Below are 63,511 nucleotides of genomic sequence, written 5' to 3'. Positions count from 1 at the left end.
CGAATAATAATTGGATATCATGTCAAATATATGTGACTTTTATAAAGCTGTATAAAAGGTGTATCGTAGATTATCTGCAAATCCAGTTGGGTCTAGTTTTTAACATATATGATTATTATGTTAGCTTTGTCATGTGTGGATGCACCCTCATCCAAAAAATATAAATCCCCAACAGACAAAAAAAATTATATTGAATAAAAGAAAAGAAAGTCTTGAAATCCAAAATCATCAAAATCCTAATCGGTTAAAGTACACATTTAGTTTTTACTGCCCCCCCCCCCCCCCCCAAAAAAAATAAATATGTGCCTGACCAGTTGTTTTAGTGCATAATCAAGAAAAGTACTCAATGTCTATCCAATTAATAAATTAATTAATACTAAAAAAACCATAACTACATGTAGTTATGACTGATTCGCTCTAAACTATCATGTTGTGGAAAACACGGAACAATATTGACTTAAGCTTTTGCCTTTGACTTTCCGTTATATCAAAAACCAATGACAAACAGCATGTTCGTTGACTCGTGCGCGATTGTCATAATGTGAAAGATATATCCGCGTAGATGTAGGAATACTGTAAGCAGATGCCAAGCATCGAAGAAAGTTCTGCTGTCGTTGTTTCGACAGAGGTATTCCGAATTTACGGAATTGTGAATGTATTTTAAAATATTCCGATTACAATTATAACATGGACTTGGGTGAAATTTTTTTTTTAAAAAACGGCTGCCACTTAACGGAATTAAATAAAAAAATATAGTTTATACATGTACACATTTTATATTCTTTAGATACTGATTAATACTATCCTTTACTTTTATTTAGTTGATTACTTGAGAAACAGAAAGAAAGCGTTCTACATCATGTCAGCCTCCAGTAATAGCGATTTCTCTAACTTCAAACGAGCATAAAAGCTTTTGTTTACATGGGTTCAATATACCTTTAAACTGATCCTCTTATTAATTTTAAGCATGAATGAACAGTTCCTAACGATTAACACATTCATTTTATGTTTAGAACGAGAATTTTCACTTCAACATTTAAAATGTAAACAAAAGCATTGTTTACATAGCGAAGAATTGTAAGCTTGGTAACTCGCTTATAACTCAACAAATGACACTCAAATTTTGGTTGCCTTTTTAAAATGCCTTACGAAAGCATATAAACACTTTAATCGAAAAAATAATTTTTGACCAAAATCGTGACCGTGCCCCTTTAAAGTAGACATAAATGCATATCATGCGATGTCTATAGTGAACTTTATTAACGGTCAATAGGAGCGCCAATGCTGGTGTACCACAGAGCTCAGTTCTTGGCCCTCTGCATTTCAGAAAGGCGAAAAAAAAATCGTTTTTAGTCACACACAATTTGTATAATACTAGGTTTAAAGCGCAATTGGGAAGACGAAATATACTTTTCCTCTGGCATTATGCATCGACATGTTAACCTAGTGAGTTGTAAGTACTTTCGTTCGATCCAAGTGTATTGTGCTATAGAGTAAAATGTGTTCAATCTAACATCAGTTAGCCATACAAAGCATAGTAGCGATTAATATTATAACCATTTTAACAAGAGCTTGGACTTTGCCGGGGTAGTTGTGTCAATCGGCAATGTGACGTATACGTAGGCCTGTCTATTTCATTGCTGGCCACTCAGTAATGTCTCTTTGAAATCAACAAGATTTGTCTGGCTTTTGGGCGAAGACTACGCAATCGGTGTATAATTCGCTTGAAACCAGCGTCATTTTAACTTGTTTTGACGCAAGAAATAGATATTTACATGTACATCCTACTGAAAGTCCAAGGCCTTGTTAAAATGGTTCTAAGAGAAAGTAAATATTTGAGAAAAACATTTTTTTTGTGATTTGCTTCGTCGATTACCCTGTCAGTGTAGCACCATGTGAAAAGAACGCAATACCGACAAACTCTGTAAAACATTTAAAGATCTGTTTCTAATTCATTTACGAAGTACACGTAAATTCCATAGGCGTCGAATCCCCCCCCCCCCTTTTTTGTGCAAAGATAGACATAACCAAAATCATAATCCAATATTTTTATATATATTTAGCTTTTCTAGATTGACCTTCACCAGACCAATGTCATAGTGACTTTTGATACTCGTGTAATTAAGTTGCCAATTATTGTGATAACCTGTAATATATGTTTCATTTTATACTTAATGAATAAATGATTTTAAACAATCATTAGAGAGAAAAGAGGATTAATTGTAAACAATTAAATTGAATAAAATAGTAGGCTAAATATTTCATATGAACAACGTATGAATTGCTTTGTTATGTGATAGAACTGCTCTGTCCAGGTGCAGATTTCGGTTTGTTTGAAGTAAGTTCTTGGCACGAGTCTGAAAAACGAGGAACTTGGAATTAGAACTCTTAATTGTGGGATGGAGAGAGAATTCATACCGACATGATGCCTGTCACGTGGCTCTATAGAACAGTCCGGGGCAAAATCTTCATTCTGCGAATTTTAAGCTTGGTTCTCGACGATGCTATCTTTGTTGTCAACGAAGTAAAACTTGGTTCAATCCAAAACGTCATTAATGAGCTCTACATTTTATTTGTTTCCATACCTGCGTGAAGAGACACACGAATAATAACTCGGGGAAGTCGCGTGCACGTCTCGTCAATGCACGTGCTAAACGAGATTTTGACTTGGCCGCATCGTCTGCTCACAGGATACTTAATAAGGGCCAAATATTAGTTAACATAATTGATATCTATCAACAGGATCTTATTTCCAATATGAAGATGAAGTCTGATCCCAAGAACATTGGAACAATTGAAAATGAAAAATTGTGTAGTAAATTGGACGAACGCTCGGCACACGACCACGCATCTGCTAGTTTAAAAGACTTTGACAGTGACAAAGAAACTCAGTCAGCATAATGTTTGTTTTAGCTTTGCTTAATCCCAAATTTGTCTACCTTTTCAGACTAATCTCAGCATAATTTGATAAGTACGTGATTATCTTAAATTTTAAAGAAACTTTAACTGTAAAGAGGAAATTACGCGTTTCTGAAGTTTATACACTTCTTGTAAAATCCCATTCACTTCATTTTCGTACGTTCGGAAGAGATAGCTGAAAAATATATCTGTCCTTTAAATATTTAAATGAGTGAAATTGATCTTAATGATAATATATGTATTTGAAAATTTCCACATTTCCCTTATATATTATATATTAATGCATATAATACTTATATATAATTACATATTTTTTTATTCCAAAAACAATTCGATCCATTCCATGAAGTATTGATATATAAATTGGAAAATACTGTAGAAGTTCAGTCTTCTTCTAAAACAACAAAAATATCAATACTCTTACAAAAAGGAGGTGGGGGTTATAATTTTCTTAATGAATCCTACAGAAATGCACCAATTAATGGTTGGAATGGGCGGGCCAGTCGGGATGCCCTCCACTGGAATACACGCCTCTGAAGTAGTGGATGCAGGGCTGAATCCCACTAAGCCCGTTCTGAGGAAACTGGTCAATGACACTGAATAGGTTTGATTCCGACCTCCCGCTCCACCTGCAGGTCTGGGGGAAGAAGGTGATCTGACAAGGCTCTGTCTGAAATTAGTTATTGGAAAGATAAAAAACTGAAGAAAAATTACACGTAACCCATTTATAAATAGTTTTATGTGTTACCTTGTCAGTGTAGAAGTAAGGAAAGTTGTTAATACTTTTAAGATATAAATAGTAATATATCAGTGTAGGAAAGACGTAAGATGCATTAAAAAATACATGTTGTACGTTTACAAATATTTCAGCGTAGAAAGTAAAGAAATATGCATTAGAATTTCAGGTAATACTTTTATAGATTTTATATTTTCATGTATTACCTTATCAGTGTAGAAAGTAACAAAACTTTGTTTGTTGAGGAGACGGGAGTAGTTCAGTCCGGCGAGGTCCATCCTCTCATTAATCTGAGGAAACGTCGTGTATCCAACCTAAAAAAGATTGCATGGCTCAAAGAGAGACAACTCCTTTTAACGAGAAACTAAATCAACATTAAATCAGTTTACCTGGACATCAATACTGTCAAAAATATCGATCATGTGATGTGATGCGTCAGATGTTTTCCCGCGCCAGAGAAAGGGCTGGCTGTGTCCATTACACTGACCCCAGTGCCAGCTTACAGAGAAATGCGTCAGCAGCCGGCCGTGGCGCTGTTTCTGAGCGCCATCGTGTATTTCCTGAAGACGGTCCAAGTAAGTCGTCCTCTGGTTCAAGTCGCTGGAGCATTTTATGGCGGCATACGCCTCATTGTTAACAGCAACACCGTCAAACTTTTCCTGGTCTGTATCTATTATATATATATAATGTCGATTATGTAGGTAATATTATTCCAAAACAAAGTACATAAGTAATACTGTCATATTTGATCAATAAGAGTAGCAATGCCATTTTCATTTACTTTTACTGTAGTGTAACATCTGTTCAAGTGAAACATGTTACATGTCACAACAATAAATAACTTATTTTTCAAACTAGTTTGGTAAATATTGTTACTTTTTTATAATGAAGTCAACACAAAAAAAACCTTGAGATGATGTTATGAAGTTTTGACTGCACCAAGTGAAACAGGAAGACTTACGTGCACAGTTATCATTATACCACACGACATAGGGAACCATGTGCCTCTCCGAAACTTCGATGTCACTGGCCGCAAATAGGGCGTAAATCTTCAGGTTTGTAACGCGGCTATGACCCTCCGACAAGGTTGTTCTTAACAAGGTGATATCGGAGGAATCGCAGTCGTTGGCGAGGAAACCGGCTTTTAGTTTGTGATAAACATCAGCTAAAAATATACTGGAGATTTCACGTCCAGGAAGGTTGCACGTATTCCACAGCCATTGTCTCTTGTCTGGAGAGTTCCACGTGTGTGTAAAACAATGGCTATGTTTGCTATTCCAGTCCAGAAAGTCTGTTTGGTCACACCCGTGTACGTTGGGATCGAACCCAGTTCGCCATACGTACATTGCATAGTGTCCTCGTGAACCCCCGGTGTCCGTGAGGAAACACGAAGCTCCGGACACAAGTCCTATAAACAACAAACCAACTATCGTCTCCATTTTATATCGACAACAAATGTTATCAGTGAACATAAACTGTTACACTGTGAAGAAAGTTCTCTGTCCCTAAATACGACTTTAACAAGAAGAAGTAAACTTATATCCGGGTTTGAATTGTATTTTGTACATTATTTACGTGTTGAGTACATGGCATCTAGCCAAAAAACCTCTTTGTGCAGAATACCTTAAAACATTAACTGATGAGTAAATGAATTTTGCAAATGGGCTATCTTTTTTATATTAGTAATATGTGAACTTACTATCCTGTGTGGTAAGTTTCATTTATCGAAAAAGAATGCACACCTGGTGGCAAGCGAGATAACTCCCCCAAATATAATAATCCTGCTTCACCCAATCCTTGCGCACTTGCGCATGTCAAAAATAGCATCTTCCTCTTTTTCATCAAGACAACACCCACCCTCCCTGCCTCTTAATTCTCTTAGATTAGGTGTTTAATGTTAATTTTTTATATTAGGTTAGGTTGCCCAAGTATTATCATTTTACCTATTAACTAATTGTGTTTCCTGTTTGCTGCTGGTTTACTTGTATATGCTTTCAGCTGAGAATCTAGTCTCCTCATCGTCATGATTTTATCTCTGCATCGGTCCTTGCAAGTGATACAGAATTGCTATACAAGCCATCGCTGGTTAACTGCTGTCCCCCTTCCAGGGTTACCAGCAATTGATGGCTCATTGACATTGAATTTAAGTGTTGGCTGCCAAATGGGAGTTGAGGATCGGCGCCATCCATTGTTTTGACATTTGCATTGTAACCTCTGAATTGCTTGTACTGTATTTTGTGTAATCTGTTATCAACTGTGTTTAATTAACTGTGCTTAATTATGTAATAATTTTATCATACTTATTAATAATAAAGCCATGACAGTACAGCCATTCATCTTCTGTGTAGACTTTCATGATAATTACTTTACATGTACATAGGCGTGGGAACCGGGGGGGGGGTTTGGTAGGTAAGATTTTTTTTTGGAACTATAGGTAACAACCCCCCCCCCCCCCCCCCCCCCCCACGGATTAGGATTTTCATGATTTTGGGAATTAGGTTTTTGTTTTGCTTGTTAAGATTTCTGAGGATTAGTCTAGCCCCCCCCCCTACTTTCAATTTGCTTCCGACGCCAGTGCTATATTTTAGGATTTAACGATGATCCGTGATTTGAGCTGAAATTTGCCCAACTTTTCTAAATTAAAATTGTTTTAAATTGATATTTTCTTTATTTCTCCTTATAATCATAAGTAACTTATATATAGAGACGGGGAAGATTGAAATATGTACACGACCCAGTTCTAACCTGTTTAAAATGATTTATATTATAAAAATGCGCATTACCATAGAGTACTGAATTTAAATGCAAATGTTATTGCATATGTTTAGAAAACCGTCTGACCAACAAAAGTCCCATGATAAGTACAACCCTAAAGTTTTAATTTGAACTGAAAGAAATTGCTTTAAAGAATATTTCCCTTTATTATACCTCTGTGATTATTTTCTATGTACGACGAATGAACATGCTATTCATCTACTATACTCTGTCCCGAGTTTTTGCTTCCACCACTTTTTGCTTGATATTTCAATAATAGTAACATATAGTAAATACCTTTGTGCTCAAACTACGTTCATCCACTAATATGAAAAATGTCTAGATTATCTGTTTTGAAACGCCCCCTCTATCGCTTCAGGTTTCAACACACATCCAAAAATTGAAAGTCTACGGAGATTTTGCATTGCATTAGCCATTAATAAGCCCGGATGATAATGTTAAAAAATTGCGCGATGTATTCCGAGTGTATTCCGAATGGAGAAAAGATGTAAACATTTCCCATTACAAATCTCCGTAAGAAAATTGTTTTCGTTCCTGTGAAATTTTATGATTGAAAAGGGATAATTGTTCAATGAAGATATCTTGGATATATTCCCTTTAATCGATTTCAATTTCTTTCACAAGTATGTGTATTTTTATTAAAAATCGTCAAAAATTGATGACAGGAATAACTTGGGACAGACTATAGTAACCGTAACCCTGTAACCCAAAGCGCTACACTGTAAGGTGCTAAGCGCGGGTAAAGAATAATTATATCACATGTATTACAATTGATTTTTTTTCGAAAAATAAATAGTCACAATATGGAGGTGTCTCATACCACCTTAAGATGACATGTATTGAACTAACTGCAGGTCTGTAGCTCCCGGTCTGAAAAAAATAGGATGGACGACCAGGGAGCTACAGTGCCACTCAGTGCGCACAAAAACTTGCGCTATAGTTTTGGACTGATTAACCTTATTTTTACGGAAAATCTGTAAAACAATTAGTACCGTTAAATTCTTTATGAAAATAAGTACTGATATCGTCTCTTTACTTGCCTCTGATAATCTTTTAAACACCAGACAGAGAGCTTCAGACCTGCAGCTAGTATTGTACAATTATCATGGTTCGGTGGCTTCGGTACACATTTTTAAAATTTGGGGGTATACGAAAAAATCATATCAAAAATAATGCTTAATACTTTAATAGTTAAATTTTATCCTTTAAAATCAAATGCAAAGGTGTGGTATCAACTTTTGCCCAATATTTTATAGATTGAACATCGTTTAAACCTTTCATTACGAGTGCGTTGTTTAATTTGGATTCAAGCTGCCACCTAGCGGTGAAATAGTCAGGAAACTCGACCCGTACAAATGAGAACGTATGAGAACACGCTTCATTGTATTTCAATTTGGCTGCTGAATTTTTAGACCTTTTGCGCTGAACTTACTCTAGGAAAATAAACGTAGCAAGGTATAAATTATGTTGGCCTTTTCAGTAAGTTTATAAGTTGTTTCATTTATTTAAATTAAAAGTTGGTTTGACACAAATTTCTAAATGGCTGGGTCTACCTTAACATGTCTTGAAGAGATAGAGCTAAATAGAGATAGAATTGTAGAGATATAGGAAAATATTTACAATTTATCTTCCTTAAATTTTGTTATTTTTTTCTATACTTAATGATAAGACTTATGGCTAAATTTCGTATTTAATATGTTATTTACAGCTAAATTATGGGTATTTCGTTAAACATCCAGCCTCTCGCGAGGTAACATTCAAAGGAGGATAACTCGGGCTTTAATCTGGGGCATTGAACCATAACCAATACTAGTATATATATCGTATTAATATAAAGTTAGAACTACGCGTACTAGCTCACATTTCTTTTCCTGTTTAGAAGTTGTAACGTGTACCTGTACGTGCAAATGTTTTAATGTAATTCTGGATATCCTCTCCTACTGAGTTGAGAATTTTAGTCACAGTCGAAAATTGAGAATTCTGCATGTGTGAATTTTATTATACATCATTGTTTATATATGTATATTTTTATTTATCACAGATGAATAAAATAACAGAGCCATTGCATGTTTTGGAGGAAGAGATACGTGTATTTAAACTCCAATAACATATTAAATTCTAATGGAAATGTATATTTGTTAATATCAGTATTTGCATTAAATATTCAGGCTTAAGAAAAATAAACATATTTGTTAAAATTGATAGTCAAGGGAGAAACAGAAACTACAAGTTCGACCTTACGGGTACTTTGCAATTTACACATAATACTAGAGAGGCTAAGCATTTGAACGTATACGTCTACGGGTACGTGTAGAACTACAGGTATGAACATGAAAAATAATTCAACATGTTCAATTTACTCTCACTGTTCATGAAATAATTCAATGAATTTGATGAAACCAAAAGCAAGTCGTCTTTAACCTATCGTCTGCTTTACATAAAACAACTTTTGATATACACAAGGTATGTATTTCTTTTGAAAAATGCTACAAGTTTACACCTCCGTGTACTTTTGATTTTACACGTTTTGTAAAACTTGTAGAATTACGCGGCATGCAGAAATTATGACGTATTACACATTAAATTAGGGAATTCCCCTAATTACACGTACTCGTACACGTACACGTTCAAATGCTTAACCTCTCTACTATGTTCATTCGGGTACATACGTGTAGAAAATCGTCATTACACAAACTGATTACGCAATGCACACATTTTCCTTTCTACATGTACACGTATGCGTACACGTTAATTTTATTATTTAATAGAATAAATATAATTAAATTTTAAAATTTCTATTCACTGTAAGTGGTAACAAGGGTTAGATTTCTTAATTACCGCAAAAATCTCATTGCCATTTAAACACAGATTGGTGTATACACTGTATATACTAGAAGAGTGCTTACTTAGGACAATTTACCTAAAACTTAGGCGGCCGTTAAAGGTGACTTAAAATAAATAAGTCTTACATATTGTTTTCATACATTTAGAAGTTCCATTGTTTATTATTTCAATTTAGCATTTAAGTACAGTGTATTTATCGCATATTTACACAAAATCAATATCTTATTGATCACCAATATAAATGTTTTAATTTAATTTTAACAGTGGTCGTAAGGAACTGTAACATTTTCCATATAGTATGGGCTGCTGAATAGATTGTCAACATTTAATGGTCAGTTAAGAAGAAGTAACTATATGATATGGCTGAAACAGAAGTTATCTTTCTTAATACTTCAATATTGCACCTAGACATTAAAGGGACTTAGACACGATTTGAGATTAAAAAATATTTTTATTTTTTATGTATAATATGGTTTATTGGTGCATTTTAAATTATTGACCAAAATATTGAATGTTAAAGACAAGTTACAAGCATACAGATACAGAGGTAAAAATTGATTATTATGTAAACAAAGCTCGAGTCTTATAATAGTTGTTTTCAAATAAGTAATATAGGGAATTACCATTTCTTAGACAAAATGACACGTAAAAACAATTTAAACTTATTTAATATCTTCATAAATACTATTATCAACAAAAGAAAGATACATTTGATTTTTAACCTTACACCAATACTATACATATGTAAAAAATGACAATATTCGAGCTTTAATTTGTTTACAAAACAAAGAATAATGAACTCTGTATTTTGCTTATAACTTGATATTTGACATAGCATTATAACCTTCTATTATAATAGTTATCATTAAAACAAATTAAAATTTGAAAATTTTAAGTCAAATCGTGTCTAGGTCGCTTTAATTTCTGTGGTGTAACTACACAAGGGCATAAACAGCCCAGGGTGTAGTATTTCATATGTAGTTGTGGTGTTAACATTTCGTACATTTTACATATTTTGCGCATTTTGTTTTGTTTGTTACATATTTACCTGTGAAATTGATGTTCCTATTTCTCCTGAAATGGTGTGGTTGTTTTCACATGACAGCTGTATTATTTATGATGATATCGAATAACAAAGGCGAGGCAAAATATCATCAACACAGTCATATTACATGTTCAGTGAAATGCGTAGAATTTTTTTTTGATAAAATCACCAGCTAAGCTGTGTTATCGAAAAAGATTAATCTTCATGTAAAGTTTCTATTCATTGTTGCAAACCATGGCCAATATATATGTACAACGCTCTCCCGTTTGATCGGGTGGAAGAAAGCCATGCGGACTCTATACCGTGGCTCAAGACGATTATACCTTCTTTGAAAGTGATACTTGGCAAGAAATAGACGATAAACATTTAGGGCTGAGAGATATAAATTTTTACAAAAAGGAATACATTTCTTCCTTTTAAGAGACGTATTGAAGTTATATGTGCTTTGAATCCCCCCGGAACACCTCGGGTCTTACATGGACTGTAATCACTCGAGACGTATATGTTTCTGTTTTTTGGAGAACTCTCGTATGCAGATACTCTGGCAAACCGGAAGTGAAACAGTGTTTGGACCTAAGCACAAATCATCACCGCTAAAAGACTTAGTACTTTTAAATATTTGAAAATAATCGATGAATTCGATGTATTCAGAAGCATTGTTTTCAAGGAAACCTTTTTATTAATACTGTACCTTGAAAATAATCAAATTTAAATGGCACAAATTAAACAATTTAAATATTTTTTTGTTGTCGTATGTATTCCTACGCCAGAGTTCAATATTGTTTTAGAGTTGGGTGGCGTTACTTCTACCTGTAAATATTACAATACATGATTCATATTAGGTTTTCCGTCTATATTTTTTTAGCTCACCTGAGTCAAAGGCTCAAGTGAGCTCTTCTGATCACAATTTGTCCGTTGTCTGTCGTTGTCGTCGTTGTTGTAAACTTTTCACATTTTCATCTTCTTCTCAAGAACCACTGGGCAGATTTCAACCAAATTTGGCACAAAGCACCACTAGGTTAAAGGGATTCAAGTTTTTTTCAAATGAAGGGCCACGCCCTCTTTAAATGGGAGATAATTGAGAATTATTGAACATTTGTTGGCATTTTTCAAAAATCTTCTTCTAAAAACTATTTGGCCTGAAAAGCTTAAATTTGTGTGGAGGTTTCAAGTTTGTTCAAATCAGGGTCCCCAGGGGTAGGGAGGGGCCACAAGAGGGGGATTAAGTTTAACATAGGAATATATAGAGAAAATCTTTAAAAATCTTCTTCTCAAAAACTATCAGGCCAGAAAAGCTCAAATTAAAATGGGAGCATCCTCAGATAAGGTAGATTCAAGTTTGTTCAAATCATGGTCCCCGGGGGTAGGGTGGGGCCACAATTGGGGGATCAAGTTTTACATAGGAATATATAGAGAAAATCTTTAAAAATCTTCTTCTCAAAAACGATTTGGCCAGAAAAGCTCCAATTAAAATGGAAGCATCTTCAGGTAGTGTAGATTCAAGTTTGTTTAAATCATGTCCCCGCGGGTAGGGCGGGGCCACAATGGGGGATAAATTTTTATATATAGACAAAATCTTTAAAAATCTTCTTCTCAAAACTATAAGGCCAGGAAAGCCCAATTTTGAGTGGAAGCATCCCCAGATCGTATAGATTAAAGTTTGTTTAAATAATAGTCCAGGGGTAGGGTAAGGCCACAATGGGGGATTAATTTATACATAGGAATATATAGAGAAAATCTTTAAAAAACTTCCTTTTAAAGACTATTTGGCTAGAAAAGCTTAAACTTGTGTAGAGGCATCCTCGGGTAGTGTCAAGTTTGCAAAATCACAGTCTCTAGTGGTAGGGCGGGGCCGTGATGGCGGTTTGAATTTTTAAACAGGAATATATAGAGAAAATCTTTAAAAATATTCTGGGAAAGTTTTCGGTCCAAAACTCAGTACTTAGTGTGAAAGCACAGGTTATGCAGATTTAAGTTTGATGAAACCATGATTCCCTAGAGAAAAGTGGGGCCACGAAATTGGGGGGGGGGGGGGGGGGGGTATATAGGGAAAGAGAAATATCTTCTTACAGGTACAACAACAAAAGGGGCATGGTATTTACCAAAAAAAAAGAAGTGGATAAAAATTGGCAGATTTTCATTTTTTTTTAGCAAGATCTACTGTACTTAGCTGTCAAGATATTTTGATACTGTAATGCTAATTTGATCAGAATTGAGGCAATTGTTGCTCAGGTGAGCAATGTGGCCCCTGTACCTCTTGTTGTTTTTACCTTTGACTGATCTTTGATTATATTTCGCAAACATTATAAAATCTTCAATGTTTCCATGAGCATCGCTATTTTAAACTTAAAATATTGAATCTAATGGGAAATGATTGTGTAGATCACACGCTTTCAAGTATTTAAATATGTACAGCGCTTATTTTCATGTGACATTATGCATCTCATATTGAAGTGGAAAAGACTAATTCTACTGATTTACTACCTATTACTACTGATCAGTACTGATTCTACTGATATAATGTGGCAGCACAATTATTTGTCCATCATTCATGTCGATCATTCAGGGTGTCCCAGAATATCTGATACCGTTTGAATTTGTATGAATTAAATCATTTTTTGCCAAGATACCACATTTTTGCTTTGTCATTCATTTCAATTATTCAGACGTTGAATATCCATGCGCGGATCTAGACGAGGGGGGTCGACTCACCCCCCCCCCCCCACCCCGGAAAATGAAAATTTATTAAATTTTCATAGTAAAATTATCGCAAATATGCCTCGGACCCCCCCCCCCCCCCCCTTCTTTGACACCCCTACCCCCATGGATTAGGAAATCCGTGATTTTGGGAATATTGTTTTTCTAGGTATGATTTCTTTTTTTAGCTAAGATAAGTATTTTTACCTAGTGTTTTGTTTAATTTTCAGTAGATAAGGAACCTATGATAATATACTAACAATTCATACGCCTTTAGGTAGAGTTCATCATTATTTTAAGGTAACTAATAAAAGGTCGCATGTGTGCATTACCTGGAAGAGGATATACATTCATAATATAGTGTATACGTAACTGTGAAAGGACAAAAACAAATTAATTAGATGATACATGTACTTATAATTAAAAAGCATGTTTTGATTGTATTGTATCAATATTTGAAATTTGTAAAATCTTGACAATGAAGTGAAAAAATATTATGAAAATATTCACTTTTTTCATTTTATTGTCAAGATTGGTAAATATTGGCATTTTTTAAAAAAAGCTTCATCAAAATTTGAATTCCTTAGATGTGTTATAAACGAGAAACATAGTATACGGATTCTTTGTTTTATAAACAAATTTCGAGGGGTGTTTCGTTTTGTTTGTGTGTGCTTTTCTTTTTACTTATGTAAACTGTATTGGAAAATATTCATTCAAAGCGAACCGTTTCGGTTTATGAAGTTATTTTTAACGCAAACAATTTATCTTGTTGGTTGTGGTTTATTTTGTATATAAATGATTATTTCTGTAAAGTTAATTATTTTTAATGAAAAGCGAGGGTCAAGTTTTTCTTTACAAAGAGTACTCAGTTCTGAATATCGCTTGTAACTTACGGTGGTTAAATATACCTAAAATTGGCACAAAAAACAGGTAAAAAGATTTTATCAAATTTTGGCTAAAACTGTGTGCTTGAAATATTCTCTTCGATGAAAATATTCATACCTTTATCTTAACCATGTTTTATTTAACTTCATTTTTCATCCCAAAAACTACAAAATTGCGAGTCAAAATACAAATTTTCATTTATTATGGAGAGTACAATTGCTCTTGTCAGAATGATTTCACTCGATCTTTTTCACAACAAATAACTTCGACTCACGCTTGAATCACACACAAAACGTGTTGACAACATTCTCTTGTAGCACTCGGCCCGTTTTACAAATAATTTTGACACGTGCTTGAATCACACTCAAATTCTTCCTTCCATTCATTCCTACAACATGCCCTCACACAGCCTGAAATGAAAGATCTGTCACGTGATTATTATTAAAGCACCTGTATTTGTTTGGAGAATCACGAATTGGACTATCATGTATCATATCACGTAAGCAAACACATTTCTGCATTGCAAGAACAGATTCCTTACACCTCTTCAATCCCGCATATTGCACAACACATCCTCTTTGTTCCCCGTACTACATTGAATTATCGTTCAGTGTTTCTATATAATTATGGAATGAAGCTCCTCTCATCAGACGAAATAATTCTTTATTCTTCTGGTGATAATGCTTGTAAGCTGTAGGGAAAAAAAATCATGAATAGAAATGATATTCAGAACAAATTATAATCAAGCTGCGTTAACTTAAGAATTATATCCAAATGGATAGTTACAATTATTAACTGAAAATCCAGACACAATGCAAGTGCCGTTAGGAGAAATAGGAGAGATGGATTCCAATTGTCTCCGCAATTTTCTTCTTAAGATGAAAAGCACTGTATAAAGCTTTAGGAAAAATGTTTAAAGCAATATAAGCTGCAATTTTCATGTAGAAACTTTTTTTACGAAAATGTTATGTTCTACTAAAATGACAAAAAATATCATGATTTTAAAATTTCTGTTAGCCTTATTTTGTGGGAAAAGCCGTCAAGAAGCCCTAATATAAGCAAAATTGAATTATTGTCGTCCTGTACAAAAATCCAACTGCTATATAATCCTTAGAAGAGAAATCTTTCTACTGACAGAAATTAATGATTTTTCCAAATCTTATTTATCATAAAAGTTTAAGTTACATGCAGACTTAGCATACTAGCAGGTTTTTAAAACAAAATAAAATTCTAAAAAATGTTTTGATTTTTTTGGGTTAAAATATAGTTAATGGCCAAAAATGTCATATTTTCAATTTCAGGTAGATTTGCATGGTACATTTGTAATTTGTTGACAATCCAGCCTCCTTGTTAGTGAACAGCGACAGGGAGAGACAAGTATTCCATCTGCATGAAATATCTGACATTGGTCAGCTCTGTTTATATAATACATGTATACGCTACGTGCAGTAAACTATATATCGCGCCGTTTTATTGAATTCCGAAATGGCAAGGCATGAATGAGCTTTATATTTAGTAGGCGAATTATACTTCCTACTAATATTCTAAAAAAAACCCCGTGATTTGAATCATTATGTATTAAACACTATAAATGTTTTATTTTCAGGGTTAACGGATAAGATTACCGTTTTAGTAATCTACGTCTAATTAAAAATTTAAATAAAGTTGTCATTGCATAGTAAATAAAATAGTGCAAGGTGCAATGCGTGCGCAAATAGTTCAATTTGCCGGATGCCTCATATGGACACAACTGTGATCGGCCGAAGCCGATCACAAAAAACAAAGCCTTACCGTCCAGCCTTGGCAAGTATCGTCTGCTAACCAGCTTTTGTAATCTACAACTTGAGCCGGGACTGAATCGTTGTGTAAAGCTTTGCACATATCACAGAATCCTGCAAAATGATCTGCAATAACAGTGTAGTTTTTTCTCCATTCAAAATAACTGTTATACTCGGTATCGTTGTTAGCTAGACGTTTTAAAAGTTTTGCCAAATCTTCCATTTGATATTCATGAACATTAATGTAAGACTTGGGAGGAGCATCGAATGGAACCTGTTCTGGTATCCAATTCACCAATGGAATATTTCGTCTATTGAGAGCATTCCAGAACTTTTCTGAAGTGTAATACTTACAATTACTGTTTTCAAAAGTAACCGCGAACCTATAAGGTTTCAATAAAGCTTCACAACTTCCGTTCCTTGGACAGGTAAGATTCCCACATCTTCCGTAAAGATCCAGTGGCGTATGCTCTCTTAACCTCTTCACATACGAATATCTTCCAGCATCATCCACACAATTACTGATCACGCCATACGTCATTTTGGTTTTACCTTCTGCAAAATTTTCATAGCGAGGTTTCTCCTCGGCTGTCTTCGCTTTTCTCCAAGATCGCCCGTACGGGCAACGAATCGTTGAATCTCGTCTATAAGATAACGTCCAATTAAAAGCGAATCGAGAATAAACGAGACTTCTTCCTGTATAATACTGATGTGGAGGTGGTTCGTTGTTATGTAACACCCAAACTTGGTGAGGCGCTCGATATTGTGGTGGCCTCTCCCAAATGTATAAGTCTAACAAATGAAAAACTATGGCGTCAGCTTCTCTTATGGTGCTCTTATCTGTAGTGACGGAACATTTGTGAGAACATGGAGCATTCAGAACCCGCTTCACAGACCGCTCCCAATTGGCGTCATAAAAATATCGAGTCCAAAGTAAAATGCGCTTCTCCGATTTATTCACGTAATGATTTTGGTCAAAGTAGTATACGTGATGGTTGCTGCCCTTTGGTACCACCAGTGAAAAGGAAGGATAATTTTCAGATATTAAAAGGCAATTCACTACAATAATGAACACGCCTAAAGATATAAGAGACTTTTTGCGATGCGTGAAACAGTGGAGTACATTCGCTTTGTTAAGCGCCCATTTCGCTGTTTGTTCTTCGCCCCTCTCTGCAAACAAAAGAAATGTAGGCAATCATGTAGGCAATACTACAATTGATTTTATCGTATGAAATTACATACGAATAGAACTAAATAGTTCATTAGAATTACGCATAAAACATGCACGTAGCATCGTTTTTGAAAGTCCGGGGGGGGGGGGAGGCAAACTCATCCAAAAAAAATCTTGACAAGTAAAATGAAAAGGAGAAAACGTTACTTTCCAAAATCTTTAAAAGGGGGGGGGGGCGGGGCAAGTATTTCTTTAACTTCAATTTCACTGTTCATTTCCCTATTTTCAATTTTTTACATGGTCCCATAAAAGTGTGTGTGTGGGGGGGGGGGGGGCAACTCCATGTTCATTCAATCATTTTGAAAAATGTATGTAAATTTAAGAAAAATCTTAATCTGCAGCCCCCCCCCCTCTGATGCTACGTGCCTGTAAAACTACAATGTAAGCAGTTCTTTCCCATGCAGCGTTTAAAAAGAGGAAGGGTAAAATAACTGTAAAACAATTCTCAATCACGAACAGGCAAGATGCCTTGATTGTGCTTCCAACTCTCATGGATTCCTATGTTTTCTAATTTTGAAAATTTACCAATCATAATTTTCAGTGCGAACTAGTACAAGTGTTGTTGATGACAGTATTACAAGAACATTGTAGGCTTTCTTATATAATGAGATATATAGAATTGAATTATACTCTTTCTTATTCGATATTCTGAAAGAAAAACTTTCTTTTTTGGGCTTCATCTGGTTAATAAAGTGGAATAAATTTTTTTACAGCTTGTTGCACTATTGACTCTCGTCTTAATGACGAGAGTCAATAGTGCAACAAGCTGTAAAAAAATTTAAACTGCTTAGATCTAAGATCAAAATAAGGTGTTTCTATATAAATTATCCGGCGACAATAAGACTAAACTGCTCTAGATGGTAAAAAAGGCATTTTATTTAAATTTTAGGTCGGTATGTGGAATTATTGGGAAGACTAAAACTACACCCGAACAATCCGAAACCTATAATTCCTCCGTCTCGATAATCATATATATCACAATATATGAACACGAATTGAAAAGAATGAAAATTAGAGTGATAAATGTCATAAAGTTAAACGACAATATAAGTTAGTCAATTAAATCAAAGGCCAGATTACACAGTTAATAAAATAATTAAGCAATTATAATTAAAGTGAATTGTTGTCTTGTATTCTTTCTTTATTCACTTAAGACCAGTTCACTGGTATTTGAGCTTCAAAATAAGTATATACATTTATGTACACAAAAACTGTCATGTCACATGTACAGTAGGAGTAATAATGATAAAAAAGGTTAAGTTAACAATACAGTAGGTTGTTAAAGTTGGTTTCTGGAAGAAAATTAATAAATTTCTTAATAAATCTTGACAAGTGTTTTGTTTTTTCTACATTAAAAGTATTCATGAGCTCGTTAAATTTTATAATATTTGGGTTTTCATAATATTTCTTGGACAAAAACATTTTTATGCAAAGGGGAAAGGCACATGCTACTGTACATTTATAAATTCTCTTGAACATTGATAAAGTAAGTCAAATTTCACGAACATGTTTTCAAAAAGAATTTGTCAAAATTTCACTCCAAATTAGACTGGTAAAAATACAAGTTTGTTTGGACAAGGTTACTAAAAGTAGTATAGCAAACTATGACATTAAATCAAACAAAGAGTCGCCCCTTTTCTTTAAACAGTTTTTTTTTTAAAAGTAGTTAGGTTATGATTCTCGAGAAGATTTCGCAATTTCAAACATACACAAGAGAGTATACCCAGAGCAATACAGTCTGATTCAAATCAAGCTCAATCGATGAGCACTTTTTATACAGTGATTATAATTCCCGTAAGTGATATGTAAACAGTCTTTCGAAATAGAAGTTTTGCTATGGTTCTAAACCACACACCAATGACGAATCATTGATAAATTTAACTTGTCGGGATATTGACCACTTCATCAAACATATGTATAATTCGGAGAAACGCGAAGACACGGACAAAAGAACATGTACAAACAGAGTTGCCACAGAACACTAAATTATTGAAAACACGGGAGTGGGTGGTGGAGGTTAAGAGTAAATTCGAAAGTACTATATTAATGCCAAAATTTAACTTAGATTATACAAATTTATGAGGACGTAGATATAGAAAATTAAGACCATAGTTAGGCTATGCAATTTTATGAAAACGTGGATACAGCAAAGACCAAGAAGAATAGCAAAAGTGTGACTTACCACAAGTGATCATCGTTGTGGAAGAATTTAAAAATCTCGTTGTAAGTTACCGACATTCGAAACCCATTCAACCCTGTCGCTTGAATTGGCATAAGCGATTACGAAATGGATGTTCTGGGGTCAGGTAAAAGAGTGGAACGTTCCTGAAATGTGTGAATTGATTTCATTTATATCGTTGACCAGTGTCGGCATATTACAGGTATTTATATAGCAATTCCCTTTTGTGTGGTGTAATTTAAATACCCAGAGAGAGGAGAGAGAGAGAGAGAGAGAGAGAGAGAGAGAGAGAGAGAGAGAGAGAGAGAGAGAGATATGACTGTATTAAATTTTAGTGTATCAATACAGCTCGCTTATTTTAAAACAAAAATACTTTTCTTTTGAAGAAAAAAAAAAAACCAAACGAACCCCCAATCTTCAAAATTACCTTTTCCATTTTTTCTCACTTTTTGAAACTGCAATCGTTAGAAATAAATATATACTGAACAGCTGCTTAAGTCACATTGTAGGCTATAAATATGATACTCTCTCCACGAGCTTAAGATCGTTAAGATGAACATTTTTTGTTTCGGTAATTGATAAAAAAAAATGATCATTTCATGCATCGGTCCGGACCCCCGGAAAATTCAATATTATAATTCTACACAGTAAAGAAGAGGGGGGTACGGAGCTCATTCCCCTGGAATATTTAATATTATTAATTTCACATTGTAAAAATACCAAAATATGCCACGGAACCCCCTTCCCCATCAACAAATACAATTAACCCTGCCCCCTCCAAGGAAAATAATGGATCTGCGCAGGCTACTGAAAATAAATTTTTGAAAGTTTGTCATCTGCCTCAGATGTCAATTTATAAAGCTTAAATTATCTTTAAACTATAGAGAGTTCCATAAACATAAAACGGCGAAGGCGAAAGTGCGAAGATGCAATGGCGAAGCGCGAAGATGCAAAAGCGGAGGAGCTTCGCAACTTTGCACTCTCACCTTCATATCTTACTATCGCTCTTTCGCATTCGCAACTTCGCACTTTCGCCCTCGCAACCTCGCTATCTCACATTTTCGCCTTAAAGGCAAAATTGCGAAGGTCGAAGTTGCCCATGGGAACACCATAATAAACAGTTATATCTTTAACAAACTATTAAATGCTTAATCACATCTTAAAAGGACGTTATTTCACAAAATGTGCCACCAAATGTTGTAATATGAGTCTTAATTTTACTACGCTTTTGTCCCTTTTTGACACTTATGTAGGAAGCATTGCTTACTACGGTTGTGAAGTCTGGGGCTTTCATTCTGCCCCAGATATAGAAAAAATTCATCTTAATTATTGTAAAAACATACTTAATGTTAAAAGGGGCACATCTAATGCAGTTATTTATTGTGAATTGGGCAGAATGCCTCTGCAATGTATCAGAAAAATACGTATTTTAAGATACTAGATGAAACTTTTATCATCAAGAAATTGCATTTTGAATTCATGTTATGTTAATATGTATAATGAAACTTTAGGTAAAAACAAATGTAAAAACTGGGCTGCAGAGATCAAGAATATGTTAACAAGTATTGGGCTAATGAACTTATGGGAAAACCAATTTTTTGAAAAGCCAGAAATTATTTTAACGATCGCCAAGCAACGTATTTTTGATAATTTTAAACAGTCTTTACAAGCTGACATAAATGCCTCTTCCAAATGTACAATCTATAGATATTTAGTTGACCATTGTACCTTGCAGTCATATCTAACAAAAAGAATTCCTTTACAATATAAGAAACTTATGGTGGCATATCTCTGCCCCTTGTGTGCAAGTTATTTTTCTATCAATTATGTCGACATGCAAGATAAATATATTGACATGCAAGATAGTTATGTCAACATGCAACATAACTATGTTGACATGCAAGAAAACTGCAATCAAATAAGAGTTATAAAAAATCTCAAATATCGCCAACATGTGACATCCAAGATGCTAGATACGCTACCTTTTGATGTCAACATGCAACTTATTTATGTTAACATGCAACTTATTTATGTCGACATGCAACTTATTTATGTCAACATGCAACTTAGTTATGTTAACATGCAAGATAAATATGTTGACATGCAATATATTTATGTCAACATGCAACTTAGTTATGTTGACATGCAACTTAAAAGTTGCATGTCAACATATTTATCTCGCATGTAAACATAACTAAGTTGCATGTCGACATATTCATCTCGCATGTCGGCATAAGTAAGTTGCATGTTGACATAAATAAGTTGCATTTCGACATAAATAAGTTGCATGTTGATATAAATAAGTTGCATGTCAGCATATTTATCTTGCATGTTAACATAAATAAGTTGAATGTCGACATAAAAAGGTAGCATCTAGCATCTTGGATGTCACAGATGGGCGATATTTGAGATTTTTTTTAGATTTTGTATAATTCATATCTCATTGCAATTTCTTGCATGTCAACATAGTTATGTTGCATGTTGACATAATTATCTTGCATGTCGACATATTTGATAGAAAAATAACTTGCACACAAGGGGCAGAGATATGCCACCATAGAAACTTATATGTAAATTAAGATTATCATCCCATTGTCTTACCATCGAAACTGGCAGATATAACAATGTTCCATTACAAAGACGTTTATGTCCTCTATGTACTTTAGATATAGAAGATGAATATCATTTTATATTGAAATGTCCCTATTACTGTAACTTAAGAGAAAAATTCCTTAAGAAGTTTTATTATATTAAACCCTCTGTCTTTAAATTAATTCTATTATTGTCAACACAAAATGTAAAGGATTTGTGCAATTTAGGTAAATATATTAAGAATGCTTTTGTAATCAGAAAACTTCATGTATAAACTTGCCTTTTTCAAGTGACCAGTATATGTATTATAACATGTGTATATTGATTTTATATGTCTATGAGCTATGCAGCTGTTGACTAATAAACAATACAATACGATAATCACGAATAAGTACGTAATAATATCAATTCAGGCATAGATACTAGAAATAACAAAATTTAAAAAATCAATTCATCAAATATTTCGTTAAAAAACTGATTTCAAAAATTGAAAAATGGAACACGATATTATTGAATGAATGAAAGCAAAACATACCATTTCTTCCACCCAATTAAATAGCGTTTTTCATAGTCCATGTGTTCCACGACCTCTCAAGCCCTTACGACAGATCCCAGAAAAGCACAACATTATAGGTAACATGATCATTACAGTTCCAATCAAAACACTTCTATTTTCAATGCTTTAGAGGGGTTGGTGTGTCATAAAAGCCATGAAATACCCAGGCTTGTTGAACTTTTACTAGAATTGCTACGTTTTACTTTGAACCTCGGATTTCTTCTTGCCATCTCAGTTTAAATGTTGATGATTTTCATTTACTACGCGTCAAAAGTAGCAACGATTCGTTCAATTTAAAAAAAATATAAGGGTGTTGTGAAATACGGCCCGAGTAATAATAGCAATATTTATATATCTAGAAGTTATTTAAACTATTCTGCAAAATAGTGGTTATTGCGCCATGGCCCATACAACGTAAAACACTGTGCCGGATAATTATGCCAGTGCCAAGGTGTTCATTTTTGCATCCGTCTGAGCTGCATGTATTGAAAAATTCTATTATGGCATAAGATAGACCATTGCTTAAAGAGTTTATATAAAGAGTTTATAAACCACCTTTATTATCATTGTATCTCACCTGTCAATGAGATAAATACCTGTCAAAATTGAATTTCGACAGGAAAATAATTTTTCACATAAAAAAACGATATTACTATTGGAAATTTGAAATCTCCAATTGGAATACAAGAATTTTTAACTTCCTATAGGAATTTAATTTCCGGTAGGATTTGCTAAGGTCCGATAGAAAATCTTAATTCCTATGGGAAACCTACCTGTCTGAATCAAATTCCTACAGGAAATACCTTTCTCCTATTCCTAAAGGATTTTAATAGAATCCTATAGGATTGCCAATTTTTCCTGTATGTGATTCATTTATCCTATGGGAATTATTATTTTCCTATGGGAGATTAATTTTTAATGTAAATATCTCACCTTTCAGGTAAAATACACTAAAAACAAAAGTAGATTTACACACTGTAGACAATGGTCTATCATTTGGTATATATAGAGTTTTCCGAAACTTTCGAAAATGTTGTCTTAAGCGGGTGTAAAAATGCCACCTTGTCACTGGCATAATTATCCGGCACAGTGTTGTACGATATGGTAGGAATGTACCCTCGCATAACAGTTTAATAATAACCAAAGATCTTACTCTAATTTCCCTCTGAACATACGAAAGATATTCAAACTTTGTACTAAAGTTACATTATACAATCTGATATCAATTATTACCGTGTCTTATCCTGTTCATTTATTATCGCATATATTTGCTTATGTAGAACACTACATTACGTGCATGGGTATTTCGTTGCAAAAATTTGGCTAGCTGTTATTATTAAGTTGAAACAACATTGGGGGGGGGGGGGGGGGGGTATACCTTTGCAATATATGCTTTTCGCAATATCATTAATTAAAATATCAGTCATTTTCTTGTCAAACAGCTAACTGCTCGTTCACAAGGGCATGCAGCTGAGTTGCAGAACTGAATTCATTGCTGCATTGAGGTTAGTAAATGTATCTTAAATACCTAAATCCTAAATTGAAATTCATGTACCCACAAATATTTGTAATAATGCACAAAAATCACAGATGAAATGCACATTTTTTTATTTTATTTAATTATTCATTTATGTAAAAATTTCAGTCTTGTGAACAAAAAAAAAAAAAAATTAAACAACTCGAATTGTGTATTAGTAACAAGGTTATGTATATACAAAATATGGCATCGTTGCAAAAGCAATAAATATCACAATAAATAAATTGCATTGTTAATACATTGATCACCTCTAGCAAAGGCTCAAAAGTCGGGATAAATAATGTCATTCGGACAATTCAGAGAAAGTAAAATGAAAATAATGATTATATCAAATTCATTGAAAATGACGTGGAATGGGGTTGAACACATTGATTGATGCTCGGACAAAGTCCTCACAAAAAATAGTTCTTTATTCTTCTTGTTATCATGCTGAGAATCTGAAAGAAGAAAAACGTTAATTGAATATTTGCCTAAAACTACCATATGTTGCTACATCTTGTTTCAGACGAGTAATTTCATTTGGTAACTTAATTGTTGAGAAATTAAATTTTTTCTAGGCGAAACTAACAAAACGTAAAATTATGTGTGTTAGTGTGAAATGAATACAGGAATCAGCTAATTCAATTTCGTTGTAATGAACGAGGCACAGATAACTTTAGATATTCAAGGAAGAAAACTATTGTGGACAAATAAGAGTTACTATAGTACAGAATAAGCAACTGCAGACTTACAAGGGCGACTGAAATTTCGATATTGGTACAATCGCAGTTGTTATTATTCAAAATGAGAAACTAGTTATTCGTTAAAATTTGCGATCAAACTATTTGTAAATCGCCATAGAGACAAATGAGTTCAAACCAAGAACGATGACAGTAAAGACCATCTAACTTAGAACTAATGCAGTACAGCGATAGACTGGTTATTTATAGTCAAGAATAATCAACTATATACAAATACTGTCGTGACTAATGCAGAAAATTATAAACTGTATACAAAATGTACATATATGAAGGTCAGTAATCTGGAACACAAATTCAAGGTTTTAAAGAGAAGTAATCGACAAAACATGGGCAAAACTTACTGTCCATTGCCGACAAGTGTCGTCTGCATACCAGGCCGGGTAGTCAACAACTTGGGCAGGTATTGATTGATTGTGCAAAGCTTTGCATAAATAACAGAACTGATTCCACATGGTGAATCCGTGGACGATATGGTGCGTTTTATGCCAGTCAAAATAACTGTTGTATTCGGTGTCGTTCTTGTCCAAGTAATCCAAGTACTTTGCTAAGTCACTCATACTTTTGAAATCGTGTACATTGATGTAAGATTTTGGCGGGGCGTCGTCCGGAACTTGTTCCGGAATCCAGTTGACTATTGGTATACTCCCCCGTACTAAACCGTTCCAAAACTTCTCCGAAATGTAACCTTTACAGTTGCTATTTTCAAAAGTGATTGCAAACTTGTATGGCTTTAGCATTTGAGAACAAGAACTGTTTCTTGGACAAGTCAGGTTTCCGCAGCGACCATACAAGTCTATTGGGGTAAAATGTCTCAATTTTTTAATGTAACTATACCTTCCGGCGTCATCAACACAATTACTAATGATTGCATACGTCATTTTTGTTTTACCTTCCGCATAATTGAGATTGACCGACCTCCGTTTCGTTTCCAAGGCCTTCCCCTGTAACGGCTCGGCGTGACCGTAAGGGGCGAATACGGTTGCGTCCTTTCGAAAGGACAAAGTCCAATTGAAAATATACTGAGGATATATGAAACTTCTCCCCGTGTAATAGACATGCGGGGGAGGTTCTGCAGAATACACGACCCACACCTGATGGGGCGCCCGATAGGTGGGAGGGGACTCCCAGATATACATATCTAAAAGATGGAACACCACCGCATCTACATCCTGTATGGCGGACCTGTCGGTAGTGACAGTACACTTACAGCTGCATGATGTGTTGAGGATGTTTCTAACATGTTTCACCCAGTCGATATCGAAATGAAATCTTGTCCACAGCAAGATACGCCTCTCTGTCCTATTTACGGAGTGTCGTTGATCGAATGTGAACACATGGGGCCGATATCCTCGAACCTCATACCGTACTTGAAGATCTTGAGTGTACAGGTACAAAAAACTTGTCATGACAAATGCGAAACATATTGTTATAATCGCTCTACTGTTAAGGAGTTTGTATAAAACTCTATATGTATTTTGTCTCCATCGTCGATGCCAAATATTCATTTTGTAATCTGATATCTGAAAAAGATAAAATATTTGTTAGAATAGAAAATTGTTCGGGTCGAATTCTCTCATACATGTTTAAGTGTAAAGGTACGTAAAGCAACATATATTGTCATCATCAAATTATTGATTTGTTTTAGTTTTTCCCCAAAATGATTAACTTAACTCTTTGAAATTCTATTACTACAGACTTTTATAACAAAGTTATCTTACTTGTTACCCCCCCCCCCCCCCCCCCCCCCCCCCTCGAGAATAACAAAGAGTTTTGAGTTGTACACACGCGCTTTTATAACTATCTGTTCATATATAAACACTCAAGCTGTTCATTGTTAAATATTATATTTACTAACGTGCAAGATATTGGCAATTTATTGTCTCTCATCAAGATGAGAGAAATCGACCCGTATAAATGCACTAACGGAATCCCCAAATCATGTCTTCTTGAACCAAAATTAGCACTGACCCTAACAGCTTGGGTTGTTTGAATGAGAAACGTTGCGCAATTTGTTTTGCGGCCGTGTAAGCTTGTACTGAAATTTAAATAGACGGCTCACGTGTCTATTTTGTTTACCGAAAAAAGGAAGAATCTAGAACGTTTGTCAACGCCCAATATCAGCATGATACCAACCAGTAACAACTGCAAAAATTAAAATAATGGAGGATCATTACTGAAAGGCCTGTAGGATATTCCCCATGGTGTTTGCTGTTGACCAATTTTGTATTTGAAAAGTTCAATATCTAATCAGCGATTCCGATTTAATTACCTTACATATAGTTACTTAGCGAATCGTGCTGACACTTGTTGATTAATGCTTTCCAATCGTTTGTGATGATAAACCTTCGAAATACATTTCTAGTGAGTGTGTTTAATTATCGACCAAAAACCCAATAATGACACAAATAAGCTAAAAAAGATATAATGAATATATTAAAGTTCAATAAATGGAATGTTTAAACATTATTAATAATTCAAACAAGAAAAAGTGCATTGACGTGTTTTTTGCAGTTGCCAAATGATTAAAAAGCATATTGATTTCGCTAAATCTAGTTTTGCAGAGATATATCGAATATAATTATGAACGTAAATATGATCATAATATCTTATCAAATTTCGTTTTGGTGAAACTGAAACTTAAAGTAGAAATTATGCTTAGATGAAACTCATATCGAACAATTTAAACAACAACTTACCAACTCTCTTCCATCCAAAACAACGAATCCGCTTGGACAACATTCAACTGCGAAATCTAAGTATTGCAAAACATTTCTCTTTAAATGCCCTGTAAGGGATTGAACGCCGTGTTAACAATTGCCATGAGCTCTACACTTCTTTTTCCCTTTAAAAGAAATCACAATAGAAGTTAATTTAATGCCAATTTGGTAGCTTACATATTATTTTCTTAAACGTGACACGAATTCATAAATCCGCATTATTTCCCTTTAATCTCTGATCATCACTTTTTTAGTTGATTTCTATTGTTACGGTCATCCCTACACACCCCCTATATATTATATGGCCGAGAGCACTATTTATGCTTCACCGCATTCAGGTATTTCATTCACCTGATCACTTTGCATTGGACGGAAAGATTTGTAGAATCTCGTTTTGAGCAAAATATTCAAGGAAAGTCAAAAACAAAACAGACTGAAATCCAGACACACATGCATGTATTTTTAAAAAAAAACTAGATCATTGTAGAACTTTTTCTGTGTCAAACTGTTAAAACTTTGCAAATGCGCAAACCGCACGCTGTAGTAGATAGTGCAGGGACAGCATGGACCTTCGAAAACGGAGTGTTCTTTTTGGAAACTTATAAAAACGACGTTTTGTTGTTACTTTCTTGGATTTACTATCACCTACAAATATACCTACAGTGTTGGATGTAGTGCGGCTGGGGTCTACAATATGATGCAGGCGTTTTGCACTTTGTATGAATTACACACGTGTTCGATGTGCATGCAAAGTAAGACAGCACTATCTGAAAAGTAGTATTGAGTGTTCTGTTTCAGATAGATAAGATAAGCAAATATATAACTACTTTACGCGATGTATCCCAATTATAGTTGAATTGTTTGGATACCCCCTCATCCCTCAACAAAATCATCAACAAACCAGCGTTGTAAAGTAAGTATCGTTCCCCCTTCCACAAGCGACGACCAGAGAAGAAAAGTTTTAAACAACAACCACAGCAATTAACTTTTAACTTTTGTAATGTAAATTGATATTTTCATCTGAATGGATAGAGTAAAGAGGGTATATAACTATGGCTTTTTCTTTATCCAGCAAAATGTTTCAAGTTCTTTAAAAAATAAGGAATCATTCTTTGAATATTATGAGGTAATAATTTTGGTCGGGGCGTGGTCAAATCCAATAAAGCGCGAAGGGCTTTATGATAGAATTGACCACGCTCCGACCAAAATTATCACCTCATAATATAAGAATGATTCCTTAATCCTTATATTTATTTTTTCAATTTAAAACAACATTTTAAAACCACTATTTTTTTTCATGAAGCACATGCTACATGTATGTATTACAACGCAGCGCAGCCAATACCGTTTTTCAGTTATGCTATAAGACATCCCCAAACTTTCACAAGGCTAATTAGTTTGAAATTGAATTTATTTATGTACGTTTTTAACTTCGTTAGTTTTTGATAATTTCCGTAAAAGAAGGTGTTGCAGTTCTTATAGTATTTTTCCCCAAAGAAGTTGCAGATAAAATGGAAAAATCAAAGTTAAAGAATTCGATGTAAATTTTTTTTTGTATATAAGTATTGTAGAATTATATCTGGAAAGTTGGTAAAAACTTTTGTAAGACCATGAAATATTTGAAAATGGTTACACAGACAAATGTGACAGATTTCACGCTATATAAAAGGGGAAATACTCATTGTTGTGAAAGACTGCCTCCTTGAAACAAAATAAATTAAATCGTTGAGAGTCAGACAATTCTTGAAAATTTCCATTTGCGATTTGTGTTTCAAATAGGCATATTTTTTTTTAAAAATCTAACTTTTGGAAAAAAAACCCAATTATACTTTTGAAATTTAAGAGCCCACTCTTTTATTACGCCAAAATAAATTAAGAGTATGGTTTGTCGATGGTTACGCAGTCCGATTAGGTTATAATCGTGGCCGACTTTTTTTTTAAAAATATTAAATTCGAGTCCCGAAAAGTTTGAACTTTTTATAATACAAATTTCTTTTAATCGTATGAAAAGTTAATGTTTATTGATGATTTAAGAATATCAGAATAAAGTTATTTAAACGCTTCTCAATATAATATTTTGTATGCGTGCTATTTTTTTTTCAACATTACTTGTGTGTCGTTACATGTATGAACTTAAATTTTAAACATTTTATTCTAAACAAGGGATTTCTAAACAATGTATGCATCAATGTAAAAAGTTGTTTTCCCTTTTATAATGAAATAAGAGGATATGCCGTTGTTAAAGAGACATGTACATATTGTAAAAAGCAAAAAAAAAAAATCTTTTAATAAAAGATAAATCGGTGATTCGAAGCAATAGGAAACATACGATGATTATAATTACAAATCTGATGGTTTTGAAGAACAAGAATCAGATCTATTCATGTAGCTCCAACGAATGACATTTTAAGTACGCTAGGCAATAGAAAACAAATTGATATAATTATGTTAACATCAAAATACATACTATATGGCCATCTTCCTAACCGTGTTTATGGAAATCAAATGGTGGTCGCCGTGTTCTATAAAAATGCGGCAAAAATGTTGTGCATGTATTTTGCCTACATACGGAATATACCCGCTATGTAAATAGAGTCGTCTGCGTTATGTGTCTATATTTAGATATGACTCTTCAAGCGATACGGATATTCAAAAGTACTTTCCACGTTAGAGAATATTCTTGCTTTTTTCAACACCCTCTTTCGTTTTCCCGAGCTCAAGACTGCTTGAGTATTGCGGTATTTCATGCATGTATTTTTGAGATAGAATTCATATGAAAATAGTCATTTTGTTGATGTTTATATAATTTTCATATGTGTGTTAAGTAAATAATATTAAAGGCGATTTGTTACGACCGCATCAATCCTAAATTATCTTTTTATCTTATTTTTAATAAATTAGTCAAGAAAATATTTACTTTCGGAGGAGTGAAACGATGTTTGATGAGCAATCATCAATCTTCTGTTATCAATCTTGTTTGTTGATTGCGAAAATTACCGCTCAGAATCTTGGGACTATGGGTTTTATCGATGACATTTGCTAACGGCGTATGTTGTTTGTTGACACAAGTTTTATAACGGAAATGTACCACAGCAGCGAGTTCAGAGAAGCTGGCTTTAAATCTGAGGATCAATACTGAATAAACAACATCAACAACAACAAGAAACCCGAAAATAGCAAAGAAAACGCGCCCCAAACTTCATAAAACCCGATGAAAGTAAGTATAAGAAGAACGCATTTTTCATTATGCAGAATTTTAATCTACGAAAACGATAAAATATATCCCAGGACTACCAGGATTGAACCAAGCTGGTGATGCATGGGACAGAGATAACATCTATCACTTACCTCATGTTATTCCTCTATTGTCAGTCTCCTGTTGTGATAGCAATGTTTTAATGAAACTGCGCAATTCAAAGAAACAGAAAACGCACCGACAGACCAACCCCTGGTAGGAGTCTATAGGGTATTTATCGCCACAAAATAGCCCGTATCTTACAGTCAAGATATTGATTTGAACACGTTTTGCTGTCATCGTCGAACCGATTCTTTTGTATACAAGGTCTTTGCTTGACAAAAGCTAATTTGACTGGCATTAAAAGTGAAAAAAAAAATGATCAGTCAAAAAATTACATAACTTATCAGTATAAATACCTCTGAATTTAGTTTAACAAAATTCTTACTTACCTGAAAATATGTGAAAATAAGTTCGCAAAGTAATTACAGGTGGCCCTGGCTCAACAATTGTCATGTTGGCTAGTCACATATTTCCGGTCTTTTCAGGTGATAAATACCAATCAGTCATATTGGAAACTGAAGGTTTTCTGACCTGGAATATCACATGACGCGACGCTATTCAATGGTTTCGCAATGCAAATATTCATAAGATGTCGTTCTTTGAAGTCTCAACAAACTCAAACAAATCCCGTTTGGATTTTGTCATCATATGCTTGTTTACAGATGGCTGAATAAATGAACATTGGTAGAATGAAACTTTCAACGAGCGTAACTTGAAGCTTGAGCTAAAGTTCCCTTATAAATGGTAGTGGTATATTACTGAACGATATAAACAACTAGAGGCACAGGAGTACCACATTCACTTGATTTCAACATATTTCATTCTATATTTATCACACAAATGATTCCAACTCAAGTTTTTAAATAAATAATCAGCTTCATTGATCTCATTACATGTACATTAATGAACATTCGATGCATTTATAAAACCACTTCTACTTGAATTTATTTTAGGTCTAGCAGTGATAACCAAGAAAATCTAGTATTCAGTATTGAGTAGATTGTTTCACAGATGAACAAACGCATTGTTATTTTTTACTTGACGAAATTATGTTTAGTAATATCATGATATAGTTTTTGTTTTAGTTCCATGTGCAATATGTCGTCATGCTCACTTCTGTCATATAGTTTATAATATCGTGGTATACATGTGGTATTGTGGTCTGACAGATAGCAAATAAAACATTCTTATTTATTTGATTTATCTTTATTTATTTGATATATCTTGTAATGTTAGTGTCTGACACCTTGCTTTAATCTAGTATTGTGAACCACCGGCGTCAAAACGATACCTTCTTACTGAAAGTGATAAAGTATTGTTACACCATCGACGTCATTATGACCCTTACTCACTTCAGTGATATGGTATTGTGACTGGCGTCAATATGACGCTTTCGCGCTGCATGATATGGTATTGTGACACCACCAGCGTCAAGATAACACTTTCTTACTTCAACGATATAGCATTGTGACACCACCGGCGTCAATTGGACGCTTTCGTGCTGCATGATATGGTATTATGACACAACTTGCGTCAATATGACGCTTTCTTACTGCATGATGTTGTATTATGACAGTACAAGCGTCAAGATAACTCTTTCTTACTCCAATGATACAATATTGTGACACCACCAGCGTCAATTTGACGCTTTCTTACTGCATAATATGGTATTGTGACACCACTGGCGTCAATATGACGCTTTCTTTCTGCATGATATGGTATTGTTACAACACAGGCGTCAATTTGACACCTTCTTACTCCAGTGATATAGTATTGTAATTCAAACACATAAACATGACGCTTTCTTACATACTTACGCACTTTTTCTTCACTATTGTGGCATTGTTACTCTACCACCATTATGATGACGATTACTTCATTGATACACCGATGGCATTATGTTGACGCATGCCTGTCTTGCCACCGTACCAAACTTGCATTAAGTAACATATGATAACGTTAAAAAATGTCATAGAACGAAGAATGCGTCATGTTGACGCAAATCTGTTGATGTCATTGCATCATGATGCGTCTATCAAACGTTACTCTTTGTAATTTTTTTTTGTGAAAAAACTACAAGTCGGCCTCCTTAATTGCTAATTAAGATTTACCTCTTAGTTTTCTTTTTTATCAGAATACCGAGATTAAGATTACTAAGATTTTAATTAGTTTTGATAGGAGAAATCTTTCTAGCTTATGTAATTCATATTAAAATAAATGTGTTCTGATAAGATAGTAGTATTTTCCATTAGAGGCTTGTAATTACATGTATGACATGTTCCAAAATAATTTAAACACGAATTTAGGACACAATTTTTCTACCTTTCGCTTTATTCCTCATCTAGATTTTGATCAGATTTTTCTTTAAAAAAAATTGTTTTGCATTGAATGTATTGTGAATGTTGCAAAACATGATCAAATGTCAATAAAGGCACACATAAAATATGGTGGGTATTAATGAATTAATGAATCCGTTGTGACTAGATCCATCGATTAATTTTGAAGGCATTGTCAAGATTAATAGTAAGGTATTGTCGAACAGTGCAGGGTTCTGAGTGGAAGAGCTTGTAAACTGGTATATCACTATTTGAAAGTGATTAAAAAGGAAAATGTCTGTCGCTAACATTGATATGACTTCTGTGATAGGCTAACGTAAAGCCACCTAAATCCATTATAACTATATCGGCTTGGCAGCCAGCCGACGTACATGTATCAATCCAAGATATATACATGTAGACCCCTTCACGGTAACTGCGGTACTGCTCTCTTGCTGGGCAAATTGATATATTTTGCCGAAGTGTTAGAAGATAGATAATTAAATGACTTCAACGAGAAAATCAACGTTACGTCATTTCTAACCAAAATATGTCATTTTGCCCTGCAAAAGGGCACTATTGCAGTAACAGTGAAGGTGTCTATTGATATGCACATGTAATGTTACTTTTTTCACTGTCATGCATCGATTTTTTGACATATCTTGCCATACCTAAAAAGAACGTATTAAGAATATACCAAAAGAAGGTTTCAATTTCCACCGTCTTGGCCTGGTTGAATTTGAGTTTTTCTGGGGACTTTTACAAACATTATGGTGTACCCATACATCAGGGAAATAAATCAAAATTCATAGCAAAACCGTTAAAGGCCAATTGTGTCTGTCCGAAGATAGAGAATTGCATGCATTATAGATAAATGCCTTTGAATAATCTATGATTTATTTCTCAATATGGAAATTGACAATGTGCATTGATCCGTCGTTCTCTATTACTCGGGATCTATGACTCACAAAAGATTCGTCGAAATCCATAACAATCTCTTAATGAATTGCGTATTCCCTCTTCTTTTACAGCGTTTGTTAAAACAAAAATTGGAGAGTATTAAAGCAACATTAAATAAGTCTATGATACATGAGCATATTTACAGAGAGAGAGAGAGAGAGAGAGAGAGAGAGATAGAGAGAGACTCGTCTTAATAATCGACATTGCATTAGATTGGATTAAAGCAAGCGTACTATCTTGATCAAATATAGCACGATCTGTATAGCAAGTGATTTTACTTATTTTAGAGATTCGTTTCGATTTAAACATTTCCCAACACATTAAAGTAAAATAACTTTGTGGCAACACACTTTTAAAAAAAATACGGACGTCGAATGTTTTTAAAAGTGCGTTGGGACCAAGTCAACGTATTTGAAAAAAAAAAACCTTCCAAACTGCGTTAGGGGTATATATACATCACAATCTTTTAATACCAGGACACTTAATGCACTTTAAAAAAATGTATATATCCCAAAATATGAACTTCGTTCTTAACCGATTTCGTTTTAGTCATATTGGTAAATATTATATTCAATATTTGGTGACGACTAAAGATCCACTACGATTTCCAATAAATTCCAATCAATATTACTTACTTGATTAATGCATCCATATACATTGTGTATTTACTTACCAAACATCAAATCATATCCATAAACTTATACATCTGCTGGCATTAATCTATAAATCCACTTGCTAAATAAATTAGTGCGATATGCATGTTTAACGTAAGACAGTTCCATGTTTCACAGTCAAAGCAATATAGACAATATATAGGCAATTAGGTTTGCACTTTTTTTGCATTGATTTCCAAAATATATGATACTAGTATTGTACATGTATTTGATATATTCTGTCATCATGTTTGTTCATAAGCTTATGAACGTCATATATACATGTATGTAGGTGAGCTATTGTTTCCCATGAAATTGACCATTTTCACCCTGTCTTCAAAGAGTAAATATTCACAAAGTAAAAAGATTTAAAAAAAAAGAAAAGAAAACTGAAAGGACGGCTGACAGCTAATTGGTGCAGTTCATGTGATGTTTTGATAAACAAATCTCGACAAACTCTTGAACTGTTGTTCTTCATGTGAAAATATTCAACTAAATGATCTTATCGACAAGTCTTTCATTGCGAAATTGCTGTGCAGGACAGCTAAAAGTCCCATCGGTTCTCAATCTTTTCAATGACCTCTTGAGCTAAACTAGGTTAAATCAATTATGTTAAATGTTTAATCTTGCTTTATTGAATAAATTCAATAAGGATTGGAAAACAAATACAGCCTGTGTATATCCCCTCCTCTTGAAACAATTTTTTTTGTCTAATCCAACAAATTTTAAATCATTTTTATTTTTTTTTCAAATGTACCCTTCTTTAAACAAATCTGGTTAATTTTTGTAAAGGTTAAATTTTTTGTAAGAGAATTTCGGCGGAAACTAGTGAATGCTTTAATCACAAACCGTTGAACCAATCACTTTAAAATGTTCCTTGCTATAGTACGTAAGATTCTCGTTATATGACTTTAACAAACTCTGCTCTACAGATCTAGAAACGGATGAAGAGACTCCAATGCTTTAAAGAACACTATATTTTCTTGTTTAGAAAGGTCGTTAAAGTTAAATGTCAGTCCCTTCACAGACGCTCTGCATACAATGATCTAAAATTCAAAGGCCCTTAAATGTGTGTTAGGGATTTGAGAATTTTAAATCTGGGCGATTTAATTAGTTCCTTTACAGTCATGAACTGATCAATATCTAATGGGGTAGCGGTCGAGTAGGTAACTGCCTTGAACCCTCGAAGAACCACCCTTAATGCTCGTGTACTATCATTCATATCATAACAAAGTAATCAAAAAACAACGTCATGTCTAAATCTTAAAATTCGGGCAAAAGATTACATTATGTTTATCAAAACATCATGTGATACCCTTAGCAACATTCTATTCATCGTGCACTTTGAACTTCAGCGTTTTCAAAATCGCATGCCAGTAGTAATATTCTAAAAATGTAACCAAACAATCCTTTTATGATTATGTATATATATCGTACTGATACGGGTAGCTTGGATTTGAAACACATTTGGTTTGTGTTATGTTTCTCTCTTTGAATAAAGAGCAGCAACAAATCTGTCAAATAAACAAACGGTAATGCAAGGAGAAATCGCATACACCCCGAACTGTACGATGCATTCGAGAGCATAGTCACGAGTTGACCTAATAAATTAAATTTCCTTTCATTTTTTTATGTTCAGAATGCTTTGTAAAGGCATTTCTTATATTCACCCGAAGCTGAGAATACATATAGGAATTTTGTCTGCTGTTTGATCCAATTCAATGTATCTATAAAATAAATAAATCACTATGGATATCGAAATCGACATTTGTTTATAACATTTTTTAAATTAAATTCAACCAAATTTAAGTGCCAGTTATAAGTGAAATACACGGCTCACAACTCTTTTTTAGTGTAAACAATGCTCAGGCCATGTTTTTTGTTTACACACTGAATGTTACAAAGAAAATACAAAGTTTCAAACGAATTTTTATGTGACACACACTAGACCCTTTAACTGTGTTCATAACGAACTTGCAAAACGGCTTGGTACAAAACAACAATTTATTAAGATTTGGTGCATGTATCATCGTACAAAATTCACTGTTCATCAATAACTTTATTTTGGACTTCACTTCTTAAATTCAACATCTGTCTTGTAATGTTTTCTCAAAGTTACTTAATCAATTAGTGATTGACACTTTTTGGACTCTATGTGTGTTTGAAAGAGACAGAGCGTTATGTCTCAAGAACTGCTAATCCCTTAAAACAACATTGTGCAATTATCTGTTTTTCATGTCTAGGTCATCAAAGACTTGAGTTTATTTAATTATTTTATAACCTTTAATATTTCACTCAGCTTACTTATGTCATCACCTGTCAATTTATAGTCATTGTTCAGATTCCTTTATATAGTTATGTACAAATGCCAATCGTCAGTCTGAAATACGGCGGCCAGCCTCCGACTCACGCAGAGTCTTGAGTCGAGGGGCCACTACTGGTCATATCCGACTTGTATGTCTGTTAAATGTTGTTATAATGTTGCCATCGTTGAGTCTCGTCCAAGAAATGTGAACTCCTGCATCAATTGCCTGTTTACTACTCTGGAACTGTATACTGGTGGACCTTCGGTAATTAGGCAAACTTACCCTTCGCTTTTAGCTTACGGCATACAGCGCGCCCCCTCGCCAACATTCCCTCACCCCGTTCGTACTGCACACGATGGGTGCAGTTCCAGACAAATTCTTTAGCACCGTATAATCTACGCGGTCACACATGTACAAATATGTGAAATCTTTGTAACCATCTTCAAATAATTTGTATGGCGTATATTTTACATTGCATGTCTATGAGTTACTGCAATAAGCCTATGAAATGTGAAGCTTATTTATCGCAATATTGCCAGCGTAAGCAAATATTCACATTTTGAAAGTTTAATTGTACAGCTATTGCAACAATCTTTTGCTTTGTAATATATACTCCTTCATACTTATTTGTTCATTGTTTTTTTTTTTAATTTAGAGACGTGCAATAAGAAACAGAAAAGATGTGTTGTCTGACTGACACTAAGTGGATATTACCTTAAGGAGACTCCGAGATCAGCACATTAACCATTAGATCCATTTCATAGTCATAATTAAAACCTATTTGTGTAGCTATAAATATCATTAATTAATTTTTACTTTAAAATTTGCATGATTTCCAATGTTGTATACATTCAGAGCTCTTCTTTCTTAGGAGATTAATTTAGTATAAAAATGGCCACAACCATCCAGTTAAATTAATCTTAATTAATATTCAGTGGTCTCCCTTGGTTAATAAGTACAGCTACTGTAGATGTAAAACACATAAACACTGTCACTCAAAAACAGATTGAAAAGATGCGTGGACGGACTGGCAGTCAGATTTGGTGATAAACATTTACACAACAGTATGTCAGTAAGGCTACATCGTCATTCTTAAAATTTGATGGCCACAACTCCGTCAAATATACAAAAATTTTGATTGAATATCCAATGAGGTCCAAACAATATGTTGCTTTTCCAATATTATTTACGAGAAACTTTATAATTGATGACACTATATAAGGAATAAGGAATCATTTTTTGAGTATTATGAAGTGATATTCAAAGAATTATTCCTTATTACCTCTATTTATATAATTTTAAGCCATCGCACGATTAAATGTTTATTAAATATGAATAAGCAAATCCTTCTGGCGCCTCAATTTGTCGTCATTTGAAGTTCTGAGTTTTATAGTGCAAAATCGATACGTAGTGTTATCACAGACAAAGACACTGGAAAATGTAAATATATGGAATTTTATAACTATTGGACTTATATCCAAATTACACTCTTAACTATAATGGTCAGAATTCTGACAAGCTCATATGACTGGATCTATATAGATCTTTCGAATAGTTACTTAGCTTCCTATTTGTCATGGCAAGAACTACACGAATGCTTTTTCCCCCAAATATTTGTTGTCTCTAGATTATTTGTGTAAAAACACAAGTTAAAAACTAGATGGTACGTTATTTAATATTTATTTTGTTTAATAGTGTACCACGTTATGTTTTGGTCTCAATTTTATTTTTTATCGGTGTTGGTTGGTATAGTTCTTCAATATTTAATTACATATACATGTACATATACTCAGTAATTAAACTGTGCGTAGCATGATAAAACACGTAGTACCGACCAGTACCCCTAATTCAAGACCCTCACCTTCCTAGAGCTGGGTTTGTGTGTATGGAGCAGATATCACCACGATTGTAGGTGATTCAGTCGTAAAGTTCGAGTTAATCTGCTGACAGCGTTATATACCACGCAACGTAATAGGATTTTATTTGTTATTATAAATTCAAGAATCCAAAATTTGTGTTTGATTACCCTTATTTTCGTGGAGAAATCGAACATCACCATAATGAAAATAAAGTTTATTCACGAGGGATTTTGAGGAAAACTGATCACAAAAAACACTAACTTATTAAATTATCTCCTATGTAGAGGTTTTGCTTAATTGATTAAGAATTATTTTGAAGTGATTAAAAATCAATCAACTAAACAATATCAAAGAAAAAATACTCAAATTATGTTCCCTCCATATACACCTAGAGTTTAATCAAAATTTAGATCTTTAAAGAAGAAACCTGAACATTGTCAATGAACATACTAAAGATAGTGCTAAATGCACTGAAATAAAAATCTCTGACATCGTATCGCGTATGAATACACTGCAATTTACGCAGAACATACATTTTATTTCACTGCACCGAGAGTGGATAGTTATGGTGGCATATCTCTGCCCCTTGTGTGCAAGTTATTTTTCTATCAAATATGTCGACATGCAAGATAAATATGTTGACATGCAAGATAGTTATGTCAACATGCAACATAACTATGTTGAAATGCAAGAAATTGCAATCTGATATGAATTACACAAAATCTAAAAAAATCGCCCACCTGTGACATCCAAGATGCTATCTTTCTATGTCGACATGCAACTCATTTATGTTAACATGCAAGATAAATATGCTGATATGCAACTTATTTATGTCAACATGCAACTTATTTATGTCGATATGCAAGTTATTTATGTCGACATGCGAGATGAATATGTCAACATGCAACTTAGTTATGTTAACATGCGATATAAATATGTTGACATGCAACTTATAAGTTGCATGTCAACATAACTAAGTTGCATGTTGACATAAATATGTTGCATGTCAACATATTTATCTTGCATGTCAACATAACTAAATTGCATGTTGACATAAATAAGTTGCATGTCGACATAAAGAAGTTGCATGTTAACATAAATAAATTGCATGTTGACATCAATAGGTAGCGTATCTAGCATCTTGGATGTCACATGTTGGCGATATTTGAGATTTTTTATAACTCTTATTTGATTGCAGTTTTCTTGCATGTCAACATAGTTATGTTGCATGTTGACATAACTATCTTGCATGTCAACATGTTTATCTTGCATGTCAACATAATTAATAGAAAAATAACATGCACACAGGGGGGCAGAGATAGTATTTACCGTACAACTATTGACAAAAACTTCATATTTTACAAAATTTTAGAAATGATCAACTAAAGATATTACATCTTTTAAATAATTTAATAGCAATTATATATATCATCCATGTTAAAATATATACGCAGTTTTCTTTTGAAGACGTTGACCAATGCTTGAAATGTTGCATCTTATTTCTATTTTGAGTAATTCAAAATCAAACAAGAATTCCATTTATTATTTCTAAGTGCAGCTATTTATAATAGTTTGTATACATACACAAATCATTTTGTTTAAACATTCGTTTACATGAAGCGATACTTTTATTTAATACATTGCCATTTACAAAATAATTCCATTTTGTTCTTAAGTACACAAATGCGTGTTATTAAAAAGAAATCGGTTTCTGATAAATATCAACAGAGCTGAATATCAATAATAGCTGATTGGCAGACGATGACCTGTGATTGGGTAAATTCTCCCACGTGACCCAAATTCAACCGGGATGTTGGAGGGTGAGATTCTATCCATCTGTGATCCAGTGGCTCGTGGAAAGTCTGGGTAGTCACGCCGGCCATACCTGTATCAAACGATCCATGGGGGTTATTGACTATAGAGACCCGAGTATTGACAATCTCAGTGCATGACCTCGTGATATCGCTATTGCTAGCTGCCATCGATGGAAGCTGTACTATATCACAGAGGTTAATCGAATTAAACTGAGAAATGAAGTTGGGCTCTATTACTCTATTGATATTTATGAAAATGGTTGAATAAAAGAGAGGTCTCCAATCGATATAATTAGTTGAAAATCTTTATCCGAAAAGAACTGTTATGAATGAGTAATTGATTATTACAATGTAGTAAACTGATAATTACGTTTGTGTTGCTTAATTGTTAACCCCCCCCCCAAAAAAAAATAAAAAATAAAAAATTGGCTGTTAAATATATCTGGGTGGTTAATCATACCGTGTATCTATCTCTTTGGTATGGCCACCTTTTTCTGGAAAAAAAGATAATGAATAAAAAAAATAAATCCAAAGTTTAAACTTTGTAGTAAAAACAAAGTAAAAATGTGTTTGAAGGTGTTTCTATTAAAATTAATAAATATACGAAACAAAAGAAAAATAGAACAATCCCAATAAAATATAATAGTTAGAAAAATGAGCTTTTCATATGATGGCCTAGTTAGTTGAAGAGTCAAGACAGTGATAAAAGCGTCGCATTCAATGCAAAAAATGTTGTTGATCTGTTTTTATTTTGACGAAGAATTTTTGAAGTCAGAGTAAGTGTCTAATTAATACTTCGTTCTGGGTAGTTGGTAGCGTCTCAATATGAATAAAACATCTCGATAGGACGTAAAACAACACTTAAGAAATCGATCAAACGGCCAGTCTCGTGTTAGCTTATTGACAGAGAGTACACATATATAAGCGCATTCTGGTCATGAGTTTCCGCCAATGTAATCAACGTATGAAGAGATCTGTAAGAAAGTGGCTACATTTCTGCCAACACTGACCGTTTTTCCAATAATCCATTTCTTCTGCTTTCGAACTTTGAACTCTGGAATTATAAATAACGGTTCAGTTTTCTATTACAAATGAACATTTTAGTTTTAGAACGTTCTTCACGAATAAATTTGAATAATAAATGATTAGATTATTTCATTACATTATATTATATACAGTTTTTACCTTATTCGTGGATCTTTTTCCCTGGAAAAAAATCGTAGTTTTATTGAAATCTGCATTCCAACATATGTATTTATGAATTATATTGCAATGGCTAATTCATATCATGTCTTTAAATATCAATTTAAAAACGAAAAATAAGTTTAAAATATGCCAGTCTGTCTAGGAAGGTATGAACACGTTATCGAAATATGTGCATAACATTATCACGATTTTCTAGATGAAATACTTGTATAATCATGAATCAATTATTTGATTTTATATATGTGATCTCTGATATTTATATCAGGAAAATGAAGCCATATGCTCTAAAATCAGCAGATCTTAATCAGTAAATATGGTAGCTCATAATTAGAAGTTGATTTTAATCAACTCTAGATCATCGATGCTGTTACTCTGGCAAAACAGAAGACTTAGTACTTGAAACTAATCGATAAATTCGATGTAATGTATTCAGAAGTATTGTTTTTAAGGAAACTTATTAATACATACCTTTTTAAAAAATCATATTTTATATGGTACCAACAATTTAGATATGTTTTGTAGGCGTACATAAATACATTTCTACGCCAGAGTTCAAAAAGACTAATTTACTGTCATTGATTACAAAAGCGCCATTTCTAGAGCGCTATCGTTTGAAATCAAAGACAGACTATCCAATCTAAAGTTGAATTTAAATTATTCTCCATAACTTGTTAGAGCCATTTAACCTGTGTGGGAAGTTCGATAACTACGTTTCATGTACATCTAGAGGCCCCCAGGGTGTTACAATATACTAAAATTGTATTACAGTAAGACTGGCTACTATGTATATTAAGTGTAAACACGAACTTGTGTAAACCAAATCTTGTATAAGAATTATGTTTTGTCCTACATAAAAAGCAAATTAAAACGTGTCTGTGAATCAACATCTTTTCCGTAGTCATTTGTAAACCAATTTGCAACAACTGAATTTCGAGTTTTTACAAACAGTAAACTGGTTCACGGCGTCTAATTTTGCGACCAAGACTATAAAGATAATTTTTGACGATGATCATTTGAACAGATGACTTAATCTCTTTCTTCTTTACTTATCATATGGGCTGATACATATGGGATCGTGAAACTTTCCTGTGTGTTGTATCGAGCAATATATATTCTACATGTACTATTTATACTCACATCGTAGGACGCCTGTTTCTGCAGCAGTTCATGAAATCACACGGGGCGGATCCTCCACACGCGCCGGTGTAACACAGTCTGCAATACAAGTAACCAAGCACAGTAATTTGTAACGAATTAAAATTGCTTTAATTTGAAGTGTTAGATATCAATATGATTACAGTCAATGAGTAGTTTTGGCAACAATCAAGAGTCGATAAATTGATATGATACGATATATTGAATATTGGCAAATATTCATAAAGTTTGTATATAAATTAACTTATGACTGTTTATGATATATTTGCTAGTCATTATACGACATGTCGACAATGCAAGTCGATACCATATATATTTTACGTGTATGAATGGTGTAGAGATACTACCTTAAAAAGAAGTATAAGAGAGTGCCCAGAAGGAAAGCCCCTATCAGAGACCCTAAAACAATGGCGGCCACAGCACCCGCGTCCAGCCCCGTACTCGGGGGGAGTGTAGTAGTTGTGGTAGAGGGAGTAGTTGTTGTAGTCTCTATATATATCATATTGACTGTGGTAGTGGAGCTCAAGGGAGGCGATCCTTTATCAGTCGCCGTTACCAGATACCTAATCTATTGTAAGGAAATAATTTTCCAAATACTTTCGCATTGAAAAAACTTTTTAAAGAAGATTGACATCTGTTTCGATATTACCGCTGTGCCATATGATAGGCCAGTCCTGGACAGAAAGTAAACTCCACATCCGGTTCCCACTGTGTAGTACGTGTTCGTCTGACTGGCACTGTTGGCCAGGGACCCCCCGCAAGAGAAGTCGGCATTGCTGCCCGAGTCTTTGTCAGACACGGTCATCTGACCAATGGCGTTCCCAAAGCCCGTAAACTGGTCGGCATAAAACGTGTACGTACCCTGAGAGAAAGTGGGAGGATTGTCGTTCGCATCCTGAAAAAAGGTTCTGTTTGTTTACTTTTGTACGAAGTCATGTAGCACAAGGACACATTTATCTTCATTAAATATGTGTTGTATAAATGTGTGCATGCTTACTTTATCTAAAATCGATATACCTTACAACTTCCAGTTGCATTTTTATGCCAAATAAATGCAATAGTAATATTACCATCGCTATGAATTCAAAACAGATTTTAAAAAATGTAACTATTAAAAGATGAATGAATTATGTTTCGAATTTCGAAATTCCTCTGATGGCAGTTTTCGCTATATTTTTTTTTCAAAGTGCTTTGACTTGATCCCAAAATTAACGCATTTTGAAATTTTTTTTCAAAGTGCGTAATTTTTCAAAGTGCGTTGTAACACTGCATGTACAAGAATATATATAGACAGAAAAGTAACTATATTAATGATGGATTAGTGACACAGAGCAAAGAGAGACAATTCAAGGAACTAATTATAACTTACAATTTTTTGCAAAATTCTATAAAGCTAGGATTTTAAATTTACAAATATTCCATAATATATCAAAACATGCCGATACTTACACATGTACCCGAAAAACAACGACTTTCATCAATTTTACATTATTCTCATTAAATTCTAATCAATTGTTTTCATGCAAACAACAATATTGATGTTTGACACAAGTAGTGTAGGTATTTAAACTAAGTTTTCTTGGTTGAATCAAAAAGCACTTCGTTTGTCTTAAACGTTTTATGATGAAAATTTTAGAATTCCTTTGTTCTCAATAGTCTTTTGTCAAAAATAAATATGGTCGTCGGATTATTGATTAATTATGTAAAATTTTATTTTTATTATACCTTATTATCACAGTTCTTAATAACAATTCATTTGATTTGTATAGACAGTCTCGTGACAGCGTAAAATTTTGTCAAACAGGTCTCCGGGGATAAGATATCGTATCCGCACCCTTACGTCCCCCAGGCTTTAACTACCCAAATAATCATGGTTCTTGTCCGATAATGCACAGCAGCTAGACATAACCAGTCGCCATGTCTGCCCGCACATGCAGTTGGTTCCGACATCCTTTTAAGGATGTAATATGCGGTTTACTAGACAAAAAGATTCAAAGAATACGAAGAAACACACCAAATGTGCAATTAAGAATTTTTTTAAATTTAAAAGTTAAAGCATTGACGATTTACTGTCGTAGTTATATAAATCTGTCTGTAGCTATCAATCTGGAGCAAAAAGGGTTATTCTACGGTTGACAGATTACCAAACCAACTTCTCTGAAAATATCCTAAAACATCTGTAAGGTGGAAGAAACCCATCTTGACACCCTTTATGTTGAAAAAAAAAGAAAAAAAAAAGCTCGCTGGTCGTGACCAGTTTTAGACTCCTTTTAAAGAACTCCAAATAAAAATGTAAGACAAATATAACTCACTCGAATAGTCAAGACGATAAGCGCAGTTCCTGTTTTAGCAAGCGAGTCTCTGCATTGAACCGTCATCTGGACAGTGGATGGCATTGCATTCTGATCGACGTCATAATCCACTGCATACGTCATCACACCGGAAGTACTATCGATGGTGAATCGTTCGCTGTTGTTTCCGTTCATCAAGGACAAAGAGTAAGGTTGAATGCCGTCATAGTCCCTTACAACAAAGTTAGGATTGATGGTCTGACTCCCAGCCTCAGAAGAAAGAGCCCGAAAATTAGTACAAGGTAAAATGTTACGTGCGATACCATACCTTGATCATACATACTAGTATGTACAAAAATATTTATTTTTACTATTTTCTTTGCATAGGCATTGTTGTTGTCCTTTCTTTATGTTTCGTTACGTAGCAAAATCCATTTACATATATGATTTTTTTTTACATACCTTGCCTTCTAACACACTGATGTAGTAAACTTGTCTGTCGAAGTAGCACTCCTCATTTACATTGAGAACATTGATGGTCAGTGAATAGGGTCCTGTCGTGGTCTTACCATCCGATATCATGAAAGTCACATTATAACGAGACAAAGTCTCGTAATCAAGTTTACCAGTAGCAGACAGTTTGAACTGACCACCTAAGTAATAGGCAGATGATACGTAAATTGTAGCGTTCACAATCATGAACGTATATTATAAACAAAATATTTTTGGGATGTTTATATACTTACTCGCAGAGTCGAAGGAAAATAGACCTTGAGCAGTAATCGGACTAACGCTGAAAGAATGGGTCAAAGGGTCAGTGGGGTCAAGGTCTTGTGACGTCAGAGTGAAGATGACGGTTCCTCCAGCGATGTCCTCGTCGACGGATACAGAGGCAGGCAGGTTTGTTATATTGGGCTGACTGTTTAAATCTAAGATTAAGTAAACTAGTAATTTCTTAGACGGACACACATGTACATTAAAGATATGCTTTAACAAGTTTTTTTTTATATCTAGGCCGATAAAAAATTGTGTGTTTAGGGTAACACTGATGAAAAAATTAGTTCAGGTAGGTAGCGATTTTTTTTTTTAATTTTATCATATTTTTTCTGCATGAATCCTAAGAATGTTTGTTTGTGTCACATTTAAAAAGGGGTTTTTTTAATAGAAATAATATAAAATTCACAATCGGATAAAATTTGACATCTAAAAATGGTAGGATCAGGGCATTTTTGTACATGTAGGTTAGGTCGGGTTACCCTAAACACACAACTTTTTTTAGGCCCTATTTAAAAAAAACCTTTATTTCCCAAAGATTGACACGTACTGAGAATATCAACACTGAGTAGTGTTTGGACTGAGATAAGTCCGTCTGTGACGGAGATGTAAAGGTGTACCGGGGTGTGGGTCTCATCAAGTAGGGTCCGCGTTGTCCTCACCTGTCCACTGCCTTCACGTGACAACATAAAAATTCATACGTAAATGTAAATGAACATCAATATCTTTAAGGAAAATGTCTGACTACATGTATATAATGAGCTAATGCAAAGTATATCATATAATTAATTGTTTCAGTTGTGTTGTGTTGCTTATTTATGTCTCAATGAATTTAACAAAAAGAATAAGGTTAAACTTTAAACAAATATCAAGATTTTTTTCTTTAGTTTTTTCAAAAAACTCACTTGAGTCAATGGCAAAACTGTTTGTACTTGGAACCGATATCAGGGTATAGGTCAAAGGTGAATGGTTAAGAAGGTCACGTGATGACACAGTGTAAATAAGTTCACTTGCTGTAGCTGTCTGCGCATCAACTGACACGACATCTGTATGAGAACAGAATTGTTACTAACTTCAAGGTCTTAAGAAACCATTTACATGTTCTCACTTTTTAAAAACACTTTTTATCTTGTTTTAAAATTGTAAAATTAACACAGTTTAATAGCATTTCTACATGTTCCCAAGAGGTTCCATTGATGTTAAAATTAAAAGCATCAAAATCTTACATCACTTTAGTATACCGTTAAATACAATTTAATAAATAACATTTATATGTTCATACCTAAGCGCTTCTCAGTCACTTTAGTACTTTGATTGAATGTTAACATCAAATTATTGATATCCTGTTCTCGGTTAACACTGACCTGAGGAGTGGGTGAACTCCAGCCTGTCCCCCGGGATCACGTCCACCTCCAGCTTGTCCTCCCGGAACTCGCCGTTAGAGTCCGTACACCGGATGTTGATCTGGTAAGTGGACTGCGCGGCAAAATCAAACATAACATTGGGCGCCGCCGAAGTTCCCGGCGACCCATTGTGAGCGTAGACTCCATAGTCTTTAAAGGACGCATTGTTTATAAATTTAAAGAGCAATCACGTGTCATTTTAGTTTGCTGTTTAGAAACTTAAAGTGTCATGGGGACTTAAAAAATCACAAAACTACCAAAATTTGTTGATGTAAACGCAAAGACCTTCGTGTACTTTATTTTGTAATTATACTAATTTGCGTAGTTGTTTATTCTTTTTGCATAAACACGTCATTTTAACGATCTCAAACTTTGATTCATAAAATCAGCAGTAAACTTCATTGTCAGAGAGATAATGTATAGATAGATAATGTATTTTTGCATCCAACATTACAATATTCATTTTATATCAATACTTTAATCCACTTACGTCCGGTCTGAGGGTCAATCAATACTCTGAACTCCGTCTCTGCGCGCGCAGGTGTTGGGGTGGTACCTGCTGCGTTACACACGTAGTTGTCATTGTTGACGTCACTGACCGTCAGCGTGTAAATCAGGCGGTTAGCGTATTCCTGCTCCCCGACGTTGACCGACGTCGGTAAACCGCGAAAAATGGGGGGCTAGAAAAGAAAACCTGTAATTATTATAGTGTATTACCAAATTAGTTCCAATTGGGAATTATTATAAAAGATGATGGAATATATCCGTTGATCTCCGTAAACTTTTTTTTATCGTTCCTGTGAATTATTGACGAGCTTTCAATAAACAAATCTTGGATATTTCCCTTTAATGGATTCAAATTTACTTCTATGACAGGTATGCGCATTTTCTCAAAATGTGACAGAAACGTTAATTTTGGACGGACTATAGCTGATTATGGATCTAAATCCGAATACTAGTATCATGCATCTAGTGGACTAACTGCACGGATAACGCATGGATATTTATATATTGCAATAATCAAATAAATTGACAATATTTGAATTCGTCCTATTTTGCTTAGGAACGAACACGTTTGCATTAATATGATTGTAAAATGTTAATTTATAAAAATAAGTAGAAAAACGAACGCCGATTCGTCGCCATTTACTTCTAATAAATTAAATTTACTTATAAACGACCATTACTCACCGTTGCAACAATCAAGAAAGGTAAACCTTGGCACAGAAAGAAGGAAAACAATTGTATTTTCATTTCTCAAAGTATTCCGTCCGCCTTAGCTTATTTTCCCGATGAATTTCAAAATTGAAACTTATAGATTCAAATGTGACGATTTTATTGATGTCTCATTAGTTTGAAAATCGAATGTTGCGATAATCTTTTTTTACATATCCAAACAAGATCTACAACTTCGTTCTATCTACCAAAATGACCATGAAAGATCAACCCATTGAAAGATTGTTATAAGAGCAATATTTAGTGAAAAACTCTGCACTTTAAACTTTAGCGCTCCTAACATCAAGAGAATGCCTCGGATCCCGTGAAGATCCTTTCACGTTCTCCATGTGCATTAATTCTGCCTTGACGATGGGGGGCCGGTTTCTATTTCTGTGCGATTTATTAACTTTTATGGAACATTGCCTTCGTGTAAATAATAATATAGACCAGGCTATGGGAAGACATATCAACGTAACAATTCAGTTATTCTGCATTCAGAAGAAAATCATGTTTACCGTTTGAAGAAGTTCGTTTTACCCATAAAAAAGACATAAAGTGTCCGGTTTCTCTGAAGCAGAATATGGAGGATTTATTTGTGTATGGTTTTACAAGCTGTTTTGAATGCTGCGTACGATGTATTAATCAAGCTAGAATACTCGTATTCCTGCACGCCTCGGTTACACCATTTGCGTCTGTAATACCTTTCATTTATTTTCGCCATGTTTACATTTCCTGTATATTTCCATATGTTATGTCCAAATAAGATTACTTACATGTCTATGGGCATTGTAAAAAACATACATTGATGATTTACTTAGTTTCTTAATTCTACAAAAAAAAACTAAAAAAAAAAATCATGCGCTTCGCATCGGGCAATATTTCGTCCCTTGGGGACTAATTTAATCAATGTTGCCCTCAACCTCAGGCCAATATTTGTAAACTATTAAACAAATAATGCCGCAGACAGGATCTATTGCGACTAACAATTGAATTGACCTATAGGACCGGTATTGGTTTCTGTCTTTACAGAAAAGCATATCGATTTCCGTTCCACTTCTTGATTTTAGGCCATACACAGTAAACTCTTAGGTTCTAGTTCTCATAATGTATAGTGATTGAAAACAAGTTTCACAGTCGTTGTACGAGCAGTATGAGCAATGGACGCCTTTTTACTTGATTATCTTTAAATTCTATTTTTAGCTTACTTTCTATAATGCAATACATGTTCTTTATATGCGTTTATTTACAACCAGGGGCATATTAGCAACTATCGAAAGTCGCAAACCCTATGACTCTTTGCTATAAATAATGCACATCGCCGTAGTTTTTTCAACATTAAAAAACAGGAAGAATGATGATTGTAGATACAGAAGGATTTTTACTTGGCCACTGTTTTGAGTAACACAGAGTGAGTTTTGTTTTGAACATATTTTATTGAATAAACAAAAGGATCAGAAACAAGTTCTAACAACTTACAAGTTCCTCTCCTTAAATATAACAATAGTTGTCATGCATATGAATATAGAACAAAAGAATATAATATTGATATACACGAAGAAATATTATTTGAATCTCAAGGATTCGTCTATAAACTTTTGTACAGAAGCAAAAATGCTGTTGTTGATATGTAAAGGAAGGTTATTGTTGCCATATAAAAGTAAATCAGTATCAATATTGACTAAATCTAACATAAACAATTGATCAAACATGTTGTTTCTCGCTCTAGAGTATTTTTTACAAGAAAAAAAGAAATGATACACATCTTCTGTTTTACCACATAAACACAACGGATTATTTATAATATTACGTTTACAAAGATCATAGTTTAATACACAGTTATGTCCCAGCTTTGTATGAATAATGTTGGTACAGCGTTTACCAAAAGAAAAATAAATAGGGGGTTTCGTAACTTTCGGCATATATTTGCAAAACAAATTGATTGAGGTGGCTGTTCTGGCTTCTATATTTAGTGAATTCCATTGATTGACAGCATTGGGTACAAATGATTTTTTAAGTAAATCTAACCTGCACTTAGGTACATTAAACTGATCCTTGTTTCGTGTGTTGTATCGCGATATATTTTCCCTCTTATTAGGAATAATATCACATAAATAATCAGGGAGACTCCCCATGTTAAATTTGAACATAGTTTTCATCTTGGCGATGTATCGTCTGGTTTGTAAAATTTCCCACCCTGTTTCTAAGTAAAGCGCTTCCCTTGGTACAAAAATTGGCAACCCAGTGACAATTCGTGCAGCACACAATTGAACCTTTTCAAGTTTGTCTGCATCATGCACAGAACAGCCATCCCACACAATCGAAGCATATTCAAGGGTAGGTCTAATGAATGAAATGTATAATTTAGAGAGATGCTCTCTACCCAATTTATACTTAAGTTTTTTTAAGAGTCCTAATTTTTTGTATGCAGAGTTTACAATACCATCAATGTATTCAGACCAGCTGAGATTTTGCGATAATAAAAGTCCTAAATGGCGATGGGTCGAGACAAACTCTAGTCTATCGCCTTTAAAAAATAATTTAGGTAAAACAGAGTTATGCTTCTTAGTAAAAAAAACAACCTTAGTTTTTGATGAATTGAATTTAAGAAGCCACTTTTTGGACCACGATTCCAAAATTTTTAAATCATGATTTAAAATATATTCAATGTTAAGTATGTTGTTTGAAGAGTATTGAAGCGAACTGTCATCAGCAAATAATCTACACAATGATAACATATTAACCGCCACATCATTGACATATATCAAAAATAAAACAGAGTGAGTAATTCTTGTCCTCAAACAAGGCGTGCTTACACTAAGGTATAGTTACGGTTGATTGCTTCTAAGTTACGGTTGATTGCTTCTACATATAGTTAAGTATATACTTTTTCCATCGATATCTTTGATTCTGCATAAAAAAGAAAAGGTGTTTATAAATGCCGTTAATTTTAAAAATGAAAAAGCATGCTCACAGATGGAATCGAACCAGGGTACAAAATCATCACGAATTTAAACTACCGAGCTATCCAGAACTAACACGCTTCGGTGTTAATGTAACGGTTTTTCAAGTTACAAATAAAATAATCAGTTTATAATTCGTGAGTTCGCTTAGGTTTCCTTCCTAAGAATCAAGTAAGAATTAAAAGCAACACTTACGTTGTCGATTTCTCGTCAGCAGACGACGCTACGGAACATAAACAATGTATGCTAGCAAACCAAACCAAATCCGGTTACCTAAAATCAATCCGGATTGTATACTTGTATAATATTTTCCTCGGGCCTATCTGGGCTATATGATTAGAAATACAATCAAAGAATCAAAATACAAAATCACTCTATAACCAACTAGCTGTAGACTATGGATTTAAACAAACAATTCTGTTTGCTACCACAGTCAACGACAGCCACCTATCAAATCACTATAGAAATATAATACCCGGTCAGCTGAAAGTCACCAAGACACTTATTAAGTCACAAAGACACTATGAAGTCACCAAGACACACGCTACAGAAACAAGGTTAAGAACTGAGTGGTCTAGCTAACAATTCTGTTGCTTTCCGACACAGCTCAAATCCCTGTTCTGTAGAACTCTAACCGAAGAGATTCACCAGAAGACCGTTCGAGTCGTTCACCGGCAGAAGACTGACTAAGAATGATAGGGTGGCTGTATATATACCCTGCAAGTTCTCACTGATTGGTCTAATCATGCACCATTTCTATTGGGTATACTGATCATCACTGATTGGTCAAAAATGGAGGCAAATGATTGGTTAAACACAGGATACATTTCAATCCGGAAGTAAAATCATTACATTACCCACGCCTTCGAAAAAAATATGCGTCCTCGCATTCCAAAATAAAACATAAGTGTCATTGAAAACATTTATTAAATACTGATATGATAACAGTGATTGTGCCTCCTACTAAACATTCGTGATTTTTAGTAATAGTCAAAACTGTCCTCAGTGATTTCTTTCACTGTTGCATTGTCCTTGAAATATTCCACAATTGTTTTAGTCACTTTGGTGTGCTTGGGGAAGTCTGTCTGAGCAGAAGCATCAGAAGTCAAAATTTGAAGTGTATTGACAGTAGACAGGTTTTCGTTATTCAAAAGCGGAGTGAAATCTTTAGTTATTTCCTCTTGTGTTTCGGAATTTCTGTTCAAATCAGCAGATTTCCCCAAAGCAACCAAAGGAAATATCGGCTCATGTCTCTTTCTACCCGGAAGTACCGGCTTTGTTTGGCGACGGACTATTCGACCTAGCTCCAGGTCTATTCGATTTGATGTATCCGCATTACTTGGTTTTTCAAGATCACCAAAGGCATCGCTCTTTGCAGATTCCGACTTCTCTTTGTCAACCATTTGACTGACAGAGTTTGGTTCATCAACTGCAATATCTATGTCGGGATCCTTATCCCAATCGCTACTACCGGAATCAGATAGATTTAGCTCACTTCTTAGACTTTGTGAGGCAGCTTCAACCTTTTCGTCATGCATCATTTTGGTGTGTCTCCGAAGATAAACCATCTTTGTAGTCTTAAAGGGACACAACGTACACTTGATTGGCTTTCTGTCAATCATTTGTAGTCCACAAGAGACAAGATGGGTTTTCATGATATCAGGAGTCTCTGTACGATAGGGGCACATCGGACATTTCATTGTAGAAACTTTTCTGGGAGTAAGCTTTACTTTAGGCATGATCTACAAAAAATAGAACTAAAATGAACAGTAGTCATCAAGATAGGCTGGTCGTTTCGTACGTCTTTTACTTGTTGTCATGTCACTGTCACGTTTCTCGTCGTCAATCTGGTTGGAAACGGCTGCTTCCTGCTTATTAGAGGCAACTTCTTTGTATTGCTCTCCTCTCAAAACTTGTTTCACAACTGGTCGGATTCGATCAGTATGTATGACCTGATGTTTGCCTCTGGCACCACAATTGACTTTATATGTTACGTTAGAACATTTTTCAATCACCTCAAAGGGACCCTGCCAGTAAGAAAAGAACTTAGGCGATGTTCCTGCTTTTCGCCTTGGAAAATAAACATAAACCTTATCGCCTTTATCAAATGATTGCCAATTGAGTTTCCTGTCGTGGTACCATTTCTGCCTTTGTATATTGTCGTTCATCAATTTTCTCACGATGGTATGGGCCTCTTCTAGTTTTTCCTGCAGTTCCCAAACCCATCTGTTTTGAGGAATTCTTTTCATGGATGATGGCATCTCATAAACAATATCAAGAGGTGTAGCAACTTCTCGACCTAACATCATCATGTTTGGTGTCGTGCATGTAGTTTCGTGGACAGCTGATCTGTAGGCCATCATTACGTATGGAAGGTGATCGTCCCAGTCACTGTGATGTTCATCAACATATGCAGATAACATATTGGCAAGAGTTTTATTAAATCTCTCAACCATACCATCCGATTGAGGGTGGTAAGGGGTTGTATGAGTTTTCTTGATGTTAAATAATCTGCACATTTCTGAAAACAATTGGCTTTCGAATTGAACGCCCTGATCAGAATGGATCACACTGGGTGTCCCATATCTTGTAATGACTTCTTCCACAATTATTTGAGCAACAGTTGCTGCCTCCATATTCGCCATTGGAAAACTTTCCGTCCATTTTGTAAAGTAATCCGATACAACTAGTATATATCGGTTACCTTTGTTTGACATTGGAAGTTCACCCAATATATCTGTAGCGATACGTTCTAAGGGGGTACCGCAAGTGACAACTTGCATTGGCGCCTTCTTATTCGTTGTTGGTGCCTTGCGTCGTTGGCATTTCTCACAACCAGCAATGTACTGTTTCACGTCTTTCTGCAATCCAGGCCAGTAAAATTTTAATTTCACCTTTTCTAAAGTTTTTCTAAAACCTAAATGAGCAGAAGTTCGTTCGTCATGAAATTGACTAAGCACAGCTCGGCGCTCACTGTATGGCAACACAGCCTGATACAAAACTTTCCCATTTTTGCAAGTTTTCTTTCTAAACAAAACATCATCTCTAATCTCAAGAGCATCCCAATGTGCACAAATGCCTTTAACAAATTGACTATAGCTAGATAGCTCTTCAGATTTTGGTTTTATGCCCGAAGCAACCCACTTTGACACCTGAGCTATATCAGTGTCAACTGCTTGTTTGTCCTTCAACGAATCATCATCTTTAGATGGTGGGCATGAAATAGAATTCACCATACTCTTTTCTTCAGCGCAACACGTTTTTCTACAGGGTATTCTGCTAAGTGCGTCTGCATTTTTATGCTTGGTACCCGCTCTATGTTCAATGATAATTTGAAAATTACTCAGACTTTCAAACCATCTGGCAAGTTGACCCTCCGGATTTTTGCAGTTCAATAGCCATTTTAGAGAGCTGTGATCTGTTCTCACTAGAAATTCTTTACCATACAGATAGTGTTTGTAATATTTGGTAAAGTAGACGACAGCTAAAAGTTCCTTCCTTGTGACGCAGTACTTGCGTTCTGCTTTCGACAATGTTCGACTAGCGTATGCAATCACCTTCTCCATACCATTGTGTACCTGGGAAAGAACTGCTCCAATTGCCACATCACTCGCATCTGTGTCCAGTATAAATGGTTTTGAAAAATCAGGATGTGCAAGAACTGGTGCTGAGATGAGTGCTCGTCGTAATGAATCAAACGAATCTTGACATGGTTTGTTCCACACAAATTTTGTTCCCTTTTCCGTCAGTCTATTCAAGGGTTTTGCTATTGTAGCAAAGTTTGGTATGAAACGTCTGTAATAGCTACAGAGCCCCAAAAAACTCTTTACCTCAGTAAGGTTTACGGGGATTGACCAATCTTCTACCGCTGAAATCTTAGATGGGTCTGTACTTATCCCGTTTTCAGAAACTACATGACCAAGGAACTGTACAGTTTTGTGAAACAGATGACATTTCTTCGCCTTTAGTTTTAAATTTGATGACAATAACCTATCAAATACTTGTTTGAGGTTGTCTAACATGTTTTCAAATGTTTTCCCAATAACAATAATGTCATCAAGGTAAACTAAACATATCTGCCATTGCAAACCGCTCAATACTGTCTCCATCAGCCTTTCAAAGGTTGCTGGGGCGTTGCAAAGGCCAAATGGCATTACGTTAAAGTGAAATAAACCCCTCTTTGTTGCAAAGGCAGTTTTTAGTTTGTCAGAGTCATCCATTTTAACCTGCCAGTAACCTGAACACAAATCAAGGGTTGAAAACCACTTTGAACCTGCAAGACTGTCTAAAGAGTCATCAATTCTAGGCAGTGGATAGGCATCTTTGACAGTGGTGGCATTTAATCGCCTGTAGTCCACACAGAAGCGCAATGATCCATCTTTTTTCTTTGCTAGAACCACTCCTGAAGCCCAGGGACTTGCTGACTTTTCTATTATGTTTTTATTCAGCATTTCATCTATTTGCTTGTTTATTTCACTCTCCAAGTGATAGGGAACACGTCTAGGGGGTTCCTTCAAAGGTCTAGCATCTTGCGTGTCGATAGTGTGTTTCACTATTGATGTGCGTCCAAGATCTGTGTCTGATTTCGCAAATACCTCAGCGTATTCGATAAAAAATTTCTTTAAAGCATATACTTCCTTTGTTTTTAGATGCACCGTTGACCTTGCAAAGAGGTCCTGCAAATGTGATGGTAAATCGTCACAGACCTTTTCTTTAGGTTGAGAGGAATCAATCACTGATTCAACATTACTTAAATTGGCAATAAATGTACCAGGGTAGATTATCTGGTTGTCTTCAGAAAGGTTCATCATTCTCACGGGGATCTCACCATTTTTCAAGTAGCCAACTGACCTTGCTACTAAAGCTTTTCCAGATTTAACAAATTTTTCAGCTGGTTCCACTAAGCCCATTATGTCTTTGTTCTGATAGCTCTCAGGGAACCCCGTAACACAACAATAAGTAACGACTTCGCTTCTTGGAGGTATCGCTACTGTTTCTTTGGCTGCTATTCTAAAACAGCCTATCTTGCCAACAAATTCTACTTTGTAGCACATGTCCTGCACATTGAAATACCCATTTGGTACATCAACAGTGCATTTGTATTTTTTCATAAAATCCAATCCTAGGACCCCATCAACAGATAAGTCCGTAACAATAACTTCCTGAGTATAAGTTGTATCGCCTAGTTTGATGTCTATCAATGTTTTCCCTAAAACTGTAAGGTTTGTTCCACTTGCTGATGAAACTACCTGATCAGTGTGAAACAATACAGGTTTTGATTCGATGGTTTCATATGCCCTACTTGATAACACAGACAGTGTAGCCCCTGTGTCAACCAACAAATGTGTTTTAACACTATGTACGAGTGCTTTTACATACATGCCAGCTTCAGGATCATTTTGATGAATCCCAACTTGAGCACACCTAGACCTGATGCTCTTAAATGAGTTCTGTACAGGACGTCTTTTACCATAGGTATTGTTCCGTCTCTGAGACGATTGTGATCGAGAACTTCTATCATATCTAGCAATATTAACATTTCCCTGTGGACACTCTGCCTGTAAATGATACTTTGATCCACATACATAACAGTTTCTGTTGCCAATAGGATTGGGTTTTTTGATATTTGTGGACGTTTGGGATATGTTTGACTTCATTGCATTAACTTCTTTTCGGAGGTTTACTATTTCGTTCTTAAGTTCTTCAAAAAGCTTATTTGAAGGAGAATCTGCAGATGTCACTTGAACACTTTCAGACTTATTTGTTTGCAATGGTCTTAAATGAGACTCGGCTTCTAGCATTTTACGATCTGATTTTACAAATGCTTCTAATTCTACAGCATGCCGAATCGCATCATTGAGGTTTAATGGCCTTGCTTGTTTTACCCGTAACCTCATATCGGAGTCTATAAGAGCATCTATGAATTGCTCCTTTGCCAAAGTTTCTCTAACATCTCCTGGAGCTGTAGGATAAGCTAGGTTAGTTAGCCTTCTAATTGACTGTCCGAGCTCTGGCAAAGTTTCTGCTGCTCTCTGTTTGCGTTCCCTCAATTGGGTTCTATAGAGATCGTTTTGATTTGAGGGTGAGAATCTTTCTTCAAGGGCAATCACTAAAAGTGCATAATCGTGTTTCTGAGCGTAAGGCAAATTTCCTAAAACACCCTGAGCCTGACCTCTCAAGGAAACTGCTAAATAGAGTCCCTTTTCTCGCTCATTCCAATTATTAAGCATGGCACATGCATCAAAATGCGAACGATAATCCAACCAGGATCCTGTGCCATCAAATGTTGCAGGTTTGATATGTGACTGAGACTTTTTATCTCCTAAGTCTCTCGTATTCTTATTTTCATCAACTGCATTAAACCGACCAGATTTTCTGCGATGTGTAATGTTACTTTCTGGTTCGTTTTGTGATAATGGGGTTGACGCAAAATGATCTTGGTCGTATTTGTCATAAGGCGACCTTGCACCCGGCATTAACTCATCTTGCCATGATACTTTTGCAGTAGGGCGTGTTTTAGGCTTTACATCGCCGTGATAGTCTATAACTGAAGAATCCGACACAAATCCCGAATCTCGTGGTTTTTTATTCGTTTGTGGCTCATGAGTGTCAGCGTTAACTTTATCTATAGCACTAGCGTTATGAATATTGAAACTTTCATCTTTTAACTCTTGAAGTTTTTGTTCAATAAAAGATATCTCTTTGTCTATGTCGTCTATGTTAGTCATAGCCATGTTTTAGATAATGCCACAATAAAATGTCATAAACAATCGTCGATAAAAGTGAAACAATTACATGGACTTTATTCAACAAATTATACAACCTCTTAACTTCACTAGCATAAAAACATCTAATAAACTGAAATTTACTTCATATCTATTTCACGGCGATCACTACGATTAAAATAAAACAAGAGATTTTACTTGATTCACAAACACCGCTGCCACCAAATTTGTAACGGTTTTTCAAGTTACAAATAAAATAATCAGTTTATAATTCGTGAGTTCGCTTAGGTTTCCTTCCTAAGAATCAAGTAAGAATTAAAAGCAACACTTACGTTGTCGATTTCTCGTCAGCAGACGACGCTACGGAACATAAACAATGTATGCTAGCAAACCAAACCAAATCCGGTTACCTAAAATCAATCCGGATTGTATACTTGTATAATATTTTCCTCGGGCCTATCTGGGCTATATGATTAGAAATACAATCAAAGAATCAAAATACAAAATCACTCTATAACCAACTAGCTGTAGACTATGGATTTAAACAAACAATTCTGTTTGCTACCACAGTCAACGACAGCCACCTATCAAATCACTATAGAAATATAATACCCGGTCAGCTGAAAGTCACCAAGACACTTATTAAGTCACAAAGACACTATGAAGTCACCAAGACACACGCTACAGAAACAAGGTTAAGAACTGAGTGGTCTAGCTAACAATTCTGTTGCTTTCCGACACAGCTCAAATCCCTGTTCTGTAGAACTCTAACCGAAGAGATTCACCAGAAGACCGTTCGAGTCGTTCACCGGCAGAAGACTGACTAAGAATGATAGGGTGGCTGTATATATACCCTGCAAGTTCTCACTGATTGGTCTAATCATGCACCATTTCTATTGGGTATACTGATCATCACTGATTGGTCAAAAATGGAGGCAAATGATTGGTTAAACACAGGATACATTTCAATCCGGAAGTAAAATCATTACATTAATATAGACCTTTATAATAGAAATCAGTTTCCGAAACTTTTGTCTTTTTTATATCTCAATTTATTCCTTTTTAAAACAAAAGCTATCAAATATCTTAGACGTTTTAGAAGCAGGCCGATCCTGAAGGATGTCTAGGCCAAAAACCATGCAGAAATATACCATTTTACTGAGCAAATGCTGTTTTCGCCATTTGTGAAGATTAATAATAAAATTGCAAGAGCAATATGATGCAAATTCGAAAATTTTTGAAATATGTACGATAGAAAATAACCAAATAAACTTTATTTTCAAAAGTATTTTTCCCCCGGGAAATCTGTCTCCCCTATAGGTCAATTGAATGGTTATTCGTTATAGGTCCTTTATTGTTGGATCTGCACGCAATTTCTTGGACAAAATATGAGACACGTATTTCCCTATAGATATATCATAAATACGATTTACGTATATCTCATCTACAGATAGCTATGAATTATATTTTCAATCTGATCTTATCGTCTTATATGACATATATAGCTGAAAAAAACTGATCTTTGATTTACAACGATTGATAAACAAGTTCTACAACTTATATTAATATCTCTCGTTGGCACGGATGTTAGCGCGATGGGTAATTGGTGTGGGAAGAAGCCGGAGTACCCGGAGAGAACCCAAGTGACCAAGCGGGCGACCGCCATACCCTATCACATACAATCACTGACGATCACGGGGATCGAACTCGGGTTGCAGGGGTGAGAAGCGAGTGTTATGTTCACTACGCTACTTGGACACCTGTAGCTGTAAAAAAAAAAAGATTGAACTCTTGGAAACGGGAAACCAAGTCAAAAGTTGTCGGCATAGCGTACTGCCTTTTTCTAGTTGGTGATTTTTAAATAATAATTCCAAAGTGCAAAGATAACTATGCTATTTCGGGAAGAAATCTAAATTGACGTCAGGCTTAAAAATGTAAAAATGAAATGCAAATTTTAAAGTAGGTAAGTTTCCTGCAAATTATCATAATTCACGACAATCAATCATTTCTTTTATAAAGATGAAACATTGCCGAGTCGTATTCATGAGTAAAGAAACTTTCATAATTTTAATTGCACATTTTTACAGAGATTTTTCGTGCTTTGCTTAAATAATCAGTATTAAATATATTAATTTATACTTGAAAATAAGTTAAAATGGCACTTGGATTGCTTGTTGATAAGTAATTTGCACAGCCAAACTTCCCATAAAAGAATACAATAATTTATTTTTTTACGTTTTTTACACAGAACTTTTTATGCATAAAGAATCTGTATAAAACTCTGTTCAAGTGTATTCAATGCCTTGTTAACTCTATGAATCGGTAAGATTTAAAGCTTCCATGCCCCAAGCTTCCCATTGAATACATTTTTATTATCTAAGACTTCCTAAAGGTCTTGTAAATCCTTCATACAATGCTTTGAATGAAGTAGTTTAGTTATAATTTTAGATTACGTTGTTTGAAGAAAAAAACCATGTATGGCATCGTTTACATTTCATCTTTATTTATCTACAGCCCTTCCCTACTTACAATCGCTGCTATTGGGTCTATTTATGAATGTGCTTTAAACGAATCAACACCTGCTCTATATTGCCTTTGCAGTATTTACTACTGATACTGAATGACAATGAATATTTTAAACAAATAATAACACAGGGCTGCTACTATAGTATTTTGTTATCCCCCTTCACCCCCTCCCTCCCCCCGCCAAAAAAATTGTTAAGCTATAAGTATTTCTTTGCTACTCATATATCTACAAAAACCCCATAACATTAGAACTATGATATGAAAAAAAAATTCAATAAATTTTGACAACTTATGGTGTTCAAAATATATGGCCTTTATCGGGAAGACGAGAATCATATTACAGATGAATGGAACTGACTAATCCTTTATTCTTTTTCAAACAAATCAAGTGAACTCATCTAAAAGTACAATTCGTCCTGGATTAATTGCCGATATTTTAAAATAATTAAAATGACAGATTAAATGAAAATTTTAATGAAAGCATTCATAACCAGACTGCTGCATATTGTTGCATACTCCAAACTAGGTCAAGTGGGATTATTCGTTTTGTTTCGGATTATATGAAAATCCTGACACGGTGAAGCCATGACAGTGCGTACCAGTTGACTGTAATAAAACCTTAATAACAACAACACAGCTCGCTATTTTAATTAAAACGTTTCAATCTTAATCCATGAAATTCACAAATTTATTAGTAACAAAAGATGGCTTAGTTTTTGGTATATGACGTTAACATGTGTTTGTGTATTTCTCTTTACATAAAGTTCGCCATCTTGTCACTCTAGCTTTGACATCATGAGGAACGATTTATCTTCTCCGTTACAGTCTAGTGGTTTCGATTCGACCTCTTCCGCCCTATAAATCAAGAAAAAAATATCTATCATTTTGAAACACTCTCTACCACAGTGGCCCGTATATGTCTTATTGCTTAATTTTCTAGATAATCCTTTGTCGCCAATAAAGAAAATTTTCAACTAAAAATCTTAATAAAATGTAGGACCCCAGCCTCGCTTATATCAAGAAAGCGGATACTATTACATTACGTTCCTGTACAAGCTGGAATCTAGTGCATGTAATAACAAATATAAATTTTATACCACATGAAGCAAAGCATAAAATGTAATATTGTTAGCGTGCATATTGCATTCAGTTTCAAAGAAATTCATGGATATCAACATTTATTGCACATTTTTTTCCACTGGAAGAACCGTGGTATATTGACTTGAACTGTTGGTGTTTGTGTGAACCAAGAACCAATAATGCGCTTAACGTTCTCCGATCCTCAGCAATGTTCGATAACTTTAAGTTATCAGGAATATTCATCGTGGTCAAAGTGGCAATAACTTCGTAAAATGCATGGGTACCATTCAACATTTTTCTTCTTATTTCACTTCATGTATAACGTTTGAAAAATGAATAACATTTTTATGATAAAAAAAGTACGTTGATGCTGAGGTTCGAAGCATCTTAAATCATAGTCTATTTGAATAATTATCAAATGTTCAGACATTAAAGGACAGCAAGATACATTTAGTCCAGTTGTCAAAAACGTTTTAATGACCAATACAAGTCCTCTTTTGTGTCTATTGTGATATATTTCTCTGGCATGCTTGTCGTTCTAGTTACAGAATTAGCTTCTTGTAAACAGGTAACAAAGATTCAAAGAGGCAGAATCTGAAAAGACTTTACTTTTAAGATAAATTTAGTTCAATCGTTAGTGCGAATAAGGAGTCTAAGGTATTTACAAGAGGTATCATGGCGAATTCGGTCACCTGATAGATAGTTTAAAATTCTCTAAATTCTAAAACTTTATTGTAACACATGCATAAAACTCTAACTATAGTCACAGCTTTGACTATTTCAATATCTTTGAATCATTTGGGTATGGTATAAGAAAGAAAGAAAAAATTGGCAGTGATTCGCAATGTACATAAGATAATGAAAGTGTAATCAGTTAACGATTCATTTTGACCATGCGCGCTCAAACTGACCCTACAGCTCATGTGAGCTGAAAATTAAATTTAAAATTGAAATCTAAATTCAACGAATGTCAATAAATCTAATGATGCATGTTTGTGCAGCAATGGCCTTCTTCACGGTTATCTACACCTGACATTGGTACACGTGCACTGACAGATAATAAACATGCAAGGAACCTGACCTGATGATTATAGATATTATAAAAGCAGGTTATTATCAAAAACGGTTCGGTGTTTTACTCACAGACATTACCTCTTCCTCTTTTGATTCATAATTTACTTCTTCCTCTCTTAATTCATAATTCAATAAATTTTATACCCTTATACATACATATTGTGATTCATATACACTAAAGACTGAATCTAAATTCTTTGTTTTGAATATTAATTACATATTTTTATCAAATTATTTTGTATTTAAAAAGCATGCAACTATCAACAAACTTTGATACATCATTCACAATGGAAATATACAATACAATAGTTATCAAAACTTGACCAAACCAACGAAAATTGACCCAGCAAGTCTACAAAGTAATGCACAGCTTAGCCAGTCAGTTTTGAGATTGATATAAAACACTACTCACTCATAAAACTTGATTCCGTCCTGAACACTCTCCGGTAACTTCCGGTGTTGACTCTCGGGCACGAGTAAAACAAGGAGTCCCGCCGTGGTCGAGACGAATCCGAATATCACTAGCGGGAGGGCGGTAGAGAAATCGCCATCAATCATTGCACCCTTGTAAAACAAACCAAGAACACCTGAGAACTATATTCGACCACAAAATAATAGCATATAATATCAGGCAAGTAGCAGCAGGGGGCGGAAAGGGGGGTG

General features: G+C 34.5%; 5 protein-coding genes across 7 annotated transcripts in view; all 5 read right to left on the bottom strand.

Annotated features, from left to right (window-relative positions):
• Positions 1–3,209: 3,209 nt before the first annotated feature.
• On the bottom strand, positions 3,210–5,596 carry LOC128186332 (uncharacterized). Its single transcript, XM_052856135.1, has 4 exons — positions 4,617–5,596; positions 4,045–4,325; positions 3,862–3,969; positions 3,210–3,589 (listed from the first exon to the last, which is right to left on the bottom strand). Exons 1-4 carry the CDS (start codon positions 5,125–5,127, stop codon positions 3,398–3,400), a joined length of 1,092 nt encoding a protein of 363 aa, XP_052712095.1. The 5' UTR covers positions 5,128–5,596; the 3' UTR covers positions 3,210–3,397.
• An 8,484-nt stretch (positions 5,597–14,080) lies between these two features.
• Positions 14,081–22,561, bottom strand: LOC128187110 (glycoprotein 3-alpha-L-fucosyltransferase A-like). Its single transcript, XM_052857307.1, has 4 exons — positions 22,217–22,561; positions 19,093–19,235; positions 15,693–16,849; positions 14,081–14,592 (listed from the first exon to the last, which is right to left on the bottom strand). Exons 2-4 carry the CDS (start codon positions 19,103–19,105, stop codon positions 14,548–14,550), a joined length of 1,215 nt encoding a protein of 404 aa, XP_052713267.1. The 5' UTR covers positions 19,106–19,235; positions 22,217–22,561; the 3' UTR covers positions 14,081–14,547.
• Positions 22,562–23,828: 1,267 nt separating this feature from the next.
• Positions 23,829–31,245, bottom strand: LOC128187100 (glycoprotein 3-alpha-L-fucosyltransferase A-like). 3 transcript variants are annotated; one of them, XM_052857273.1, is made up of 4 exons: positions 30,919–31,245; positions 27,211–27,299; positions 24,856–26,034; positions 23,829–24,211 (listed from the first exon to the last, which is right to left on the bottom strand). In XM_052857273.1, exons 1-4 carry the CDS (start codon positions 30,980–30,982, stop codon positions 24,167–24,169), a joined length of 1,377 nt encoding a protein of 458 aa, XP_052713233.1. In that variant the 5' UTR covers positions 30,983–31,245; the 3' UTR covers positions 23,829–24,166. The 3 variants fall into 3 exon arrangements, with proteins under 3 accessions (XP_052713233.1, XP_052713252.1, XP_052713242.1); XM_052857292.1 differs by lacking the exon at positions 30,919–31,245 and adding an exon at positions 30,580–30,751; XM_052857282.1 differs by lacking the exon at positions 30,919–31,245 and adding an exon at positions 27,409–27,497.
• An 8,768-nt stretch (positions 31,246–40,013) lies between these two features.
• Positions 40,014–48,589, bottom strand: LOC128155905 (protocadherin gamma-C4-like). Its single transcript, XM_052817793.1, has 15 exons — positions 48,457–48,589; positions 47,756–47,945; positions 47,227–47,415; positions 46,768–46,908; positions 46,413–46,535; positions 45,835–46,017; positions 45,551–45,741; positions 45,110–45,358; positions 43,447–43,692; positions 43,145–43,365; positions 42,780–42,857; positions 41,622–41,642; positions 41,447–41,490; positions 40,897–40,930; positions 40,014–40,507 (listed from the first exon to the last, which is right to left on the bottom strand). Exons 1-15 carry the CDS (start codon positions 48,517–48,519, stop codon positions 40,360–40,362), a joined length of 2,121 nt encoding a protein of 706 aa, XP_052673753.1. The 5' UTR covers positions 48,520–48,589; the 3' UTR covers positions 40,014–40,359.
• A 12,732-nt stretch (positions 48,590–61,321) lies between these two features.
• Positions 61,322–63,511, bottom strand: part of LOC128155535 (organic cation transporter protein-like) — an 8,866-nt gene continuing 6,676 nt past the window's right edge. The window contains exons 9-10 of the mRNA XM_052817301.1: positions 63,261–63,412; positions 61,322–61,549 (exon numbers count right to left, since the gene is read on the bottom strand). Coding sequence (XP_052673261.1) covers positions 61,471–61,549; positions 63,261–63,412 — 231 coding nt within the window. The 3' untranslated portion in view covers positions 61,322–61,470. The remainder of the gene's footprint in view (positions 61,550–63,260; positions 63,413–63,511) is intronic.

This window comes from Crassostrea angulata, chromosome 1 (genome assembly GCF_025612915.1).
Source record: "Crassostrea angulata isolate pt1a10 chromosome 1, ASM2561291v2, whole genome shotgun sequence".
NCBI classification, from domain to species: Eukaryota; Metazoa; Mollusca; class Bivalvia; order Ostreida; family Ostreidae; genus Magallana; species Magallana angulata.
This window is presented reverse-complemented; position numbering and strand designations above follow the sequence as displayed.

What these genes read in the sequence shown, in the direction of transcription:
- LOC128187110 (XM_052857307.1), bottom strand. An exon ending in ATACTTGCCAAGGCTGGACG is followed by an intron (nt 14,593 to 15,692) that starts GTAAGGCTTTGT and finishes TTTTCCCTACAG; the next exon opens with CTTACAAGCATTATCACCAG.
- LOC128187100 (XM_052857273.1), bottom strand. Translation starts at nt 30,982, where the DNA reads ATGACAATTGTTGAGCCAGGGCCACCTGTAATTACTTTGCGAACTTAT. An exon ending in TTATTTTCACATATTTTCAG is followed by an intron (nt 27,300 to 30,918) that starts GTAAGTAAGAAT and finishes AATCCCTTACAG; the next exon opens with GGCATTTAAAGAGAAATGTT. An exon ending in ACACTTGTCGGCAATGGACA is followed by an intron (nt 24,212 to 24,855) that starts GTAAGTTTTGCC and finishes TTCTTCTTTCAG; the next exon opens with ATTCTCAGCATGATAACAAG.
- LOC128186332 (XM_052856135.1), bottom strand. Translation starts at nt 5,127, where the DNA reads ATGTTCACTGATAACATTTGTTGTCGATATAAAATGGAGACGATAGTT. An exon ending in GTATAATGATAACTGTGCAC is followed by an intron (nt 4,326 to 4,616) that starts GTAAGTCTTCCT and finishes TATATATAATAG; the next exon opens with ATACAGACCAGGAAAAGTTT. An exon ending in TTACTTTCTACACTGATAAG is followed by an intron (nt 3,590 to 3,861) that starts GTAATACATGAA and finishes AACTAATTTCAG; the next exon opens with ACAGAGCCTTGTCAGATCAC.
- LOC128155905 (XM_052817793.1), bottom strand. Translation starts at nt 48,519, where the DNA reads ATGAAAATACAATTGTTTTCCTTCTTTCTGTGCCAAGGTTTACCTTTC. An exon ending in ATTTTCCTTCGACTCTGCGA is followed by an intron (nt 45,742 to 45,834) that starts GTAAGTATATAA and finishes CCTATTACTTAG; the next exon opens with GTGGTCAGTTCAAACTGTCT. An exon ending in CTCTTATACTTCTTTTTAAG is followed by an intron (nt 42,858 to 43,144) that starts GTAGTATCTCTA and finishes CTTGTATTGCAG; the next exon opens with ACTGTGTTACACCGGCGCGT.